The 72089-nt window shown below is 45.6% G+C and overlaps 1 protein-coding gene and 1 long non-coding RNA gene across 2 annotated transcripts; one reads left to right on the top strand and one right to left on the bottom strand.

The window, feature by feature from the left end:
* Window positions 1-15560: 15560 nt before the first annotated feature.
* On the bottom strand, window positions 15561-19915 carry CST3 (cystatin C). The gene is made up of 3 exons (XM_014857978.3): window positions 19511-19915; window positions 16767-16871; window positions 15561-15910 (listed from the first exon to the last, which is right to left on the bottom strand). The coding sequence occupies exons 1-3, from the start codon at window positions 19748-19750 to the stop codon at window positions 15827-15829; spliced, it is 429 nt and encodes a 142-aa protein (XP_014713464.1). The 5' UTR covers window positions 19751-19915; the 3' UTR covers window positions 15561-15826.
* Window positions 19916-21385: 1470 nt separating this feature from the next.
* LOC139040259 (uncharacterized) lies at window positions 21386-44209 on the top strand. The gene is made up of 3 exons (XR_011494425.1): window positions 21386-21537; window positions 22887-22996; window positions 43991-44209. It is a non-coding gene; the product is annotated as an uncharacterized lncRNA (long non-coding RNA).
* The last annotated feature ends 27880 nt before the right edge of the window (window positions 44210-72089 follow it).

The following is a 72089-nucleotide window of genomic DNA, read 5'->3' as shown; positions in this document are numbered from 1 at the left end:
TACAAGATGTGTTTTCGTTGTTGCTGACATTTTTTCAAACAGCATAACGTTTTCAAGGTTCATCTATGTTGCAGCATGTATCAGTACTTTATTCTTTTTATTGCCAAATTATCTTTCATTGTATAGATATATTACATGTTATTTACTCATTCATCAATTGATGGACTTTTTTTTCCTATTTTTTGGAGATTATGAATAATGCTGTTCAAACGTTTGTGTATAAGTTTTTGTATGGTCATGTTTTTATTTATATTGAGTCTCTATATAGGAGTACAATTTCTGGGTGATACGATATATTTAAAATTTTGAGGAACTGTCATGCTGTTTACCAGATCAGTTGCACCATTTTACATCATCATCAGCGATAAATGAGGCTTCTAATTTGTTAATGTTTGTCTTTTGCATTATAGCCAGGTGGTGGGGGTAAAGTGGTATCTCATTTTAATTTTGATTTGCATTTCCCTAATGGCTAATGATGAGCATTTTTTTCATATGCTTATTGGCAATTTGCATATCTGCTTTGGTGAAATGTCTATTCAAATCTTTTGGGATTTTTTTTGCTTTTCTTTTTTTTTGGTGAGGAAGACTTGCCCTGAGCTAACATACATTGCCAATCCTCCTCTTTTTTCTTTTTCGCTTGGGGAAGATTAGTCCTGAGCTAACAACTGTGCCAGTCTTCCTCCACTTTGCATGAGGGATGCCTCCAAGCATGGCTGATGAGTGGAGTGGGTCCACACTCAGGATCCAAACCCTTGAACTCTGGGCGGCTGAAGTGGAGCGTGCAGAACTTTAACCACTTGGCCATGGGGCCAGCTTCTCTTTTGGGATTTTTTAATTGGGTTGTCTTTTAAAAAATTGTTTGTTTTAAAATTGAGACTTATCTATTTATTTAAAAATGGTTTAGTTGTCTTCTTATTGAGGTGTAAGAGTTCTTGGATTTTTGGATACATATTTTGGATACAAGTTTTATATCAGATATATGATTAACAAATATTTTCTTCCATTCTGTGAATTGTCTTTTTCTTGATGGGATTGTCAAATGACAAAACTAAAACAATTTAGTAACAAGTTTGATGTACTGTATTCAAGGGAAAAAAATTCTTGGATTTTGGTAGTACAGTGCCTCTCAAGGAGTGAAGCCCTCTTCTGGAGCATTTTGGTCAAAAGCAAGTTTTATAGAGTTTTAGAAGCAGCAACATGGAGACAGGTATGATGGGCTATCTTGAAAGATCAAGGAACAAGGAAATAAGTCCAGAGTCCAGAGTTGTCTTACCATATAGGGATTGGCTTCCTGGGTATTCTGTGTTTCTGGTTGAGCACAGTATTTACAGAAACATGAACATTCAGTTTGCTGATGTGGCACCCTGAGCAGGAGTGGCTCCATCTTGGCCCCAGAAATTTATTTCAATAGTCCATCCTTTTGAACACTCAAGAGTCTTTATCAAAAATATTGGCCTTAGTGTGACTCTCAGTTATCTTTGTATTTTTGGGTCTCAGCATAGTATTCGCAAAAGATGATGTTGAGCTTGTATTCTTGGAGCTGGTTACATTCTTCTCTTCTCTTGTCATTCCCATCAGTAAGGGACCATCTATTGGCTGGTCAGTGGCTGCCCACATGCATTTAAAACTTTTGAGAGAAAGCAGTGTATTTGGGAGACAATCGTTAGCAACAAAACAATGCCCATGCTTTGAAAAGCACTCCTGAGCCTGGGCCCCCAGACCCAAATAAGCTGGAATCAAATAAGTCAAGAAATGATCCTAAAGAAGGGGATACTTCTTTAAGTCAGTTTTCCTGTTTACGTATTTCACGTAACTGTGTCTCCACTTCCCCAGAAGTGTTTATCCAGGTGCAGCAAGTGCTGTTGACTATTGCACAAACTTCTTCTTGTTCTGCAAGTAGGTAATCCAGAGCTATTTTATTGTCTAGGACAACTTTTGCAAGTGACTCCAGTGATCTCTGCTAAGTAGCTATAGCTTTGGTGGTGGACCCTGCTATTTCCCTTAGAGTAAGAAATGGACCCCCAGGCTTAGGGAGTCTGACATGGTTGAGAAGGGGCTGAGTTTGTTCCAGTGAAGGCGCAGCACTGGAAATCAGGGAGAAGTTTGTGACAGGCAGAACTATAGGATCACCATCATCGTAGCAAACCCAACAGCTGTTTGGAGGTTGGATTCCCCTCCCCTGCAACAGCCTGAGATCTGAGAACAATGGTATTTTCTTCCCAGGCCAGAGAAAGGCAACAAGGTGGGCAAAGAATCATAAAGACTTTCATGGTGTAAGAATTAGGAAAGGGATGGTCAGAGAGGGAAGGAGGAATGGAAAGAGACATTCATGATCTGACATCTTGAGAGGAAGCAGTTTACTTCAATGTCAGCCACTTCTTTTCCTAGTGAATTTGATTCTGAGGTCTCCTTCACTTGTACAAGACCAGATGTTAGGTGGACTTTTCTTCAGTTTTGAAATATGGACCCAAGGTTTGACACTGTGTAACTTGGCAGCAGTGTCAGTGGTCAAGAGTACTTGGTAGGGTCCTTTCCATGAATCTCACTTTTAGCAGAAGCATTAAAGTAAAACAATAACTGTCTGTACAATGACAAAAGACTTAAAAATGGTCATGGTTAAAGATCTCATGAGAGTTCAGTATAATGCAATTGACAAGAAAATTTGGTTGTTTCTGTGACATATTTTAATATAACAACTGGACTTATGACTGATAACATACCAGGACATATTAAATTTTAAGGAATTCTATACAATTTCTGGAATGCTTATATTAATAACATATGCTCACAAAACTATAACCTAAGAAGGTTAAACATCATTTCTTAATTGACAATGCTTCCTATGTAATTTAACATATCAAATAAGCCTAATTAGTTTAACATCTCTTTTTATAAAGAGAGAGAACAAATCATTTGAAATGTTCCAGGGGCCTTCTAGATAATCCCAGTTAGTTTGAGGTCAAAAAGACTTTATTTAGAATTTTTTTTTGGGAAACTTGTTAAAAACATCAAAATGTTTTAAAAAACGTGATCAAATAGGATCATAGAGTGACATCAGCGACATGGCGGAGTGAGCTCACCCAGGACTCTCTCCCTTCCAAACTACAACCAAAAAATGAACAACTGAATTTCAATCAATAATTTCAAAAATACAGAGATCATCAGAGACCCACATCAGCTAAACGAGGGAGGGCGAAGGCTGGAGCCACCCTCGGAGGAGCTGGAACGGGGTAGGAGAGAACTTCGCTCACGCCCCTAGAGACTGGGATCGCTGCTGTGGTTGAAGGAAGGAGTGGGGGAGGGGTTGCGCCTCCGGGGATCATCCAGGACTCCCACAGACCCCTGCAGCGGAAACCCTCTAAGGTGGGAAAGCTTTCACGTGGGGAGACCCCATCAAGCCAGCACGCTGGGAGACTAGAGAGCGAGAGCTGATCTGAATCCAGGTCTGCGCCAAAAGAAAGTGCCCCTCCTCCCCCAACCCACGCTGTGCACCGGCCATCATGGCTGAAGGCGGGAGGGCTCAGAACACGCTGCTCTCGACCCCTATCTAGTGGTGACAGGCTGTAACTGCAACCGAATAATAGCATCATGTGCAAAAACCGCTCCTCTACTATCCAGCAATTTATAAAAGCTCCAGACCAGAAGGAAGACAATAAAAACACAGAATTAAGTCCTGAGGACTTGGAAATAGGTAAACTAAGTGAAAATGAGTTCAGAGTAGCTATCATCAAAAAACTCAATGAGGTAAAGGGAAATATAGAGAAACAAGTCAACGAGTTCTAGAGTTACTTCACAAAACAGATTGAAATTATAAAGAAGAATCAATCAGAAATACTAGAGATGAAAAATACAATGGGCCAGATAAAACAGAATACGGATTCCCTGAATGCCTGTGTAGACACCATAGAGGAGAAAATTAGCATAATCAAAGATAGACAGGCTGAATGGCTCCAGACAGAGGAAGAAAGAGAACTAAGAATTATAAAGAATGAGGAAAATCTCAGAGAAATAATGGATTCAATGAGGAAATACAATTTAAGAATTATTGGAATCCCTGAGGGAGTGGAAAAGGAAAATGGAACAGAAGGAGTGCTCAAAGAAATAACTGAAGAAAAGTTCCGAAATCTAGGGAGTGAGGGAGAAATGTATGTGGAGGAAGCTTTCAGATCTCCTAGATTTCTTAGTGTAAAAAGACCTACTGCAAGGCATATAGTAGTAAAAATAGCAAAAATGAATGACAAAGAAAGAATACTCAGGGCAGCAAGGCAGAAGAAAATAACCTGAAAAGGAGCTCCTATCAGACTATCAGCAGATTTCTCTACAGAAACCCTACAAGCTAGGAGAGAATGGAGTGACATATTCAAAACTTTAAAGAATAAAAATCTACAGCCAAGAATACTCTATCCAGCAAAAATATCCTTCAGATATGAGGGAGAAATTAAATCTTTTCCGGACAAACAAAAGCTAAGGGACTTTGTATCCAAAATACCTTCACTACAAGAAATCCTCAAGAAGGCTCTCATACCTGAAAAAAGAAAAAAAGGGAGAAAGGGGTCACAAACCACAGAGTAGGGAGACAAATAGATACAATCAGAATAGGATAGCAAATATTCAACAATAGCGTTAGGATAAAGGGAAGGAAACCACCAAAGCAAAGATGATCTTATCACTCTAACCACAAACACACAACATGAGTTGGAATAAGAGATGAAAATAATAATTTAGGAGGGGAAGAGAAAAGGGACTAAATCAGTCTAGGCCAAGTAAGTAAGAGACCACCAGAAAATGGAGTATATTATACATGAGATTCTGAATACAAACTTCAGGGTAGCCACTAAACTGAAAAACAGAACAGAGACACAGAACATAAATAAGGAAAAATATAAGAAATTGCAGAAGTCAATGGGTAGGCTAAAACAGATAGGATCATAGGTCACTGTGAAACAATACTTAGTTATTCATTTAACCGAAGTGACAGTTAAAATCTTTGAGGGCAAATACAGAAAGTTCTATAGATAAAAAAAAAAAAACCAAAAAACTTAGTTCTTTTAATCTTGGGAAGACTGGATTTTCTTAGGTAATCAAAGACCTGATAAAGACAATGTGAAGCACAGTAAATTATTTTAGTAAGACAAAAAATTTTTTTCTAGGCAGATTACTTGAAAGGTAAATAAAACTTTTGTTTACAATTTCTTATTAAGAGCAGACCAATAATCTAAGAAAGTGTTGCCCTTTTAACAGAGATAAAATTAAATTCTAATTTTGCTTCAGGGTACTTTTGATATTAAAATTCATTCTTTAAAAACATAAATAAATCCATCTTAGCCAGCTTGCCCACACATAAAATCTCTCTTCCAAAATTCCTTTTCGACAAACTTTCTACAAGTGTTTTGTATCCATTCAGGTTTTGTCCTATTTTTTCTATTTTTTTTTCATTCTAGAACAACTAGTCATTTTACTTTAGTCCAAAATTTCTTAACACCCTTAACAAGAACAAAAAACAGGTCCTCCATACCTTTTCTTATCCAAAAAATACATTCTACCTTCCTTATCTACTTTTGATACACAGTTGTTTCTCTTCATCCTTATTATTTCTAAGTAGTTTTAATTGATTAGAATTCTTAATCCTCGGAATTCTTAATTCCTGGTGAAAACTAACAAGTAAGCAATTGTAAACTGTCACACTACCATTCTGTGGTTTGGCAAGTTTACAAATACATTTTGTAATTTCTAGAAGTATATTTTTTCTCATAGTAAATTTTTCAATGTGATGCAAAACATGTTTAGTGATGGGCGCAGATATCTTTAGTTCCTTTGTATTAAGAATCCAAAAGTAGTTAAGTTTGTGTTCAATAATTGTTTCGATATTTTATCTTACTTGGAAATTATCTAGATATTCAATGAATATCCATCATTTAAGTTAAATTAGTATAATTTTAAGGTTCCAAGTTACCAAAAATATTTTGGAACTATTTTTAAGTAGACATACCATAAAACATAATTACTGTTGAAAAGTTCATTGATAAACTTTTATCTTACTTATATCTAATTTACCTGCTCTTCATAATTATGTTTAGCTTATTCATGAAAATTTCTTGAGACACTAAACAGTTAACCATCATCTTAAGTTATCTTCCTTGCTGACAAATTCTGTAACAGACATAACATGAGCTTGTTTGATATCTAGTAAATCTTGGTAGAATAAAAGTTGTCTGCCCACATTATATTTAATGCTGATGACTCTAAAGACATGCCCATTTTAATGAAACCAATGAATTTACACTAGATTTTATTTACTGAAGATTATACTAGATCATGAGAACTTGAAAAACATTTGAGTTACTTTCTATATTTCTGAGTATACACTTAATTGATATAAGCACTTAATTTTATTTAAACCAATTAAATAGAGCTCTTTTCAAATTAATTTTGACAATACCATCTGGAGGGAGAAGAGCCACATATCTGTAACATCCGTATGTAGACATAGATAAACATACAGACAGATGTAAACAGAGATCTTATAGCTTTTGTTTTAAAACTTTAGCCATGAGACATGCATGATAATGCAAAACTCACTAGTTTATAAGTGAACAGTTAGATCCAAATTGTGTTTCTGGCAGATGAAATAAGTAAAGCTTGATGCGGGGTTAGTGAGCCTAGGAGTTGAAAGAAAGATTTCTTGGACTCTCAAGGTCTGGCAGTAGTGCTCTTTTATTTAGAGAATAGTGTGGAGTAGCATGGGGACAGGACCCATGGGCAGTCAGAGCTGCTGCTGCTGCTGCTGCTGCTGCTGCTGCAAACATGAGTTGAGAGTAGGGCTAAATTTAAGGTGTAGGTATGTGAGTTATCTCTTTACAAGACAAAGGAAAGAATATGTAAAAAGTCATTAAAATGGTATCAGTGCAGGTGGGGTATCATTATTGGGTGGTCTTACAACTCTAGATAAGAATCAGACCGGATTAAGTCAGGATGTCCTATGCTTCCCGGAGGATGTTGGTGGTGGGGGGACTCAGCTATGTGAGGTTACCAGACAAGCACAATAAACAAGACTTAAGTCCTTGCCTTCCCCATTAAGAGTTTCTAGAGATAAGGTCTTCCCCTCTTCCTCCTGGTGCAGAGAGGAAGACACCCCCACAGATGGAGACTTCCTTCACAAATGCAAATGTCTCTCATCAAAGGGCAAGGAAATTCCACTCCTCAGAGCCTCCTTCCCATCTGCAGTTTTTAAAAGTAACCAGCCTAAAATAATCCTCATCAAAGCTTACCTGCTCAGATTGCTTAAGCTTTTCAATAATAGTCATCAGAAAGATTTTTAAAATTTTTCATTTGCCTAGTTTCCACATAATCTTTTTTCCCCCATGATAAGAATTACCTCCCTGAAGTTTACCTTTGAAAGATATAGCACATTCCTCAAGAAGACTGGGTGAAACATTTACATCTCAAAGACACAAGGAAAGAATGCAAGTTCCTCCAAGAAGGATTTTCTTTCCTAAGTTCAGATCTTTTACAATCGCCTTTTGAGAAGAATAGGGGAGGTCTGAGGATTCGTAAAAAGGACAAGTGGGCTTTGAATTGCTCTGAGAGCTGCATTTCTGTTCTTGTACAGACTCAATTTGTAAGACAAGACAGTTGTCTTAATTCCTCAAAGAATCGGTTTGCAACCCAAGTAATATCATGGGGCTGACCTACCCATCCAACTACATTGTCTTCAATTTGTTTCTTTACATTAGGGAGAAAACCTTCAACTAAGGTGGAAATCAAAAGATTCTTATGTTCTTGATTTAGAGGGTTTTTTTGGGAATGCTTTTCTTTCCCTCTGTGATTTTATTTAGCTTAGGGGAGAGGGTCTAAAAACTTTTCTACCAGGCTCTGAATATCAACTTCCAATTTGGACAACTTCTGATCATAGAGCTACTTTGAAAAAAATCCTTTCAAATATCTTGTCACATTTCAACTGGGACAAAGAGTAAATATTCCTGGAAGTATTGAACAACCCCATGGATGCAAGAGGCATCCCCAAAGAGAGTGCAAAAGATACTACCCTCCCAAGATTTAGAGCCACTCCCAAAAATAACCACAAAAGGAAAGACTTAGATAATTCCCCTGAGACTGACACTGAGTAGGACACTAGCTGCAAATTGGACTGCAGTCCACATTTCTGTCTGGCCGTATTTCAGGGCCCTCCACCTGATGTTTGCCAAGCCAAGTTCTCAGGATACAAAATAAGACAAATATGAAGGCAATAGCTGTAACTGGGAAAGAAAAGAATCAATAACTAATAGGTATCCCTAAATCAAATTCACAAGAGTATGGATTTGGAAGGAAAACGACAAAATTAAATTTTATTTTCCTCTTTTGACTGGGCACCGCAGACGAGATTCGGGAGAGTTGACTCTGGTAAGGGTTCTCACCCTTGGCCAGCTTCTGCCAGTTTTCCTAGGACCCCATTTGCAGGCTCCAGAGTGAATGGGGTTTAAAGTAGAGAGTGTAGCCCTGATATCTACCAGAATTTGGTAAGGCTTCCATTAATTTTAACTTTAGTTTTCCCTTGGCTGTGTCGATGCGAATAATCCATAACCAATCTATAAATCAAAATTGGGGTGAGTTTATTGTGAGCTGAAATGTAAGGATCATATAGCCCGGGAGAGTCCTTCCACAAAGGAATGGAGCACTCCAAAGAGGTGGGGTGTACGGGGTGGTTATATACCCTCAAAGAGGATGTTTCACATATGACTGAAATGTCCCTCTTACAATAGTCACAAGATTGCCCTGTCGGCATAGCAATTGATGGACACAGCAGGAAGCAAGTCTGTTGTCTCGAGCTGGGTGGTCACAGATGAGCTGGATGGTCACAGGTGAGCACAGCAATCAGTTCCTAGTCTAAGGAAAGATGCTTATCCTTCAGGAAATGCCAATGTGTGTGTGGGGGGGAAGTTGCACCTTTATCTCAAGGGCCTTTGTTCTTGCCATAGGAGATGTTTAAAGCAGATACACAATGCATGGTCAATGGCCATGTCAGGCCCTTTTGGAAAAACAAAATTAGGCTGAATTAGATTTACATCAAATGGCTTCCTCATATACTCCAAAATATCCTATTGCTTGCCATTTCTATTTGTCGGCTGTTTAAGGGAATAACTGGTAGCAGTTTACTAAAGAATCTCTTGGAGTCCCGCCAACCCTGGGAGGGGCACATAAGGAAGGCCCTCTTTTGAGGATAGTGTCTCAGTTGATTGCAAATGAGATACTAATTTATGGGCCAGTGTTTTGATGATGGACCCTAGTGGGGTGAAGTGGAGGAGGCCAGGGTGTTGTCTTAAGTTTCTGGCCTTGGAGCTGTTGCAGCGACAAGCTCACAAGGTCACTAACTTGACGGACTTTTGTTTATGATCTTACAGTCTCTTCAGAGTGGAAAGGCAATTCAGACAGAGTCTGAGTAGACTGCAAAGACTCAGGTAAAGGAGGATAGCGAGGAGCAGCAGGAGTCACGTCAGTCTATGGTCTTGTGTTTTAGGTACCACTTGTGTCTTTAACTTTTCACCAGCCTTTTGCAATGAATCTTTCAATAAAGCTATTTTGGAATCTTGAAGTCTTTTGGAGACCCTGCATGCCAATCAGATTCTATTTAGGTTGTTTGATTTGAAAACCCTTGCTTTCAAGTGCACTGTATAAATGAACAATTTTGTCTAATTGGAACATTCCCCATAATGGCCATTGTAATTCCAGGTTGTCTTAGTAAGATTTTTCCATTTTTTTAGATTTCTACAGCTTCTGGGGCCACAGATCTTAAACATAAAATGAGCAGATGTACCAGAAGGCAGTGATACTGGACCTCTTAATCTCAAGATCGTGTGCCCGATGTATAGTACACCAATCACTGAGACATTGGTGCTTGCAGATGGAGAAAGGTTTATTCAAATTGGCCAAGACAACAAGGTGGGGGGATATGTTGTCTCAAATCCACCTTAACAAGAGAAGAAAGCAGGGGTTTTTATAGAGCTAAGGGGCTTTGCAGGAGGAGTTTTAGAGAAACAAAGGGGAAATCTGTGTTTCTTTCACTCCAGATATGCCCCTATGCAATCTGACTTCTAGGCATCAACGGCAGCTGGTGGCTGGTTATCTGGTGATCATAACTCCCTTGAAGGCATTCTCTTTCTTGTATAAAACAAGCTCACAAATCCTTGTGACCCTTGAATCACCCCTCAGGTTGAACAAGAAAACAGCACATTGACAAGATGAACTTCTTTTCATGTGTGTCTGTGTTGGGAACAAGGTCGACAGGTTTTATTGAACATTTACAATGACCCTCAGGGACCCGGCTTCAGTGACATGCTCAATTCTTTGAAACTTAAAAACTCCATTTCTTTAGCTAAGTCTTGAGCCTCTTGGAGCCAAATTAATGACGAAGAGGGATGTACTACTGGACTGGGGATTTTCTGATGTTTTACAGTGCACTTCATGGCAGAGAAATTTCCTTGAGGTTGGCAAGAGTATTGATCTAACCTATTCTGTGATCAACTAATCTTTGCAAGGGAGTCTTAGAGTTAGGCAGCAAGCATTCTAACAGCTTTTAAGTGCTCAACCGTGCCCACCAATTTTGCAGCTCTGGCTTCTTGGATTCCCACTGACAACAAGATCTATTACTCCTTTCCTGAGAAGATCTCTTTATAGTGGTGGACATCCTAATGGTTCCTAATGGTCTGACTTGTGCTTCTGTCTATTTGTTAGTCACAGTTACACCTGTCACCATTGCAATTTTAAGAGTGGTCTGATGCCTTCAAGGCCCAGAGAGCAGGACCTTCACTTTCTGCAAGGTGACCTCTTGGGGTGTCACTTTTGAAACAGTCAAGAAATGTCACAGGTCTATCGGGTATGAGAAACAAATAGTGCATTCAATTTTTGTCCTTCTCTATCAGTTAGGACCCATAAGAGCACTAGTGCTGGAAAACCCAACTTGACAGTCCCAAAGAAGGGAGCTGACTGTTTCACACAACTAAGATGTCCAGAGGAAGAGTCGATGTCAGGCACTGCTTGGTGCAGGGACTCAAATGATGTAATTGGCCTGCTCTTTGCTGTCTATTGACTCAGTTCTGGTGCCCCTGTGATTTAGGTTTATTCCCAAACAGCTGCTCTGGATCTGCTGTCTTCTCATCATCATACCCCACATGGAAGAGAGAGGCTGCTTTTCAAATAGTTTAAACAAAATCTCACCATTAAGCCTCACGATCCCTGGGTGGCCAGACCTGGGTCATGTGCTGTCTTTGAGACAATCACTAAGGCCTGGGAGGATGGGCCGCCCAGACTGGTTTAGCCAAGGTCACATTCTCCAAGCCATGGTCCAAAGTATGGAGTCAGCTTCCCTGGAAACAGGTGGAGTGAGAGGGAAGGAGGGGACACGTCACATATATTATCTTTTTATTTTATCATAAGAAGGTGAGGCGCTCATTGGTTTATGAGTCAGCACCAGCCTCAGGATTGTTTGGTGATGTTGCCTCCATGTGGACAGTGTGACCAGTGAAGAACACACACACAGCCCATGGGGGAAACAAACAGTCACTAGCACCATTCATTGGCTCGCAGCCATTCAGAAAAGGTGGCTGTTTTCCCTAGTCTTCCCCAGGGGCTACGATTTGGGTAAAAAAAGAAGTTGCTATTCATGATCAAAATACCTTATGAAAAGGGTGGATCCTGTTTACCAGCAAGCCCTTTGTTTTATGAGCATTTTGATGGGCGTGGGGAAAGTCCAGAAAGAGCTGAACTGTTCCACTCCACAGAGGGAGGGAAGGGACAGAGTGAACAAATGGGCACTGCTAAGGGAAGGAGAAACCAGTGAGGCGAATAAGGTCAGTGACTCAGTGGGGTGAAAGTTAAGCGGCAACAACCTCTGGAAGTGAGGCCAAGGGCATTTCACGAACAGGAATGCCCAGTGCTGGGGCTGAAGATGTCAAGGTTACTGCTCCACAGAAACCTGCTGAGCTGCCTGAAATCTTAATGAAAGATCACTGACCTAAATGAACGCTTTGGGTGAAAGGCATTTTCATTTGGTTTTGTTTGACTGTGTTTTATTTACTGGGAATGGAGGAGGGGCCTGGGGTGGATGTCTAGGGGGGTAACTGGCACCAGAAGTGTGTTGAGATGCAGGTGGGACCCTGAGAGAGAAGCCTTGCACCTGCTGCAATTTGCAGATGTTTTAGGAGCCATTGGACTGCACAGGGAATCTGATTGGGCTGTAGGTCAGTGGTTCTTTGGGAAATCAGTTGGGGAATATTGCACAATTCCAGTGCCTCAGCCAAGATCAGTTCAGTTTCTCAGAGTGGGACCAGGCATCAGCATTTTTGAAGCTCCCCAGGTGACTGCATGTGCAGCCACGCCTGGGACACCCTGTGCACCTTCTCTGGTCTCAGGGAGCTGGAGGCCCTGGCCGACGTCGGAATGAACCCTGAGTGTATCTGACTCTGGGCTTAATAAACCTCAGGTGACGTGACACTGAGGTGACCCAATGGGAAGCCCGAAGCCAAGGGCGAGAGAGCAGATATGGGTGATTGAAAGAGAATCTGCTCCTTGTTTTGGCTATCATTTGATTCACCGCTTCTCAGTGTTGTGTGCGTTGTTAGCACAACAGAGTGTAATGAAAAGGAACGGGTGGCTGGACCGCTGTCTCGGACGCCTCCCCTCTCTAGCTCGGTCCTGGAGGCTCAGGACAGGGGTGGCGTTTTCCTCCCTCTGCATTTTCTAAGGGGGCTGTGGCTTTGTGCACGGTCAGTCCTTCCCTTCTGCATCCAATGGTAGTAATGGACCACAAAACCCCTGATTTCTAAGGGTCTATAAATTATGAGCCACCAAGACAGACACAAGAAAAACAGGCAAGATCAATAAATTTCTTCTATATCGGCAACAACTGGTGAGAGATACAGTGGGGAAATATTCCTGACAAAAATATAAAATATCCAGGGATAAATTTCACAGGAAATATGAAAGATGCTTAAAAAAGTTATTTTATACTCCTGGAGGGCATAGCAGCGGCCTGAACTCATTGTGTGATATATGGTATGCTAAAATGAAAAGGTTGAATACTAAATGTTGTCGATTTTTTTCCCCAAATGGAATATAAAGTCAATGTAGTCCTAGTTAAAAACACAGTAATTCTACTTTTTGAACTTAAAAAAAAAATTCATCCAGAAGTATAAATACAATATACTTAGAAATAAAATTTAGAAAAGAATAAAGAGAACGCTCCTGACCTAACAGATACAAAACATTATATTTAAAACAAAGTAGTTGGCACAGAAAAACAAACCCAGTTAGCTTTAGGATAGAAATCCAGAAACTGCCCTATGATGCTATGGGAATTCCCTATACAAACTATGGCCTTTTGAGGCAGTTATTGGAAACCTCACAGAAAAAATAGCTAATAATATCATTTGAAAAAAATGAAGTTAGACTCATAAGACACCACATAGAAATAAAATGTTGACATTCTGACTGGAATAATGCTATGGATTTACGTAACACACTGCCCTCAGTGCTGTACAGGTATGAACACAGCGAACCCCCATAACCCCGTGAGGAAGGGACGCATGCTGTCCCCTTACTGATGACAAGCGAGGCTCAGCAAGAGCGAGGAGCTTGCCCAAGTCACACAGCCAGCACAGTCCTCACTGAGGCTGTCTGGCTCCAGAGTCCCTGGGCTGCACCCTCTTCAAGGCATATACACACGCACACTCTCAGGGGTGTCCCGGACACTACTGCTGTGTGACAAGTCACCCTAACACTTGGAAGTGTGGTATGATCACCATTCCCTCTCGCTCACAGCTTTGTGGGCCAGGAAGGGAGCAGCTGGGTCGCCCTCGCTCGGAGGCTCTTGTCTGACTGGTCCCCTGAGAGCGCGGGGGTGGGGTGGGAGGGGAAGGGGGTGCTGGGTGTCCACAGCAGCTCACTCTCGTGGCAGCAGGGGACGTGGGTTTGGCTGGCGCTCAGCTGGGGCTGTGCACTGGGCACCTCAGGGGCCTCTCCAGAATGGTGGTCTTGGAGGAGTCACGCTCCTCACGGATGCTGCTCTCTGGGCAGGTGTACAAGAGAGCTCAGGGGAAGCCAAGGGTCTTCTCTGACCCTGCTGGAGAGGTCAAAGGGTCACTTCCTCTGCAGTTTCCAGTTGAAGCAGTCACAAGCCCACCCAGATTCAAGAGGCGGCTCACAGACCCCACCTCGCAAGGAACGTCAAATGCAAGGAGTGTCAAAGAATATGGGGACCACGTTTTAAATCACCACAATATATAATTAGATCAATGAAAAAATATCTAAAACCTATTGTTTACTCAGAGCCGGGCACTGTGCTAAACTTACTTATATGAATAATTTTATATGTTATACACATATTTACCTTTAAAATAAACTTAACATAAACATAGAAGTAAAACCATGCAGATAAAACTTGTAGGGGCTGTGTGGCCTCTCCTGGACACACTGGTCTGGGTAATGTCCGGGTCAGAGAGCCTTCTGGGTCACAGCGCCTCACCCGGACCCCCAAGGTTGTGGTACCCACAGGCCTGTCCACTACCTGAGGTGGACCTGGGGTTTAAAGCAGCCTGACCCCCATGGTGACGGCTGTGAAACACAAGGCCACTCAGTGTTGTTAGGAGATGGGAGCAGACACACAAGGGGTGGGGAGCTGCGGGCGAGCCAAGCTGTGTGTTCCGCCTCTTCCCCACTTGGGCTTGCCCCCCGCCTTCCAGGAGGAAGGGAGAAATGGAAGTGTCCACCAAGGGGTAGCTTTACAGGAAATCACTGATTTATTGTTGTGCCTGGATGCTGGTTACTTGTGAAACCAAGATTTTTCACGAAAGTAGGAAAGACCCTATAGCGAGGCCTTCAGTCCAGGCCCAGAAAAGAGCTGGCAGGGTGACAATGGGTAAGCCCTCGGAAACCACGTCACGAGACGCATCAGAAAGGCCTTGCTTTCACTCTTTCCTATTTCAGTCTTGGTTCTGACCTTGACTGATCTTGATTCTGATTGGTATGTCCCCAGTTAGTAACATACACACACATATACTTTAATTTTTGTCTTTGTCTCCTCATAGGTGCCTGAAGTCTATTGTGGAAAGAAGTTATTATAAATCAAACCAGAAATCATTATTTAGTTTCTAGAGAACTTGACCAGTGAACATCCAGCCCAGGAGTGTGATCCACTCAGCACACATGGCTGAAATCTACCGTCCGGCAGAGCCCCGTGAGGGTCGCCCTGGGCTGTGGGCTCCGTCTGACTCCTGTCCCTGCTGTCCTGCCCATGCTCGCTGTCTGACTTCTTTTGAATGCAGCAGTGCAGGTCCCCTCTTCTCCCTTATCCGATCAAGAGACACCCTGGCTGAAGCCTGAACTCCCAGCCGACTCCATGACTTAATCATCCCAAAAAGGGGCCGCAGGCTCTGCGCTATGCCTGCCACGGGCGCAGAGCTCTCGGCTTGTCTGCTATGCAGAGCCAGCGCGACAAGGAGCTCTTCACAAAGTAACTGCTGAAACACCTCGTGTGTGCACATCCCCGAGACAGTGAACAACTCTCCAAGTAGCTGATGTTACTTTTTTATTAAGTGAGAGAGGAGCAGAACATGCGCACTACGTACTGCTGCATTTGGAAAGCAATCAGAAGACAGAAGTGAGTTGGAGCCACTTAGCTGTACAAACAATACCCGAGAAGCCTTCTCTGTGTGTCTCCTGAGGCTGGGACACTGAGGGGACTTCCAGCAGGATGTGGTCACTCATCTAAGCTTAGGAGCTCTACAAGGCGGGGTGCGAGTGAGAGGCAGTGTGGCCGGGCCTGTCACACAGTCCTCTACGCCTCGTGGCAGCTGGACTTCACCACAGACATTGTGCCCATCCAGGGCACAGTGTATATCTGGAAAGAGCAGACTGTTTTCTGTGAAAGGGAAGAGAGAGGGACAGTCTGTTACGGTTCCAGTTAAAAAGGAAAATGCCCAGCACAGATGTCAGAAGAGTGGGTGAGGGATGCTGGAGGGACTCCTGCTGAGCCCCAGAGCACAAGAGGACTCTGCAGCACCCTCTCAGCCACCCTGCCCTTGGCTCCGAGTCCAGGAGAGGGCATTGTGACCCCTACCCCTCAGCCCACAGGACTCCACGCTGTCATGCCCCCAGCACAGCCCTTTAAGGAACAGCCTGTGCAAGGCCACAATGCCCCAGGGGTGCAGGGCACCATCCCCAAGTTCCCTCCACCACCAGTGGGCCGGCATTGAGACAGGTCCAAGGGGAAGGACCCAGGGGCTGGGACCTGGGTCCAGGAAACCCTCCAGAAAGAGGCAGGATGTCTGTACTGGGGGGGTGACGAGAGGCACACCGCTCTCGCCAGAGGCTGAGACTTCCCAAGAACCAGCCAAGCCCACGGCGGGTCTGGGATTCAGCGAGCAGGGTGGACTCGGAGGGTGTCAGCTGCTTCTAACTCCCTCTGATCTGTCTGGGTGGCTGAGGCTGGGATTAAACGGCCCTTTCTCGCTGCCCAGCAAACACCCCACAGCTGAGACCTCCATCCAACAGGCAACAGTCCCCACAGTACATGGTGCCCCAATTCTCCAGCTAAAACCCCCTTATAAATTCAAATTTGTCACATGCATACACAGGCCCCCTTCCGCCCACATGCACACACACCTGGGCACACGCACAGCCCCCCAGCACTCTCACATCATGCACCCACAGGCACAGGCACAGCCCCCACCCCTCTGGCCCGCGGGGCTGTTGCCGGTCTGGCATCAGGCACATACCCTCAGTGGGTCGTGGAAGGGGCAGGTGGCCAGGTTGGGCTGAGACTTGGTGCATCTGGTTCGGCCGATCTCCACGTCCAAGAAGTAGTTCAGCCCAGCCACGACCTGTACGCGGGGAGAGCAGGACTCGCTTACCACAGCCCGCCAACTCCACATGCACCTTCCCGCTCTGGGGAGCACTCACGGGCTGCCAAAGCCGGCAGCCACCTCCTGACCGCTGGTGAGCTGCTGTGCCCCAGGCCCTTCTTGTAACCTGTTCACACAGTGGCTCCAACAAGGGTCTCCCGCAGCCCAGCTGGAGGCGAGGCAGAACAGAAGGTGGAAGCTAGGCACCAAAGTCCTGCTCACTAGGTTCAGGAGGAAGGCGCAGGTCTGGGGAGCCTGCCAGGGCGGTGCTGAATCCTGTGCCAGGGCTAGGACTGAGCTAAAGGAGGTGGTTGGGTGTGGGGTGAACGCTGTGTCAGCTCAGGAAGACCATCCCAGGATCACGTCTAAGCTAAACTCCACTCACTAGCCTCAAGCCCTGGGAATCTCCCTCCCTCGACGGAACCCAGGTCTATTTACTCACTGAGCAGTAAGAAACGAGATGCTTCTCTCACGCACACACGTGTTAGGCTGATAAAAGGCTGCTGCTGGAACGCCTATCTCTTAGGGGTGATTTTTGATGGGAATATTTCTGATGTGTGTCACCACACCTGTGTGTCTTCTACATTTGAGATGACAGGATAGAAGTGAACCCTGTCCTCACACAGGGCATCCCAAAGCCACGCTTCATCAGAGCTTGGGGAAGCACAGGACGAGAGGCCGGGGACCACACCCTACTCAGTGGAAACAGCGAGTCCTGTGATCCTTCTCGTGTCAGTTTTCCCATATGACTGCGGGCCGATGAGCTACGATGCCAAGGTAGTGTCACACTCAAGAGGAGCAGGCTGGCAGGGCCCAGGTGAGCAGGGATCACATACGTTCTGTCCAAAGGGGACAATGCCAGCCGACAGGTGCAGGAGGAGAAATGCGTGTGGTCTTGACGCAGCTTCTGAACTTTCAAGAGAAGGTGGAAAGGAGCCCCCAACACTGGCATGTAGTACTACACTTTGGCTGCTGCATGGCTACGTTCTGCTCTCCCATGAGATGCAGGCCAGCTCACCGAAATTCTAGCCTTCCTTCAAGGATGAGTACAAGGCCCAGAGCCCTTCATGACACTCCCTCCCGCCCCCTTCTCGGCTCTGATGCCTGCACTCCTTCCTGGCCAGAAACACAGGCAGGCTGGCTCGGGCAGGGGGCAGGCAGCCTCCTCCCTACTGCAGCAGGCACTCAACTACCCTGATTACTGGTGGCAGTGCGCCCATCGCAGGCGGGGGAACCAGAGGTCACAACCAAGAGCCTGTGCCCATGGATGGAACCTGCACAGGGATCCTGTCCTCCAGGATCTCGAGACAGAGGGAGATTCTCATGCAAGACCCTCTGCTCTGGGATGCACGTAGGCCACACACCAGCTCACTGACTCATGTGTTTGTTGCTAACCTCTGGGTGCTGGGGCAGCAGCGAGGGCCCCGCCTCAGGGAGGATGTTCTGAGTGTTGGCCCCTAATGCCACTGCCTGAGGAGGCCGTGGAGGCCAGGTTAGTTTAGTGGCACCTACTGAGAGGAGGCACGAAGGAGAACACACCTCTTCCACATGACCCGACCCTCACCTTGAGGAAACACCAGGCCAACCCAAACTGAGCAAGTCTGCACCACAACTAGCTGGACCCTTCAAAAGTGCCCAGGTGAGGAAACAGACTGGGGGGCTGCTGCAGAGTAAAGGAGGCTGCAGGACAGCGGCAGAGGCACCCGATCCTGCGTGTCCTGGGCTCTCAAGGACATCAGTGGGACCATCAGGGATGTCTGAATAAGTTCTGTGTCTTAGATAAGTGTCAGTGCTGATTCCTGATTTCCAAACTGTACTGTGGTCATGTAAGAAAATGCCCTTGTTTTTAGGAAATATATACTGCATCACTCTCAAAAGGTTCAGAGAAATAGAGGCTTACAAATATTTACACTCACACGTATGTGGCAAGTGAGGCGAATAAAGCAAATATGGCAAAATCCCAACATCGGAGGAATCTGGGTAAACGATCTACAGGCACTGAACGTGCTATTTTTGCAACTGCTCTGTAAGTCTGAAATTATGTCAAAATGAAAAGTTAAAAAGAGGAAAAGTGCTTAAAAAACCACTCAGTAGCAGAGTCAGGAGGGCCGCCAGGTGTGGGATGTTGTCCCTTCGCCTGTGGTCATTTAGTTGACAGCTCCCCTGAGCCCCGGGTCCCACTGGGCTGGAGCAGGGCGCTGGGGCGAGGGTTGCAGGCACTGCCGGTGACGCGCCGCCGAGGGCTGTACGGTGACAGGAAAGGCTGGGACGCGCCCGGCTGCGAAGCGCGGCCACACACCGGGCGCCAGGGCTCCGCGCTGAGCCCTCCCGCGAGCGCGGGGCCGGCGGGGGCGGGGCTGCTGACGTCGCGCAGGCCACGCCCTCCCGGGCCGAGCCTCGCCCTTCGGGCTAGGCGCCCCGGACCAGCCCACCACCCGGGACCCCAGACCCTGCGGTCCCCCGCCGCCCGGGCCCCCCGCCCCCGCGGCTCGCCGTCCCCCGCCGCCCGGGTCCTCCCCGCCGCCCGGGGCCCCCGACCCCGCGGCCCCAAGTACCCCGCCGCCCGGGTCCTCCCCCGCCGCCCGGGTCCTTCGCCCCCGCGGCCCGGCGGGACGCACCTGCTTGCGGGCGCGCACGACGCGCAGCGCGCGGCTGTGGAAGGCGTCGTTGCTGGCCTTGTTGTACTCGCTGAGCGCGAAGTCGAGCGCCTGCTGCACGCCCTGCTCGCTGATGTCCGCCTCCGAGATGCCGCCCACCAGCTGGCGCTTGCCGGCGCTCGCGGCGGCCGCGGGGCTCGCGGCCAGGCCCAGGGCCAGCGCGGCCAGCAGGAGCAGCGGGGCGCGTGGGAGCACGGCCATGGTCTGCGCGGAGGAGCACCGGACGAAGGACAGCAATGCGATCCGACCCGAGGCTTCGGGCACCCCCGGCCGGCCGCGCTTTTATCCCCTGGCAGCCCTCGGGCAGCCGGCCCGCGCCGGCTCCTCCTCTTCCGCCTCCCCACCCGCGGCCCGCCCTGCCCCCGGGCCCGCCCTCCACGCGGGCTGTTCCTCCCCTCCGCCGCAGTCCGGGCCCGCGACCCGCTCTTGCCTGCTCCTCCGTCCCAAGCCTGGCCTCCTTCCCAGGACCGCGCCTCCTGCCAGTCCTGGGCTTCCTCGTCCTGGCTCGCTCCCCACTCAGTCCCGCTCCTCCCCCGAGTCCAGGTCCCCCTTTCCAGCGCTCCAAGCCTAGCTCACCCAAATCTCACAGTGTCACCCCTCTCGGGGCCTGCAAACCCCTGAACTCTGATTCTTTCTATGAAAAGGGAAAAATAAAAGAGAAATAGGGGTCTTGGCCTCTGAGCAGAGCATTTGTTCCAAGTCTGGGGATCCTGGGAGCAACGGTGCCATTTCAAAGGCTGGGGCAGACCCCATCTGCACCCTGTTCTGGAGAACTTCTTTGCCAAACATAAATGAATGAATTAGCCTGTATTTGATAAAAGGTCATCGGGTTCTCTTTTTCACAACCCATTTACTTCTTCCACCGACAAACCTCTCTCGGGCTTCTCCCCGGGCCAGGTGGTCCAGGGCCTGTGCATAGATATGGCGTGGGTGACTACATCGGACTAGACATTGTAGAAAGTAGGTTTAATAATATTTAACCCAATACACCCAAAATATTATTTCAACATGTGCAACAGTTGTTAGATATTTTACATTCTTGTGTGTGTGTACTGTGTTTGGAATCCTGTGTGTCTGTTTTACATTTAGAGCAGGTGTCAGTTGGGACCAGCCCCATGTCAAGCGCCCTCTGGCCCAGTGTGGCTGTGTGTGGGGCAGGGGTCAGTAATGAAGATCGGGGAGTGGTAGGTCCTCTGTTGGCAGGCAAACAGAAACGGAGATGGGTGCTGCTGGATGCTGGTCGGGGAGGCCCCTTGGAGAAGACAGACGTGTAAGCTGAAACCTAAAGGACAAGAAATCCTGCTGAGACCAGGGAAAGAGCTTCAGGAAGAGAGAACGGAGGGTGGGGCTGGGCACACCTGTAGTAGAACCGGACTCCACCTGAGGTGGAGGGGTAGGGTGCAGGCAGACCCTGCCACGCGGCGGGTTGGGGGGCGGTGGAGTAAAGGGGCGGTGCTGAGGCAGCGAGTGTGGAGCAAGGGGCCACTCTTGCTTTTCCCCTCAGGGAGCCACATTCCTGGCTCTGGTCCTCTGTACACTGCTTGGAAAACTTTCTTCATTTTTAAAAAACCAACTTGAATGAGGCATAATTTACATACAATAAAAAGCCTCGTTTTACGTGTCCCGACAAGGAATTTTAGCAAATATATACACAAGTATTACCACTCCATGGAAATCTGGAACACTTCCATTACCCGGGGAGGTTTCCTAGTGCCCCTCTGCAGTCGGTCACATGCCCGCCCCTGGCTCCTGGCAATGCACAGATCTGTCCCTGGAGACTTGGGGTTGCCTGTTCTGGAGCTTCCCATAAATAGACTCATGAAGTGTGAGTGCCAATGTGTCTGGCTTCTTTCACGCGGCGTCATTTTTGAGATTCCCTCTGTCGTGGCGTTAACCTAACTGTTGGCTGTCTTTCTCCCTGGACTGAGAGGACGTGGTCAGCTGAGTACCATGTGAGCTGAGAGAGCCCCTGGCTCAGGACTGTGCAGGTCTGGGCTCTAATAAGGCCCGAGGGTTGGGGGTGGGGAGGCTATTCTCAACAGGCAACTGGCTATGTTTCTTCTCTTACCCCTACCTTCCATGCCTGAAGGGGACCCAGGGGCAAATGACATATAGTGACGGTGGCAGGCTTTGCCAGAAACACTGGGGGGCCTCTGAGCCCTTGAAGGGCACCCAGAGGAACTCTCTGGGGAGTGGACCAGTCAAGGCAATGGTGAGCCAGCGTCAGCCCAGACCCGCCTTGGTCTTGGGGCTCGGGCAGCAGGAGTCTGGCAGGCTGGAACAATATGAATAATGCATATTCATGCTCAGTGTTAGGGTGTGAGACCCTTTTGTCAAGGCCCAGTTATAACTGTAGGAGAGGAAAATTTTTCCCTTCTCTCCTTCTAGGTTCTTTGGCTGGTCTAATAATTAAATTGACATAAGACAGATTAACAGGAGAAAAACAAATTTAATTTTGTACATACAGGATCCCTCTAAAAATGTGAGACTCAAAGGCAGTCAGGCAGTTGAGGCTTGCATGCCACCCTCAGCTGAGGAAGGGGTGGGGACCTGGGGCTTCCAAGGGGAGGAGGGCAACTCTGGTGACCAGACTTCTGCCCTGCCACACAGATAGCCTTCCAGACAGGGACGTTCTCTCCAGTAATAGCTCTCTTCCTGGTACAGGCCTCCCATTTAAATTATTTTAGGCAGTTAAGGAGGAGGTAAAAAGCTCTGCCTGAGCCTGCTGGGTCTTGACTGCCTTCAGCTCAAAATCAGCCATGTGCCAAAGCAGCACATTTTGGAGCGGCGTGTTCTGCTCCCCTCACAGCCAGCCCGACAGCAAGTGGAGGGCCTCTAGGAAAGCCAGGGTAGCCCGCTGGACGCACCAGGTGTCAAAGGGAGGGCATTGCAGGGCGGTGAGGGACAGGGCTTCCATGCTTTCTCATGGTAGAAAAGAGGGAGAGAAACACAGAGCAGGGAAAGAGGGGGCTGCCCCTGGCCAGAAACTTCTGAACAGAGTGATTATCTCTGAAGGGTGGGAATCGGTTCTCATTCTGGTTTCCCCACCCATACTGGGCAGCTGGGCATCTAGTCCAAGGAGGGTATGTTGTGTAGAGAGTAAGCTGAGATATAAGGGACTCTCTCATCTTCTGTCGTTAGGAGGGATGTGCAGGGTACCCAGGTAGCCAGAGCATGGAGCTAAGTGTGAGTATGTTGGGCGGAGGCGGTTTGGATGGTGACACATGCTGCTGTGTCTGGATTGCACCGCTTCTTATGCTCCTCTGTTGGGATGCTGGCATGTGCTGCAGGGAGGGCCAGGCGTTTTGATACAGAGACATCTCTAATCCCAACATAGGGTGCCCACGGGAGCTACCAGAGCAAACTGCAGTACAGTCTGATAAGAAGTGGAACGCTGGGATGAGGCTGCACGTCTGCTTCAGCGGTCTGAAGGACGAATCTGGAGAGGTGGGCTACTTTGCTAACTGTAGTCCCTGGGGGTCAGAACCAACAGAGATGAGCAGGCTTCAGCGGTACTGGTTAAGCACAGTTTAAAATGATGAAGCAGCCCGCGCGCTGATTACTGTAGCTTACAGCTTTGGGGATAAGCTAGCAGGGACCCAGAGAGAAACAGAGAACTCAAGATCATAGCATGGGCCTCCAGCACCCATGCATCAGGGAGGAAGGAGCATGGCTGCCCAGGAGGCGAGCTTGTTTCCCTTCTGCAGGATGCAGAGAAACCCGTGTTCCCACAAGGCCGTGTATGTGACGGTGGGTCTCGTGATGTGAATTTCTATAGTGAGAAATTAAGGTGAAGGAATGATGGATATTCTTTGTAATATATAAACAATAATAAGTGGATATTAAATAATGCTGTAATGAATAAATGACCGAGCACATAAAACGTCACCTAAAGTGACGAGCCATCATATCAAATTGGCCAAGAGTTGAGATTCTGAACATTTGGGCTTTGAGCAATTAAAACTTGTGTCCACAATAGTGGCTTAGCCTGAGCAAGGCATGGGTTTTGGTGGCGTCTTAACATGGAAAGATTGAGAACCTCTTTTATGGGATGCACTTGGTTCTCTGGGGTCAAGCTCTGAAATGCCTGGCACACACCTTCCCACCTTCTCCCCCTGCCCACTCTCAATTCAGGGGCTGTGGGGACGCTTCTGCACCATGTGCCAATGTTGGTAAAGTCTCAGGGCTCTGATGGGGATCGATCAGTACGATTTCATATCAGTAGGAAACTGCGATGCTCATGGGAAAGTCTGTTGGCAGCCCCTGGGAGGAAGATGCACGAGAGCACAGTGGCCAATATCTGTTTTGCACTTAACGGGGTAAAAGAGAATCCTTTCGGCAGCTTTTGCTCTCGGTCCAATATGTAAACAGCCTCATTGCTTTGTATTACAAGTTACCATTTATTCTCACAAGCAGCCGTTTACAAGAGCAGCTCTGGTATCTGAAGCAGCATAGCCAGGGGCAGGATCAGGGAGAGGGTGTCCAGGGACATAGGTGGGTGACTTGTGCAGCTGGGCGCTCTGCTGTCTTTCTGGGCCTCAGCCCTGGCCACAAGAAAACAGGATGGCTCTGAGTCAGGTTGAGTAATCCCCTTGGCATCTCTGGGTGGTCAAAGTTTCCTCTTCAAATCCACAGTGTGGTCACTGCTCTAACTTCCCTCTCAGTGTTTGTGTGACCTTGAATTCTAGTTCCTTCAGCAATCTGTAGTAGGGCAGCAGAGGGATTCCTCTTCCTGCCAGGGATAGCATTAGAACTGATGCAATAAATGTTGAAGCTGGAGCTCAGAGGCCACTAAGGGCAGCCCTACCCTCTCGATGGTGCCCCCTGCCTCCTCTTCCTGCCAGTCTCAGAGGATAAGTGTCAGAATAATATTTAACACTAGAAGCTAGCCAGGCCAGTGCTCCACCCTACCCCAGATTTTGCCTGGAACATGGTGATAATACTTTTGCCAAGTAGGAGCCTATAAGACTTGGGGAGAGGGCAGGTGGAGAGGGGCAGATGGGGAGGGGAAGGTGCAGGCAAGGCAAGGAGGTGGTGGGAGATGCATTCTCCCCAACATTTTATTATGAAGATTTTCAAACATGCAACAAAATTAGAAGAATTTATAGCAAACACTTAAGGTACTCACCACTAGATTCTACCATTAATATTCTACTTTACTTACTTTATCACATGTCTATCCACCTGTCTATCTTTCTCTTCATCCATCAGTCCATCTTTTTTTGATGCATTTCAAAGTAAGTTGTAGACATCTATGTACTTGACTCCCGAATACATAAGCATGCCTAGCAGTAGCCAGAGGTCGATATTTATTTACAGTTTTTTTACTGTAAAATTTACCATAGTGAAATGCACAGAGCTTAAGTGTACATTCAGGTAATTCTGACAGATGCATACCCCTGTGTCACCCAAACACCTATCAGGTGCAGAATGTGACCAGCACCCCTTCCCAGTCAATGTGGGCCCTCATCGCCAGAGACAACGCTGCACTGATTTCTTTTTTCATTATAGGTTAGTTTTGTCTCTTCTAGAAGTTCATATAAACGGAGTTTTACGGTATGTAGACTTCTCTGTGTGGCTTTTTTCACTCAGCTTTGTGTTTTCTAAATCCATCCCTGTTAAGTTGTATATTCATAAGCCAGCCTCGATTGCCACAAGGAGCCCCCTCCAGCAGTGTCTTAGCGGAGCGCAGCCCATCTGCCCTAAACGAGGAGGACTCTCGATTCCTGGGGATGTTTCCTGCCACTTCTCCGCCTTTTTCCCTTTAAACTGGAACAACTTCCCTCCTTTCCCCTCCCCTGTTCACGCCTGCCTTTTTCCTTCCCCCCTCCCTCCCCTCACCCCTCAAAGCTAGTTTTAATTTTTGAAAAAAAGTTTCTGCCATCAGTAGAGGCAAACTTGATTTTAAAGGACAAAGAGCAGATTTTTCCAACTCCTCCTCATATTTGAAAATAAAAGTTCTTGTTTTTTAAAAAATCAAATTAGTACAATATGTTTGTTATAAAAAGAAATAAGAAAACAAAGAACAGATGAAGAAGCTCAATTCCGTGTGTGCGCGCCTGCGTGTACCTGAGTGCACGTCTGTGCTGTTCACCACACCGAGGCCACGCGGCAATCATAACTCAGTGCTGCTTTTTTTTCACTGTCATATCATGAACATTTCTGATTGTGTTATGGTCTTTGAAAGCTCTGTTTTATTCCCTGTTCAACTCGTTATTCCATAGTTAAATTTTTTCTTTAATGCTAGACTTTTCGGCTGTTCTTGGGATTTTTTTTTCCCTCTATAGTGAGTAATCCTGTAATACACACTATTATAGGAAAAAAGTCTTGGTGAATATTTTGGATTGTTTTCTTCCTAGAATTGGAATTATTGGGTCAGAGGCTACAAAGCTTTTTTGGATACAGATTGCCAAATAGTTCTCCAGAAAGAAATGCCTGACTCAGTTCTAAGCAGTGAAGAGGCAGTTCTAGTGGTCATAAGCAGCATTTTGTGCTTTATTTTATTTGCAAATATTTACAAGTGGAATTGTCGTCGATGCTGGCATGCTGGGCCTGAGACCCTCGGTGGAGCCTTCTGAAGGGTGTCTTCGTCCCATTGCTGGAGCCTATGGCTGACTCACGTCATGGTAGATCCACCTTGCACTTATTTATCCTCCATGGAAAATATTATCAATTCCACGTCCATGCTATTTATTATTTGATCAATTCAGTAAATGTTCATGGAACAAATTGTTGATGCACATGATGCGTAACCAATCTATAAATGAAAATTGGGGTGAGTTTATTCTGAGCCAAAATGTGAGGACCATATAGCCTGTACACCAAAGAGGCGGGGTGTCCAGGGTGGTGCATACGGTCACAGAGCATGTGTCCCACGTGATTGGATTGTCCCTTTTATAGTAGTGAGATGGCGCTGTCGGCACAGTGATTGATGGACAGCAGGTAGCAGGTCTGCTGTCTCAGTGGACACGGCAGGGTGGCAGGTCTGTTGTCTTGAGCTGGGTGGTCACAGAGTGGGTGCAGCAATCAGTTCCTAGTCTAGGGAGAGATGCTTAGCCTTAAGGAAGTGCCAATGTGGGGGAAGCTGCATCTTTACCTTAAGGGCATTTGTTCTTGTCTGTGGACATAGCAAATGCTTAAAGCAGATGTGCAATGGATGCTCAACGGCCATGGCACGCCCTTTTGGAAAAACAAAGTTAGGCTAAATTAGGTTTACACCAAATGACTGCCTCATATACTCCAACATCTGACATCACGTTGACAAATAAAAATGGCAGGCAATAGGATGTTGGAGTATATGAGGCAGTCATTTGGTGTAAACCTAATTTAGCCTAACTGACTTTCCATTAGCATCTGAAGTGGGGGGGGGGCAGTCTTGTAGGACTGAGCTCTTAACCTGTGGAATCTGATGCTATCTCAGGGGTAGATAGTGTGAGAATGAAGTCAAATTGTAGGACACCCAACTGGTGTTGGAGCATTGCTTGGTGGTGTGGGGAGAAAAATCCCACACTTTTAAATTGGTGACCAGTATCATTAATTGGTACCAGAATCCTACCTCCAAATCCATCTGATTGCCTTTCCACTTGGGTGGCCCAAGACACCCCAAGCTGCCCATGCCCTAAGCGACACTGTGGGTTTAACCCTCTCCCTCCCACGCTCACGGTGTTCTCCATTTCAGTAAGGGCTGTTTCTTAAAGGTCATCCTCTCAGCGAGACCTTCCTTGACCCCACTCTTTAAAGTTGTGACTGCCCCCTCCCCCACCCGACTTCTCCACCTTGCCATCTTCCTTCCCTAACTTATTTTTTCCATTGCACCTTCTGATTGGCTGGATGCATATTTTCCTTCTTTTCTGTCTCTACCCACTAGAATGTACACTTGATATTTTTATCAGTTTTGTTCACTGCCTTTCCCAGTGCCTGGCACATAATAGGTGTTGGTAAGTGTTAGCTGAATAAATGGATGAACTGGATTAGTGCTCTTAAGCTCATTTTTGAGAAAGTGATGTCAACATGTCCTCCCATTATAGTTTAGGTCTTATCAAATAGGAGTTAATTATTTCAGTAAGACAGGGAAGGGAGAAGACCCAAGGGATGTGGAAAACAATAAGTAAAAATGAAAACAGTACATTACCTCATTTGTTTTTAGTGTCTCAGAAATTATAGGAAATGAAACCTATAGAGAGAGACCAGGTTTATATTAATGAGGTAAAAAGGAGGCTGACGCAGGTATCTAGGCAAGTCAAGGTCTGAATGCACCTGTTTGGAAATAGCTGGTAATTAAAGCGTGATTCCATTCTTCTCTGGCTCTTACTCATCCTCCACAGAAGCATGCCTGAGGGACTTCGTGAGAATGAAAATGCTTTATGTTGAACTATCTTTATCAGTCTGAAGTCGAAGGTTAAAAGGTTGTAGGAAAATGAGAACTAGAAGGGAAACTGCAGTTCTACGGGACGTGTCAACCAAGCCGTTTCCCATGTCAGGCAGTCCTGACTGATTTATGTCTGACTTGTTCAAAAAAAGGAATGTTTTGCAAAGAAGAATGGGTGTCAGCCCGAGTCCCCTCCCAGACAGTGACTCTGCCTGTAGCGTCACCATTTGGGTCCAAGCTCCCTTGGCCACAGTGGTATGGTACGCTCACACCCACAGCACCTGTGTTCCTGTGCCTGCGGACACAACACCCTGGTCCGTTTGCAAGGTGGCGAAGAAATCAATAGAAAACAGAGCTATTTGGGAAAGCTGGGATACAGGTCAAAAAACTAGTGTAAAGTTAAAGCCCAGAACAGTTTTATGTGGGGAGGAGACTGTATTATACTAATGTAGGTGTCCAGTACATTCCTCTGGTTCAGTGAGCTTGCGGGAGTCAAGAGAAAAATAAAATGAATAAGAAAAATAAGAGAGTTCAATTCACCTTCAGTTTTTCCATCTCTAACGCTCTTCCCTTCTTTATGTAGATCTGACCTATATTGTTTCTCTTCTTTCTGAAGAACAAGTCATTTGTGGCACATTAAGGTCCTGGAAGCCCCACTCATGTAGCTGAGGCGTGACACTTCGTCACAGAGGCTAGGAGTTAATTTCTTCAGGGTGATAAAGAAAAGTCAGTCCAGTCCTTAAATTGCTGCTGTCCTGCCCAAAGGGACAGAACTCTGGGCAGAGAGGAGGGAATGGCTGGGGGTCGTCAGACTCTTCTCCTGAGTGCCCTTCACTCACTCGGGTTTGAGAAAGGGATGTGGTGTTTGAGACTTTTTATTTAGAAACATTTCAAAATTATAGAAAAGTTGCAGAAATAGCGGGCGGTTTTCTGTGCATTCTTGGGTAGTCTCTCATCCCCAGTTATTCAATCAACCACGAATGTGGGTGTTGTAATGATGGTACTTTGTGGATGTGGTTAAAACTCGTAATCAGTGGACTCAAAGGAGCGGAAGTAGCCCAACTAACCCAGGTGGGCTTGATTGAGCTGGTCCATGGCCTTCAGAGCAGAGTTGAGCTTCCCCAAGGAAGAGGAAATTCTGCCAGTGGACAGCGGCTCCGGCCTGCACCAACTCTCTTTCTCTGGTTGAACCCTGGCTGACCCGCACCCAGATACCAATTGTAAGCATTTGCTTTATCTCCCTTCTATAGATACACACACATGTATACATATTACACCAACATAGACAGAAAATGGAAAGCTCGAGTCTAGCCAAACTGGCCAACTTGCCCAACTGGTTCAATTGGCCCTTGATTCAAAAACAGCTTTACGGTGCCACTTAGCTTTCAGTGATCTTGTTTTCCCTTTGAGTTTTGGAGTTCAGTTTCTTACTATCTTGCCAAATCTTTGATGCTTTTAAGAAGTAAAAAAAGGATTTTATGGTCAGCATTTCTGGTTGTTTCTAGTGGGAGTTTGGCTTGATCCCTACCCTGCCTTGTTCCTGGCAGTGGAAGTCCTTCCCGGATTGTGCTGGGCGTGGCTGAACTGTGCACTGAGAAGGCAAAGGGGAGTGCAAGGGCCGCGTGGCGCGGCGGTGCGTTTCCAGTCCCCCACACTCCAGGAGCAGAGCCGCGAAGGCTCCCCTGAACGAACTACGAAAACGAGGCTGCATGAAACTTGGCAGGAACGTATCTGAAAGTTTCTAAGAAATATTTTCAAAAGAATTTAATTTTCTAACTGCTAATAAATTATTTTGAAATTTCAAAACTTTATTCAGAAATTACTTTTCCAGCAAACTCGGCCACCCAGGAATCCAAGAGTGAGTATAAAATGGCTATACATCGTGTAGTTTGATGGCGAAGGTGTTGTCACATTATTTAATGTACTTTATTCACCAGAAAGTCCTTAAGGCCTCATGCAGAGCTGATTAACTCTTATTTTAAACACAATACAAAGAGACCTTTCTCTGATTTTCTAGCCCTATACCCTTAGAAACAATAACTTGAAAGAAAACATGCATTTTGAAAGGTGGGCTCATTATAAGAGCCAGGAATGGCATCTCAAATATAAAATTATACTTACACATAACATGTTATAATTATAATTACTTGCTGACCCTTTTGAGAGGGTTGTAGAAATTATGGCCCTCTACATCTAAATGATTCTGCCTAAGAACAAAGTACCTATAAGAAGAGGACTTTTCTTTTCTTTTTTTGTGTAATCACAACGTAATGATCAAATTGAGGAAATTTACCACTAATACACTATTATTCCAATAGTGCTTTTTTCAAATTCTTCTAATTGTACCCAAAATGTCCATTACAGCCTTTGCTCCCATCTGGTCCAGGATCCATTCCAGGATAATACTTTGCATTTAGTGTCATGTCTATTTAATCTGGAACAAGTGCTGTGCTTTTATTTGTCTTCCATGTCATTTACCCTTTTGAAGAGTACAGGGCAGTTTTTTAATAATAATATTCTATATATGTTATTACATTACAATTATTTGGGTCTGTCCAAGATTTCTTAACAATCAGATTCAAAGTAAACACTTTTGGCAGAAGCACCACATGGTGAGGCTGTGTCCCTCTCAGGGCATCATGTCAGGAGACACATGAAGTGGGTTTGTCCCATCCCTGGTGACATTAACTTCGATCATTTGTTTAAGGTAGTGTCTGCCAGGTTTCTCATTATATCTTACTCCCTTTGTAATTGATAACTTATCTCTGGGGAGAAACTTTGAGACTATAAATATCCCGTTCTCCAAACACTTTCTCTGGTGGTGGTTTTTAGCATCTGTTGGTGATTCTTGTCTGAACCTATTGTTATTATGATGATGTGATTGCCTTCTAGGCTTTCAAAATGCAGCTCTCAGCCTGGGCTCCTGCCTGCAGCAACTGTCAGGTGAGCTCTGCCTCCAAGGCTCACCTCAGAGAGCCCAGAACACTGGGCTGCAAGGGAGGTAGGGGCGTGACAGGTCAGCAAAGATATGCTGTGCACTTCCTTCCTTCTGAGCAATATGTGAGGCTCTTTGGGGGAGTTTTGTTAGGAAGCCCCTTTTCAAGACCAGAGGGTCCGCCAGCAAATGCCACTTTTAATGGCACTTTTTTGCTTGAACCATCCGTCAAAGATATAGGCCTTCAACACGCCGGCTGGGGGCCGGAAGTGGGTCATGACAGTAGTTTAAATTTGGAAGCCAGTGCTATGCCTGAACATGCCAGTGGAATTGACTTGAAAAGTGTGTATTTAAGAGGGACTGGTGGTTGCTTGTGTCTGGGCAGCCTGACCCTGAAGAGAAGTCAGGAAGAATCCCAGGGGGCCCCAAGGAGAGGGCCTGAGGGCTGACTGTCTGGGACAGCCCAAGGCACCCACACACCAGCCAGGCTCAATTTGTTCTTGCCTGCTGCTGCCTGCTGCTGAGCCACACCAGAGGGTCCCTGTTCCCGGAGCACCGAGGTGGAGGAGGACCTGATCTTGGGGACTGACTATAGGCCGTTACTCCCTCCTTCCCCCACCCCATCCCACCCCCCTCCAGCTTCTGCCATCCATGATCTCTGTGCCCTGCAGGAGTGGGCAGAACTGCCCCCATAACCTCACTCTGGGAGCAGGGACTCTCTCTTTTCGTCCCCTCTGGGGACAGGACAGGGGCGGTGGCCCGCAGCCTGCCTGAGAGTTGTGTCTCTGAGAAGGCTCACACGGGGTCTGGCCAGTCGTTCTCAGCCTGGTCACAGAGCAGGGCCCTCTGGGTGCTGTTTGAGGTCGGGAACCACCCCAGAGTTCCTGGTTACCCGCGAGGTGGTGTGGCCCAGGTGTCCATAGTTTTCAGTCTCCTCAGGTGATTCTGGAGTGATGTGATGAGCACAAGGGTCACAGGCTAAAGGTCAAAGCACATGCTGCATGAGCCAGGGAGTTAACCCCCTCAGTCTAAAATCCCACTGAGGTTGTCACGATCAAGGAAGTGAGTGACTTCTGGCTTGGATTTCTTTTAAACTCCTGCCCAGGTGGACTCAGGTTTCATTTGAGGTGCTCCCAATCCCTCGGTTGGGGCAGGAAGTGAGCGGCAGAGGTGGGATGGACTCAGGAGCCCTCCGGAGCAGGGGTGAGGCTGTGGCTATAGGCCACTGCGTGGACACAAACACCACACACAGCTTGGCTGAAGTTTCCAGAACAAGACAATCTTTGCTAACATGTTAACAATTCAGACACCCACATCCTACCGTATATTTTTACTTTTACAAAAAGCCACCACTTACTGAATATTGGCTGCAAGTCCTGTGAAAATTGCAGACAGCCGGACTCACAAGTCCATGCTTCTCAGAGCATGTGGCCATGGGGGCATCAGGACTAGCCTCGGTGGTGTTCCGACTCCAGGCACATGTTGTCTCAGATAGCTGCTCGTCTCTGTTAAGAAGTCAAACGCCCAGCAAATCTTACTCATAACTCATGAGTCAGAAGTCCTCATTCTGATCCTGTTTGTGCAGACCCAAGCTGCCTTGCCTGGGGAGCGGTCCAAGGCTGTATGGAGCTGTGAGGCCAGGGATCTGCGGCAGCAAAGGCTATCCTATGAGTATGTGGGTTTCTTCCTAAATCGCCACCACAATGCTTAGGAAATTTAACTCCCTCTCCCCCTGAGGCTATGAGAATGGGTAGAAACAAGTAGTGATGCAGGTTGAGGAAGTGGGGATGACTTTGCTGGGGTAGGGTGGGGATAAAGGGGAGGAGGCAGGGGTGGGGGACGGTGCAGGGCAATGAAAGCTGTCAGGTAACTGCGACTGCCAGAGTGTCGGCACTGTACCAGGTCCTTTCGTACATGCTTCCTCATTTAATTTTCAGACAATCCTGGGAGACATGACCTCCGTTTATAGATATCTAAATGGAGAGTTGGAGAGGTCAGCATATCCCCCACACTCATTTAGTCAGAGAGGGCATGTGAACCAAGTCTGTTCCTTTTCTGTGGAAGTGGGAAGTGGGCTGGGTGTGCAGACCACAGGGCTAGGTAGTGACAGGTGAGGCTGAATGGGGAACAGAGAAGGGAGTAATCCATGTAAAGCTGGGGACCCCATGAGCATGCACAGTGGGGCAGGAGCTGGGAGGGGAGTGACAAATAAAAATGACAAGTAATAGGATATATTGGAGTAAACGAGGAAGCCATTTTGTGTAAACCTAATTCGACCTGACCTTGTCTTTCCAAAAGGGCCTGACCGTGGCCGTTGAGCATGCATTGTATATCTGCTTTAGAGATTCCCCATGGCAAGAGCAAAGGCCCTTGAGATAAAGGTGCAACTTCTCTTCCCCTCCCAACATTGGCATTTCCTTAAGGATTAAGCATCTTTCTTTGGGCTAGGAACTGATTGCTTGCGGCGCCCGCCTGTGACCACCCAGCTCAAGACAATAGATTTGCCGCCTGCTACGCCCTCGGAGATAGCAGACACTACCTGCTGTGCCCATCAAGTGCGGCGCCCACAGGGCAATCTTGTGACTATTGTGGGAGGGACACTTCAATCATATGTGAAACACCCTCTTTGAGGGTATATAACCACCCTGTGTACCCCCACTTCTTTGGAGTGCTCTGTTCCTTTGTGGAAAGACTCTCCCGGGTTATAATCCTCAGATTTCAGCTCAGAATAAACTCACCCAAATTTTCATTTATAGATTGGTTATGGATTATTTTCGTCGACAGGAGCATGCGTGTTCACCACGCACAGACACCCTGAAAGCCCTCGGCCTGTCGTCACCTCTCGGTGAGTGCCCAGCCGGCAGGCCTGCCATCACTCACACTTGCCTCTCAGGGTCACTCCGTCGTTCCAGCCCTGGAGGTCTGCAGCAGAGCTAAACAAAGTGCAAACACACTCAAGGCTTCGGTGTTGATAGTTCAAGAAGAAGAAAACAATGAGCGCTGATAATACATTTTTTAGTGATACGATCATTGGTGGGTATGGAGATCCTGACCTGAGGGAGTTTATGAAAACAAAATAAGTAATTGACAGGAGAGAGGGCTTCTTGGCTCAACTGTGGAATCCTTTGGGGATTCTAAAGCTGATTTCTTAAGCAGTCTGAATTCTCAACATTCAGTTGGGCATTCCTCATTAACTGGCCTGGAAAAATGCAAGCTTTGTTCCTCCCAGAATTTAAATTTCTCTTCCTGAGAACAGAAGAGTGTAGAATAAAGGACTGTATTGTCAGCCAACTCTCTCATACTTAAGACTGAGGGGAGGCATCTCAGGCCTGCTGGCCCTGCTGCTGGACTGGATGGGGAAAGAGCAGCATCTAGAGCACGTTGGAAAGGGCTTCCCTGTGTGCAGGAGCTGGACTGTGGTGTGAGGTCTGGGAATTGGGCTGGAATTGGCTGAATACACAACTCTCTTGTAAAATGGGGTCCAGACGCTGGCCTTTGTTTCTCCTCTGCTTCATGCTGCTCACACGTTCACGAAGTGCGCGTGTTCACCAGACAGTGGTGGCCTCTCTTTGCTGGGCTCCAGAGAAATAAGCATGTCTTTCCACCACGGAAGGGGATTTCCTAGGCTCCTTCAATTCCTGCACCAGGCACAGCAGGCCTGCTTCCCGCTTCCTCTTTCACTTCCTCCCTGAGGGACTGCAATAAAGGGCCAACCCCTCCCACAACCTAGAAGGAAGTCTAATCCTTCTGCTTTCTCCTTTCACTTCCTGCTCTGAGCCCTGAGCATACTGCGAAGGACTGACTTGAGGGCGGACTGGCCACTTTCCCTGTGTTTACTGAGAGGACCAGGCAGTCCAGATGGAGGGGGAGGGGCAGCAGCGTAGGGTCTGCAACTTGGAATTTACCAGAAAGACTTACCCTAGAGGGTGTTGGGAGCTCGTCCAGAAGTGGGCAGGCACTTCACCTACCTTTTGGCCATCCGTCCCTGTGCGTGCCTCCTTGGAGAGGGTCCGAGGGAGGAGGGAGGGAAATAGTGTGATTCAAGGGGAACCCTGTGTGGAGTCTGTCACACAATCTCTCCTGGGAAAATGGGGCTCGAACATCGCTAGATGACAGATAACAAGATGTTGTAACATAGAGGCTGCCCCTGTGCTGCGGGACCAAGACAGGGAAGCCAGTGAGAAAACAACCTCTGAACTGAACCCATCCCTGCTAACAACTGGAGATAAGACTCTGGTGACAAGGTGGGCAGAGCAGGTGAGCAACGCCCCAGACAGGACAGCAGGTACAGTCTAACCCTGTGTGCGGGGCTGTAGACTGTGACTTCTCAAACTTGAATGTGCACATGAACTGCCTGGAGAGCTTGTTAAAATACGAGTTCTAAGGCAAACCTGAGATTCTGCATTTCTGACACACTCCCAGGTAGTGTTGATGCCAGACTGTGGACACACTGAGCATCAGAGCAGTGGATGCAGACACGGGGCATGAACTGCAAGCAGGATCTGAGCGACGTTGAGTCAATCTTTGGCCTCGGTCCAGGGGGTTTGATATGCTTCCTGTTGGATGAATGACTAGGGTCCTTGTTTGGCCAACACAGAACTTCGAGGCAAATGTAAACAGGACTATGTGGCTGGAGCTGAATGCCAACGTGTCAAATGTGCAGTGTCCAGCATCTAGCTAGTGCCGTCAGCAAGCAGAAGTGAAATCTGTCCAACTACTGCACAACACAGATTGTTTCCACACATTTCGCTAAATAGCATAAAAGCAGTGACTTCCACTTGGTCGTTACTAATGACTCTGAAGGCTCCAGTCGCTTTAAATCTGATGATCCTGGTTCTTTCAGAAATGTATTAAGAAAAGAAAAAAACCCTTTCAGAGTAGCCTAGTGAGCTTTTTGCTACCTTATGCTAGTGAAACAATCTTAATGTTTTAGATTCTTAGACAAACTTATTTTTTTAAAGATTAAAGCAATATTTTATTACTTTAAGTTTATTTTCTCATTATTCAAGGTCAAAAACAACAGACAAAAGCTTCAAGTTAAATATAAAAATACAACAAACCAGTAACATATCATTCTCTTAAGGGATAGAAACTGTCGAGGAGCTTTCTATATTTTTTTACAGTTTTATTGAGAAATAATTGACATACATCACCATATAAGTTTAAGGCACATGGTGTGATGGTTGGATTTACGTACATTGTGAAATGGTTGCCACAATAGATTCAGTTAACATCCATCTTCTCATACAGATGCAATGAAAACAAAGGAAAGAAAAAAATTTTCTTGTGATGAGTACTCAGGATGAACTCTCTTAACCTCTGTCCTATCGATCCTGCAGCGGCGTTAGCCACGTCATCACTGCATACATGACATCCCTGGTTCTTGTTTGTCTTATAACAGGAAGTTTATACCTTTTGGCCACCTTCATCCTAAATATTTTATTTTACGTTTCTGCACTGGACACTTGCAGCTTTAATGTTTAATTGCTGTCTAGTGTCTGAGCCAGCTTCCTCTGTGGGGCATCCCCTTGTGCATGTTATGGAGAAAGTCAGAGCTCCACCCCTACTAGACAAGCGGAGAAAGCCAGACACCTCTTCCTGCCTCCTGGAGGGTAGGACACAGATGCCTGTCCTTGGATACGCCAATAGATGCTTCGATTCTGCATTTTAAATTGGAAATAGGTATACAAAGAGACAAGGACAGTTTAAAAGGAAGTGGGGCCATGCAGTGTCCATGTCTGTCTTGGCAAAGTAGATGGGCTTGCATGCTGGCCATCACTCCATGGTGCTAATGGCACCGTCTACTGCCTGGAGGTGGCAGGAGCTGCGGCCCTAACCAGGTGCTTCAGGAAGTGTGATCTTGTGTTCAGCTTCCCTGATGCCCCTCAGTCTGTGTTCATTTTCCGAGCCGGGCTATCCAGGTTGCCCCTAAGTTTGTGAACCACCTCACCTCCTTCAGATGAATCCCTTTTCTCTCTGAAGTCAGTTAGACTTGGTGTCAGTTGCTCGCAGTTCCCTGTGCTCCTCTCCTCTAAAGAATCTCATTACGGATATAAAAGCCAAACATTATTAGCTTCCTCACTTTTTCTACCACCAATTGCTGATTCAGGAACTTCTGGCACTTTTGATAATCTTCAGTAAAATGACATTATAGCCATTATAAGCTATAATTAGAACATAACTGCATGTCATTTGGTTGTAACTCCTAGAGCATGATTTGTGAGTGCGTATTAAGTAATTTAATAAGTGTCTTCTTCAACTGCTAAGTGCCAATTTACTGGAGGCCACCCAGCCAGCAGGGCATTGCTCCATCCGCTTAAGATCCAGATACTCTAAGTCCAAGACAGGAGCAGTGAAAACACCAGCGCCTTCAGCCACAGTGTTCTTTCACTCCATCGGACTACTTTCTAACACCAACTATAGAAGATAACAAATCTCCCCAACTTAGCTGTTGGGCGTTCATCAGGATTTCATTGGCAGACGCATCAGGCACACTGACACTGATGTTAAACTGAATCATTACAATGCTGTCTGACATGTGATCGACTATATCCTGTAATGAAACTTAATGGCTCACTGACTTTCTCAAATAGATGCCATGAAAGTGCCCATGGGTTTTAAGGCCAAGAAACAAAAGGGAAGAGGAAATTACATTGGCATTTACTGTACGTTTTCAATTTCCAGCACCCTTTGGTACAAGTGTGGCATTGACAGTATGAGCAATGTGGGCTGAACTGGGAAGATCTTGTGTTTTAAGGCTTGTCTTCTCTTTCCTCACTCAAGTGCCTCCAAGAACAATGGAAATCCAAGACAAAGTCCCCTTGAATCAGAACTGTTGAATCACAAATGTCATGTTCCTACTCCATCGGTAAAGGTGAACAGCTAATTGCCATTAATTGCATTAATTGGAAGTTACTCATTTGAAAGTAAAAATTAAGTCTAATGTCAGGATCTAACACTGAATGCCTTTAATGCCAGAATCCTGTACCAAATTCCTCCGTTGCTTGATGAGGTAACCGAAGGAATGTTTGAAACTTCTCCAAAGCCTGGTTTAATTAAGGGTTTAGGAAATGCTGATTGGGCACACATGGAAGTTTCATGAAGTCATGCACACACACACACACACACACACACACACACTCACACACACGCTCTCGTGGAGAGCTGGAGGGGTTGGGCCTTCTCAACATGGATGTGCTCCCATCTAGGAGGTATGCCACTTTTACGTGGTCTGTTCCACATGGCCTATCCACTTCGCCTCCTGGGCATCTGGCTTCCCACCTGTGCTACATGGAAACGTGAAACTGAGGCTTGGGCAATACTGGCCCCATCGGTTAGACAGTTCCAGAAGTCCCAGACAAATTTTGTTTGTCTAAATGAAGAAACTGAACAGTTAAGGTCTTTGGAAAATTATGGAAGCTTTGAGATTCGTCCCTAATAAAAGCTGAGTGGACACGGGCTTCACAGTGTCTCTGTAATTCAGGGATTTCTGGAGCCGGCTGCGTCTGAGACCTAACCTGAACCCTGAACTTGATCCTTCCTGTCGTCTAATCTGACTGCTGACATGGCTCAGCCGCTCAATGAGTCAGGAACACAGCACAAGGGGCGAAAGCAGAGAAAGAAGGTCAAAAACCCAGACCTTTGAATTGGCTGGGACGTGGGAGCATGTCAGGCATTATAACAGTGGGAAGACGAGCCAGGACATGCCTGACTCCTGGCCCACCTCTTTCTTCATGCCAGCAAGTTGTTATCATTGAGGGGAATGATCTAAGAACCTTGGAAATTGGGAGTCGAGAGAAAAGAGTGTAGGTGAAGCCAAGCGTGTGCATGTTTCTTGTTGGCAATTTCATTGAAATTTCTGTTATCTGTGCTCTGGCTTATGCATAATGTGATTTGAAATGGGGACTTTACCCATTTCTTGTCAATAGCTCTGTTAGCGAGTTCTCATTCTTGCAATCATGAAGAAAAAGTAAACTTCTTATCTGCATTTCACTTCTCTGAATTCACTTTCTTTATCCTTTTATGTCTTTCTCCTAAATGCTCCAAAGAAAGAGAAGAGACAACCCAGCTTACAGTAGCAGTTGTGTTTACCGGGGCTGGGTGCTGAGAGCATTGCCTCTGTGCAGGCCAGAGACGTCGGGCAGAGCCCACTAAGCAGTGTTGATGGCTACAGAGATTACGGACAAGAAAGAAAAAACTCTACTTCAGCACTGAGGGAAGTGATTCAAAACACACTGCGTGTTCTTCTTGTGAGATGAGTGAGCTACATGGTATTTAGGGAACAAAGTATTTTTTGGCGGGTCACGTCTCTGAACTCAAGGAAAAGGCCACAGGGAGGAGGCCAGCCTGGATTTGCGAAATATGTTCTGTACACATTTTTGGTAATGCATCTGCAGGTTAAGCGGACACGTGTTACTGTGGTGTTCAACTGTTGGAGGTGGTCATTCTCATTTTCCTTAGGATGCTGTTCATCATCGTATTCATACTAACTTCCTTCAGGCGTTGCCTGGGACTGTGTTAGTGCTCAGGATCCTGGGATTGCCAGCACCATAGATTTAAGTCTATAGCCAGCTGCCCCCGCCACATCAAGCCGAGGATACCCACTGTAGCAGATGCTGCTGGTGCCCTGCCCAGGCCCTCTCACTCAGCTGGTGCACTTGTCCCCAGCTCCTGCGGATGTTGAATGTCAAGAGCTCTCACCTGCTCCTCTCCTGAGGGATGGTACTTGGCTGAGGGGAGCTGCTTCACCCAGATAGGCCTGGGTGATGGGCCCTTGGCCAGTAACCGTCTGGGGTAAAGAACTTGTTCCACAAGAGGGGCAACCTTGTGGTGCCACTCAGGCTCCAGGGCCCCCTGAGGTCACCCTGAGGCTGGAGCTCCTCTGAAAGCCACTTCTGCTTTGCTACTTCCTCTGCCCATCCCTGCTCCTCCCTGCTCTCTCATATAAGTTTCTCCTGGGAACACTCCTTCAGAAATTCATTTGTCCAAGATCCCATCTCAGTCTCCACTTTTAGAGAACCTCATCTAAGACCACCATAAGCAAGGTGGGCGGGGGGATGACGCATGCCGTGGTTCCTCACACGTGACTGGATGGCGGATGCAAATGGACCTCTGCAGAAACAGGGTGGTAGACGTGTTCTTCAATCATCAGGTTCAACTGAAAGCACATGAAACTAAGAGCTACGTCCCACCTGGGGTTTGTCATTTATTTCATGATATTAAGAAAACAAATACCAAGAATAAATGAAGAAAACAGCGCGACTCTGGTTACATTAGACAGGAGAAAATTGGTGATTCTCTGGAAGGACCACTGAGTTTCCTCCTAGCCTTGGTGAGTATTTTTAGTAAGGGAGAAAAATTAAAAATCAACCTCACTGGGCCTTAGGAAAGATACCCTGCAGGCCTTGACCTTCATTCTCACCCCTACAGTGTGCCCGTGGATTCCAGACTGAGGTTCCTAGGACCGAGATGGCTCACAGGCAGCAGGATTAGACCTTCAGCTCCTCTCACACAACACTCTCCGGTCTAGGACATCTCAACCACGCTTAGGGATTCAAACAGTAAAACTATGTCTTCCACTGCCTGCTGGATGTCGCCACCAGGTGTCTTGCAGGCACCACCCATATCCAATGTTAAGTTCATCACTTTAGCCCACAGACTTGTCCCTCAACCAGTCCCCATCTCAGTTAATGGCACCACCATTCTCCATGGTCATTCTGACCAGAGACATAGCAATCACCACCAGGCAAGTTATTTAATCTCTCAGTGCCTCAGTTTCCTCATTTGTAAAACAGGAATAACAACGATACTTTGTATCAATGAGTTATTACTACAATATGCTGTGTAACAAGCAACTGCATGATCTCATTGGTATATGACAATTACTGTTTATTTTGCATATATCTGCAATCCAGCAGGGAGGCAGGAGTGAATATTTTGAACAATAATCTAATGTGCCTCAATAGCGTGCCACACTGTCTCACAGGGGTGCCGAGAGAATCAAATGAGATAATATTTGTAAGCTGCTTAGAACAGTGCCTGGCATTTCTTTCTATCTTTCCTTCCTCTTTCCTTTGGTTTGTTCCTTCCTTCCTCTTTTTATTGATCTATCTATCTATCTACTTATCTATCTACCTATGTATCTGTCTACAATGTTTCCTCTTTATTCTTCATCTTTCCCAAGCCAGTAAAAATTGAAGACTTGTAAAATTCTCTTAAATATCTTTTAAATGTGTCACTCCTAGTCCCATAACTATAAGAAAGCCCATAGATTTCTCTTGACTGAATTCTCTTTAAAGTACCCTGACTGTATGTTGTGCTTCCTCTTGTTTGCCTTCCAACCCACTGCAACAAAGTGGATTGTCATTCTTGACTTAAAGACTTCAGTGGCTTCTAATTGTCCTTAAATTAAAACTCTAATTAGTATATGACATGATGTATGACTGTCTGTGGTCTTGCTCCTTCTAGCTCCCATGCACCCTACAGGCAGCTGGGTTGTGGCCTGGCCTGGCCTTTGAGGTGAGAATCTGGACTATACTGCATTTGGACATTTTGTCACAATCCTGTGTGTGCTGGTCCTGGATCTCTTGAGTCCTTTGGAAGGCTGATTCTCTGTGGTACAGCTTGATGGGTTCTGAATATAGCAGTACTTTGGAAAGAGGATGAAAGCTAGAAAGGAGGAGACAGATGGGAGGGCAATGCAATGTAGACTGAATTCAGAAGAAAAGAGTTGAGGTCCAAGTGCAGCATGGCAATGATGGATATCAAAAGAAACCACACAGCCAAGGAGATTACATTCTCTGGATCCCAATGTGGGTGGAGTGTGGGTCTTTGCATGAGAGGTGTTCAGAACATTCTGAATGTATCAATTATCTATTGCAGCATAAGAAACCACCCCAAAACTTCGTGGCTTAGAATAACATGAGTTGTCATTTCTCACAATTCTGTGGTTGTGTGGGTGACTCTTCTGCTGATCTCTCCCAGGCTCACTGATGTGACTGCATTCAGTTGGCGGGTAGATTGGAAGACAGGCTCAGTAGGGACAGTGGGCATCTCTTCCCATGCAATCTCTCGTCCTCAAGGAGGATAGACAACACTTCTTCACGTGAGGAAGCATTCTACGAGCAAAACCCCAAAGAGCAAGCCTGGCTGCAGCCTCTGGGAGCACCATGTTTGCTGATGTCTCATAGGCCATGGCACATGGCTGAGACAAAAGTCATAGTGGGAGGGACTTCATGGATGTGGATGCCCAGAGACCCCATGCATTTGGGGCCATTAATAATTAACCTGCCACACCCACATGGAATCCAGTGAAGGAGTCGTGAACTCAGAATGTTCTGGCTGCAGTTTCAAAGACTGCTGTTTGAGGAAAATTAGTTTCCCATGATGTGTGGATGGAGAAGATTAGGTATCCTTAATAAGGATACTGAGATGCAGAGGGAGGAACTGAAGGCAGGACTCAGGAGAGCTGAATTTAGCCTTTTTCCACACTTATTCGTTATGTGATCTGGGCACATCCCTCCTTCTGGATTGGGTTAGAAAGGGCTAATCAAACAGACATTGGGAGAGTCAACCTAGGAAACTCACCAGTCTTGTTTGTTTCTTTTCTGCATCAGACTATAAACTTAAAAATGGATTCCACCTTCTTCAAATGTTTTGCGTTTTCTACCTAAAGAAATAACCATTCAATGACTCTTTGCATCCCCTTTGCCTCTCTAGCTCTTAGCATTTTGTTTTAGGTTTCGGGCATGGTTTGAGAACTAGAACTGGGCTCCTCCTCTTTTCCCTGGTTGGTGTGCTGTAAGGAGGTGATGTTGGGGCTTCCCTTGTTTGATCAGTGGCACTAGCAGTGAGAACACATTTGCTGTGCTTTTCACAAACGGTCAAGATTGCTTATGTTTATCTGTGTCTCCAAGAAGATATGGGGACCAGCTAGGAACTGCCAAAAGGAAACTTTTAAAGCTCCTGCTTCTAATCTTTACAATAACCAGTTTAACTACTTATTATGCAATGTGAGTTGTTATAGGGGCAGGAGAGTGCTCATTTGGGAAAAGATTAGAGAAGATGCAATATGAAAATAAGCTAAATCAGATATTAGTCAGTTTTTGCTGCATGGCAAAAAACCTTAACATCTCAATGCTTTACAGCAGTGCTCTTTTCTCCTCACACTCTCAAGTCTGTGAATGGGCTGTGGTTCAGCTGATCTGGCCTGCACGGCCTGTGTCTTCATGCTGCAGCCTAGGCTGAAGGGGCAGTGGCTGTCTGGGTCAGATTCTTCTCATGGAGACTCAGAGGGGAGCAGGAGGACCAGCCAAATCACACTTGCACAGCTGAAGTCTGTGTGCTTCTCCAATCTGCTACTATCCTATTTGCCCAAGCTAGTCGCGTGGCCATGCCCAAAGGCAATGGGGTAGGGGATTATGTCTGCATTTTCTAGAAGGTGGTGCTGCAAAGCCACTTGGCGGAGGCATAGATGTGTAATTTTATTTCACCAGGGAGGCAGTCATCCATTAACCCTATCACACCTACCTAAGTCTTAGAAAAATGCCTCTCCTTCGAATGGGCGAGTGTCGCTGGACACAGGAAGCTATCCGTGGTTTTCACCTTGACGGTGGCTACCGAAACTTCTGTTATCAAGGCTGACTTCTTTCCATCTTCTCTTAACTACCCTGGAATGCCTGGGAAGCCATGGCTCCTAAGTAAGTGTCCTCCAAATGAGGACTTCCAAGTGATGAAAGCTTCCTTTCCCAGAGCTCAGCTTTCTTTTTTATAAAAATGGAGAAATTAAAGGGCATGGTCTAGGATGCCCTTTAATGCCCTAAGTTTTGTGATTCTTTAATCCCTGAGTTCTTCACGATGAGGCCTTCATCCCTCTTCCTGCCCCCCCCCCCCCCAACCAACCACGGGCCATGTAGCTACTGCGTTATCTAAATCACAGCCAGATCCTGGTGTGGGTGTGTGTGTGGGTCTTGTGTACAGAATATTTTCAATGTACTGGTTCAAGTAATTTTTAAAATTTTGTGATGTACCTACTGTATGCTGGGAACAATCTTCTCATCAGCAGAAGTATGCCTATGTATTTGGAGAACTGTGAAGAGGAAATGATGACTCTTTGTCTTTTGCGTTTTGTCCTTTGCAGACTGCTCGGCACATGGAAGCACCTGAGAGAGGGCAAAAAGCATTGACAGTGAGTGTTCTGCTGTCTGGGTCCCAGGACTCTGCCTCTGGGACACCCTGTGTTTCGAGCCACCATCTCCAGGGCCACTTTTTCATCCCCCCCCAATTGCATTTTGATATTTCTTCCCAAGCCTTTGTTATTTTTCAAAAAGATCCATAGGTAATGTAGGTTCCAGCGAATAAAAATAGCAGTTCTAACAAGTAGTCTTGGAGTCATTATAACCTCCTGGATACTGCCAGCAAGAGGGCCACCCTGGAACATCTCGTCTACACTGGGAAGTGTCTGATATGTCCGTAGGGGTGTGTTCATCAAATATGCACACTGAGTGCCCTGTGGTTCAGGGACTGTGCTAGGCGCGTTACAGAGAATGAGTTAAATATAGTATCGTTTTTAAGGAGCTTATACCCAAATAATATCCTACCTAAAAAAAAAAAATCAGGAAAGATCACTTTGAAGAGGCGACATTTGAGCCAAAGTCTGAAGGAAGAGAAGGAGCCAGCTGCAGAAACCAAGGAGAGGGGTGTTTCCGGAACTGCAGGAGCTGACCCTGAGGCAGAAAGGATCTTAACCTTTGGAACTCTTGAATGGAACGTCAGGGACCCAGCATCCACTGGGGTGGGGTAAAGGAGATTGGGTTTGATGGCTGAGCAGACATCAGTTCATGTCAGACTTTATACACCCTCATAAGGAGTTTGTATTTTATTGAAAGTGTAGTGAGAAACCTTTGAAAGATTTGACAGGACATACATGACACCTTATATATTGTTAAAAGCTGAGCATGGTCACAGTGAAGGGAATGGGTGTTAAGTCAGTAAGGATGGAAGCATAGAGAACAGTCAGGAGAAGACTGCAGTGGTCCTGGAAAGAGAGGACAGCAACCTGGGCTGCTGTAGTGGCAGGGGGATGGAACTAGAAGAAAGACTCAAGATGCATGTGAGAGGCAGACTTGCTGAGGGCGTGGGAGTGGCTGCAGAGGGAGGAAAGCACAAAAACAGCAGGCCAGGTTTCAGCGAATGGTGGTGACAGTTACCAAGCTGCAGATGACTTGAGGACGGGCAGATTGTCAGGGCCCTGGGCTGGGAGCGGAAGAGAGAGCTGCACTCAGGGATCCTTGGAGGGGCTGTGGGGGTGGGACTGGGGATCTCAGGTGCCAACCTCTGGATCTGAGCCTAAAGGGGTATTTTATTAGTTCAGAGTGAAGGGCAGGACTTGTCTGCATTATCATGATGACCTTCATTTTGGGTGGTATCAAAATTTCTCTCTATTATGAAATAGTGATAGTAGTTTTTTTCTTTGTGATCTAACTTGAAAAAAACAAACATTAGCAACTGTTAATTTAAAAAAAGACTGATTATAGGTACACAGAGTGTGCAGCCTGTGGCATGGAGGGTGTCTGAGGGGGACCATGGGATGGTGTCAGTGGGCCTGTGGGGCTCCGAGAAATGCCGGGTGTCTGAGGGGAACTAGGGAGGGAAGAGGCTCACAGAAGGGGCAAGGCCTCTCCCACAATGAAGGAGGGTTGATGTGGGGAGATGTCAAATATGAAGATGAAGACACCAAGGAACGAATTCTTACAGGTGGCCTGTCAGCCACGAGGCTGAGGGCAATTCCGGCGTCTGCAGCCACCCTGCCCTGTGAGTCCTGCTGAATTTACAAGTTTGCAGACAATCTCTATAAGGCCTGCATCCTCCACTTGACCACAATGACCACTAGCAGGAAGCATTCCCCCACTGGTGATCAGTCCCTCTCATGCAGCTTCTTATTCCAATCTCCCTGTGTGTGCTTGCACATTCTGAAGGTGTCCCCTGGGGCGACTTAGGATCCGACCTGAGGGAAGGAGCTTTGCAAGCTGAACACTCCCATAGTGCTGTCGTGGGTTCTGGAGAACCCCATCTCCTTGGCTCTGTGCTTGCTGCTCTAGGCTACCTGGGGACATCGGGTATTACTGAACAGAGTAAATGCCAGTAGATGGCAGCAGACTCCCGTTATGCAGCTCTTCAGCAACAGTGACCAGAACTAGACCTCCCCAGGTAGGAGACAGGCCTAGAACTGATTACTATGGGACAGACATCTTCTGAAACCAGGTGACAATGAGTGTGAATATCCCTGTGGACAAGTCTGGTTTCTGCCCTCTCTCTTCTTTTCTCTCTTCCCCGCTTCTCTCTGCTCTCTCTTGCTCCCTTTTCCTCTTTCTTAAGCCATCTGTCTTTCTTGTTCATGGCCATCTCTGGTGGACAGGAGTGTGAATGTCAGGGACAACTGCTTTTGTTTCAGTGGTTAACAAAAGTGCAAGACCTATTTGTGATGGACACTGTTTCCCATCTGGTGTTAAGTGACTGAGGAGAAGATTCAGTAAAGTCCTGAGTTAATGAATCTGCAGACATGGGACTCCCCTTACTGACACCTGCTCAGGCCTAGTGCTTACTCTCTGCTCCAAGGAGCTTGATCTTTCCCCATTAAACATCACTATTTCCACCATCAACACCATCATCATCAACAACACCATTACCATGGCCATCACCACCATCATCACCACCACCACCACCATCACTGCCACCACCATCACCGCCACCACCATCACCATCACTACCACCATCACCACCACATCACCGCTATCATCATCGCCATCACCACCATCATCACCACCATCACCGCCATCACCATCACCACCGCCATCAGTGCCACCACCATCACCACCATCACCATCACCATCACTACCACCATCACCACCATCACCACCACATCACCACTATCATCATCGCCATCACCACCATCATCACCACCATCACCGCCATCACCATCACCATCACCACTGCCATCAGTGCCACCACCATCACCACCATCACCATCACCATCACTACCACCATCACCACCATCACCACCATCACCACCATCACCACCACCACCACCATCACCACCATCACCACCACCACCACCATCACTGCCACCACCATCACCACCATCACCATCACCACCACCACCACCATCACCACCATCATTGCCACCACCGTCACCATCACTTCCAGGTGTGAGCAGTTACTCTGCATCAGACATTGTGCTACACCCTTTATGAACCTTATTTTATTACATAGTCACCCTTATTCTACACTTACAGACAAAAAGGAAGTGATGATTGGGTTTGAACTGAGACATGAGAGAATAAGGATTTGCTTCTGTTCTCAAACACCATCTTGAAATCAAAGGAATGAAAAGACTCACTTTATTTCTTAGCCTCCATCTTGCTAGGCCTTCCCCAGCCAGCTCTGATCTGAACATCTGCAGTGATGTCCCCTCTGGCCACTTGTCTCATACCTCAGATTCTGATTTCCTGGTTCTGAAACTTTCAGAGAGCTGCCTCACCTGCCGTGTGAAATGCCAGCATCTTGCCCTCTGTAGCTGAACCCTCTGTTTGCCTTCTTGTAGCCTGGCCTCTTGGGACGCTGGACTCCTTGTTGGTCTGCACACATGCACACCTGTCTGGGCTCACATGATTTTGCCTTTCTGGAAAGTTTGCCTCTGCCTTACCACTCTGCCCCTAATCTTTGCCCCCCAAATCCTACCTGTTCTTCAAGGTCAGGTCTATATGCACCCTGTCCACGAATTCTTCTCTGGAGGAAGACATGAAGGCACTTTTGTGTTTACCAGGGGCATTTACCATCTTCCTCTTGGGATCTTTCTTACTTGTATGTATGTTTCTGCCCCCCGTCAGGCCATGAGATCCTGGAGGTCAGAGACTGAGTCTCCTTCTTCCCCAAGAAGTTTGCCTGTCAGATATCACTGAAATAATCACAAACAAAAACTAATAATAATTACTACTAATAATTAACTAATAATTGAAACTAATAAAAACTAATAATTGACAAGAGCTAATAGTAATAATAATATCAGCCTACAATGAACTTAACAGTCAGTAATTCATTATAGCATCACAATAACTATTTACTAGGTACAATTACTATCTCCATTTTACAGATGAGGATAATGAGGCACAGAGATGTTAGGAAAGTATCTCAAAGTCACACAGCTTCTAAATGGAAGAACCAGGATTTTAAAGCATGTAGTCTCGATCCAAAGACCATGCTCTTGCGATGAGGTTAGACGTCCCACCTGTGTGCAGTCTTCAGCTCTTTTGCACATTTGAGAGACTCTATGGTGGGCCGCAGTTCAGCTGCTTTTGGGCTGGAGCCCAGTGGATGGGTGGTCTTTAAAACTCCAGGGTCATCGCCCACTCCTGTGGAAGCTGACACGGATTCACAGCCAGGCGTCTCGGCCCAGACTCTCCTTGTATGTGGAGTTTGCTTCCCTTACATTGCCTCAGTGACTTCTCTTATTTTTTGAGACTTAGCAGATCTTACACTCTCCGCGAAAGTGACTGTCTAGTGTGGGCTACTCAGAAGCAAAGACTGGGGCAGCAATTGCAGATGGTTTTAATTGCGAGCTAGTCCCGGGAACCACTTTTGGGGGAGTGGGGCAGTGGGACAGGGAAGGGAAGGCAGCTGAAATGGAGTGTGGACTGGCGGCTCCTGTGTGGGCACCTGGGGCTCAGTCTTGCTGAGAACCTCTGGCAGGTGGTGGAGAACTGGTCAACTGGCATCTGTCAGTGGTGAGAGACGCTGCCAGGGGCCTTTAATACTCTAGCACCTCCCTGTGTCAGCAGCAGAGGTGATGGCAGTTGGGAGGTGAGCAGGTAGGCACTGAGGTAGGAGGACCAAGGGGATGAGGCAGTGTCTCCCACAGCTGTCATGATGCTTGCCCCTCCTCCAGCCCTCTGTGTGGGTTCTCCAGTGCCCTATCCTTGTCTCTGATCTCTGTTTGCGTGTCTAGCACCCCACCTTCCATCCTAGACTGAATGCACACTGAGGGTGGAAGGCTCTTTCTTCTTGATTTCTCCAGCACCCGACTGAGTGTCTCATAAATCTTCATTCAGAAACTTTAATTTATGGAGGAATACTTTTGAATAATTAAAAGAAAAAAACATTTTATGGAAGCTGCAGAAACAAAAAGCAGATTGCTTCATGCAATTTAGAAAATCACCCAGAAAAATTAAAATGCAGGGGCAGGATCCAAGATGGCGCCATGAGTAGTCCTCTTTGTCTCTCCCCCTTCGAGTCTACAATTATTTGGACACTCATAGCTTAACAAAGGATATCCAGATAGCATCTCAGGACGTCTGAGAGACCCATGCGACTATAAATCGGAAGGTGGATGGACTTCCCTCCGGGAGGAGGTGGAGATAGGTGAAAACTCTCTGACCCCGACTGAACAGCCTAGTACCTGCAAGTGGCTTTCTTCCAACGGACGCCCCCAGAAGATCAACACACACCTAGGGCAGGGGCGAGCACACACCAGAGGAGCAACGGTGGAAACAGGTGACCAGAACCCTACCTAAACCCCCCGCAATTACTCCTAAATGCAGAGGAAAACTCTAGAGTTACACACCTGAGCCCGCAGGGAGAGTCTCACCCCGCCATTGGCAGGGAGATCCCGCCTGGTGTCCACGGCGCCCAGAGGGTCCCAGAGAGAATCACAGAGGGTACGGCGGCCCCCCGGCTGCCACTGCCTGCACAGTGGGGCAAGGGATTGCCAGAGATCTCGGAGAGGACTGGGGCTGGGTGAAGCTCCAGAGGCCGGCTCCGCGGCCTGGAGGGGAAGCTCCAGAGTTCCGCCCATGCAGCAGACAAAACTCTCTGCCTGCCATTAGCGGAGGGGCCACTCCCAGCATCCACAACACCGGGAGGATCCCGGAGAGGAGAATATCAGGCAGGGCAGCAGCTGACCAGCTACCACTGAAATCAGGATCTCCGGCTATCCCCCAGACAGGGCAAAGGGCTCCCCAAGTTCCTGGGGAACAGGACTGGGGCTGGGTGGAGTTCCAGCGACCTGGCTCCGTAGCCTAGGGGGAAACCCTACAGGCTCACAGCAGCCTCAGCGAAAGCCTCTGCATAGCACTAGTAGAGAGCACCCATCCGGCAGCCACAAGGCTGGAAAACCCCGGGACAAAAGTAGCACAGTTAGGTGAGCTAACCACAGACTGTAGAAGATGCCAATAGCTCTGCTGCTACCCATAGTGGACAAGTGAGATTTTGTGGGTGCTGACAGTGACAGAGTGGCAAATATAAGTGATCCTACCCCTGGCCGCTGGAAAAGCCCATAACACCGTTGCAGACCCCAAGGAGGGAGCACGTCTAGGTGGGCTGCAACAGTAGGCACCAGCAGCCTGAAGCCCCCCCGTGACGGCCCCCACGGCAAAAGAGGGAATCCAAAGGACCACTGTGACTACGAGGAGGGGCCCAGGCCCAGTTAGCAACTGCGGATAGGGTTCCTGGTTGGTGCATTATAAACAGCTGCTCCCCCACCACACCAGCAGAAACAAGTGGAAGGAGCAACTAAACTCTATCTCTATGCAGAGGCACAAATCTACAACATCAAGCAATATGAAAAAATACATTAAATCTCCAGAACAGAAGGAAAATAACAAATACACAGAAAACAATCCCAAAGAAAATGAAATATATAACCTAAATGATGATGACTTCAAAACAGCCATCATTAAAATACTCAACGAGTTAAGAGAGAATTAAGATAGACAACTCAACGAGTTCAGGAGCTATGTCACAAAAGAGTTTGATATGATAAAGAAGAACCAAACAGAAATACTGGAAATGAAGAACACAATAGAGGAGATTAAGAAAAATCTAGATGCACTGAACAGTAGGGCCGACAATATGGAGGAAAGAATTAGCAATTTGGAAGATGGGAATATAGAAATGCTGCAGGCAGAGGAGGAGAGAGAAGTAAGACTAAAAAGAAATGAAGAAACTCTCCGAGAATTATCAGACACAATTAGGAGATGCAACGTAAGGATTATAGGTATGCCAGAGGGAGAAGAGAAGGAGAAAGGGGCAGAAAGCCTATTCAAAGAAATAATGGCTGAGAACTTCCCAAATCTGGTGAGAGAGATGGATCTTCAGGTGACAGAAGCCAATAGATCTCCAAACTTTATTGATGCAAGAAGACCAACCCCACGGCATATAGTAGCGAAGCTAGCAAAAGTCAATGACAAGGAGAAAATACTAAGGACAGCCAGGCAAAGGAAACTAACCTACAAAGGAGCCCCCATCAGGCTATCAGCAGATTTCTCAGCAGAAACTTTACAGGCTAGAAGAGAGTGGAATGATATATTCAAAAATCTGAAGGACAAAAACCTACAGCCAAGAATTCTCTACCCAGCGAAAATATCCTTCAAATATGATGGAGAAATAAAAACTTTCCCAGATAAACAAAAACTAAGGGAGTTCATTGCCACAAAACCTCCTCTTCAGGAAATCCTCAGGAAAACCCTCATTCCTGAAAAATCAAAAAAAGGAAAGGGGCTACAAAACCAAGAGCAGAGGAGATAAGTAGAAGTACAACAACAGAGAGTAGCAGCTCTTCATCAGTACAGATTAAACCATGGGATGAGAAACAAAGGAAATTGAAGAAAACCGGAAAGTAAGACATAAAATGGTAGTGGTAGGCCCCCACATCTCAATAATCACTCTAAATGTAAATGGATTGAACTCCCCAATCAAAAGACACAGAGTGGCAGGATGGATCAAAGAACAAGACCCAACAATATGCTGCCTCCAGGAAACACACCTCAGCCCCAAAGACAAACACAGACTCAGAGTAAAGGTTTGGAGAACAATACTCCAAGCTAATAATGAACAAAAGAAAGCAGGTGTCGCTATACTAATATCAGACAAGGTAGACTTCAAAGCAAAACAGATAAAGAAAGACAAAGAGGGACAGTATATAATGATAAAAGGGACTCTCCACCAAGAAGACATAACACTTATAAATATATACGCACCCAACACAGGAGCATCAAAATTTGTAAAGCAACTCTTAATAGAACTAAAAGAAGACATCAACAACAATACAATAATAGTAGGGGACCTCAACACACCATTAACACCAATGGACAGAACATCCAGACAGAAAATCAACAAGGAAATAATAGAATTAAATGAAAAATTAGACCAGATGGACTTAATAGATATATATAGAACACTTCATCCAAAAACAGCAGGTTACACATTCTTCTCAAGTGCACATGGAACATTCTCAAGGATTGACCATATTTTGGGAAACAAAGCAAACATCAATAAATACAAGAGAGTTGAAATAATATCAAGCATCTTTTCTGATCATAATGCTATGAAACTAGAAATCAACTACAAGAAAAAAGCAGAGAAAGGTGCAAAAATGTGGAGACTAAACAACACGCTTCTGAACAAACAATGGATCATTGAAGAAATTAAAGAAGAAATCAAACATTATCTGGAGACAAATGAAAATGAGAACATGACATACCAAATCATTTGGGATGCAGCAAAAGCAGTCCTAAGAGGGAAATTCATCGCAATACAGGCTCACCTCACTAAACAAGAAAAAGCTCACATAAGCAACCTCAAATGACACCTAACAGAACTAGAAAAAGAAGAACAAACAAAGCCCAGAGTCAGTAGAAGGAGGGAAATAATAAAAATAAGAGCAGAAATAAACGATATTGAAACAAAAAAGACAATAGAAAGGATCAATGAAACAAAGAGTTGGTTCTTCGAAAAAATTAACAAAATCGACAAACCTTTAGCCAGACTCACCAAGAAAAGAAGAGAGAAATCTCAAATAAATAAAATTAGGAATGAGAGAGGAGAAATCACCACAGATACCAATGAAATACAAGGGATCATAAGAGAATACTATGAAAAACTATATGCCAACAAATTGGACAACCTGGAAGAAATGGACAACTTCCTAGACTCCTACAACCTCCCCAAACTGAATCAGGAAGAAATGGAGAATCTGAATAGGCCAATCACAAGTAAGGAAATAGAAACGGTAATCAAAAACCTCCCCAAAAATAAGAGTCCAGGACCAGACGGCTTCTCTGGAGAATTCTACCAAACATTCAAAGAAGACTTAATACCTATTCTTCTCAAACTATTCCAGAAAATTGAGGAAGATGGAGCACTCCCTAACACATTCTATGAAGCCAACATCACTCTGATCCCCAAACCTGACAAGGATAACACAAAGAAGGAGAACTACAGGCCGATATCACTGATGAACATAGATGCAAAAATCCTCAACAAAATTCTGGCAAACTGAATACAGCAATACATCAAAAAGATTATACACCATGATCAAGTGGGATTTATACCAGGGACACAGGGATGGTTCAACATCCGCAAATCCATCAACGTGATACACTACATCAACAAAATGAAAAACAAAAACCACATGATCATCTCAATAGATGCAGAGAAAGCATTCGACAAGATCCAACAGCCATTTATGATAAAAACCCTCAATAAAATGGGTATAGAAGGAAAGTACCTCAACATAATAAAGGCCATATATGACAGACCCACAGCCAACATCATACTCAATGGACAAAAACTGAAAGCCATCCCTCTGAGGACAGGAACAAGACAAGGGTGCCCACTTTCACCACTCCTATTCAACATAGTACTGGAGGTGTTGGCCAGAGCAATTCGGCAGGAAAAAGAAATAAAAGGAATCCAAATAGGTAATGAAGAAGTAAAACTCTCACTGTTTGCAGACGACATGATCTTATATATAGAAAACCCCAAAGAATCCATAGAAAAACTATTAGAAATAATCAACAACTACAGCAAAGTAGCAGGGTATAAAATCAACATACATAAATCAGTAGCATTTCTATACACTAACAATGGACTAACAGAAAAAGAACTCAAGAACTCAATCCCATTCACAATCGCAACGAAAAAAATAAAATACCTTGGGATAAACTTAACCAAGGAAGTGAAGGATCTATACAATGAAAACTACAAGACTTTCTTGAAAGAAATTGGCGACGACATAAAGAGATGGAAAGACATTCCATGCACATGGATTGGAAGAATAAACATAGTTAAAATGTCCATACTACCTAAAGCAATCTACAGATTCAATGCTATCCCAATCAGAATCCCAAGAACATTCTTCACAGAAATTGAACAAAGAATCCTAAAATTCATATGGGGCAACAAAAGACCGTGAATTGCTAAAGCAATCCTGAGCAAGAAAAACAAAGCCAGCGGAATCACAATCCCCAATTTCAAAACATACTACAAAGCTACAGTGATCAAAACAGCATGGTACTGGTACAAAAACAGGTCCACAGATCAATGGAACAGAATTGAAAGCCCAGAGATAAAACCACACATCTATGGACAGCTAATCTTCGACAAAGGAGCAGAGGGCCTACAATGGAGAAAAGAAAGTCTCTTCAACAAATGGTGCTGGGAAAACTGGACAGCCACATGCAAAAGATTGAAAATTGACCAGTCTTTTTCACCACACACCAAAATAAACTCAAAATGGATCAAAGACCTAAAGATTAGGCCTGAGACAATAAGTCTTCTAGAAGAGAATATAGGCAGTACACTCTTTGACATCAGTTTCAAAAGAATCTTTTTGGACACTATAACTCCTCAGTTGAGGGAAACAATAGAAAGAATAAACAAATGGGACTTCATCAGACTAAAGAGCTTCTTCAAGGCAAGGGAAAACAGGATTGAAACAAAAAAACAGCTCACTAATTGGGAAAAAAATATTTACAAGCCACTTATCCGACAAACGGTTAATCTCCATAATATACAAAGAATTCACATGGCTTAACAACAAAAAAACAAACAACCCGATCACAAAATGGGCAGAGGACATGAACAGACATTTCTCAAAAGAAGATATAAATATGGCCAATAGACACATGAAAAGATGTTCATCAACGCTAATCATCAGGGAAATGCAAATCAAAACTACACTAAGATATCACCTTACACCCATTAGATTGGCAAAAACATCCAAAACCAAAAGCGACAAATGTTGGAGAGATTGTGAAGAAAAAGGAACCCTCATACACTGTTGGTGGGAATGCAAACTGGTACAGCCACTATGGAAAACAGTATGGAGATTTCTCAAAAAGTTAAAAATAGAAATACCCTATGACCCAGCCATCCCATTACTGGGTATCTATCCTAAGAACCTGAAATCAGAAATCCCAAGAGTCACTTGCACCCCTATGTTCATCGCAGCATTATTTACAATAGCCAAGACGTGGAACCAGCCTACATGCCCAGAAACTGATGATTGGATAAAGAAGATGTGGTATATATACACAATGGAATACTACTCAGCCATAAAAAAAGACAAAATTGGCCCATTCGCAGCAACGTGGATGGACCTCGAGGGTATTATGTTAAGCGAAATAAGCCAGTCAGAGAAAGACGAACTCTATATGACTCCACTCATAGGTGGAAGTTAATATATTGACAAGGAGATCTGATCGGTGATTACCAGGGAAAAGGGGGTGTGGGGGGAGAGCACAAAGGGGGAAGTGGTGTACCCACAACATGACTAACAATAATGTGCAACTGAAATCTCACAAGGTTGTAATCTATCATAACATTAATAAAAAAAAAATAATTTAGCTCTGGAAAAAAAAATGCGTAACAAGGAAATGGAAAAGAAGGAAAAAGTAATCAACAGCCTGGAGGCCCAGAAATGGAATAAGGTAAAAGCGAGAATGAATCACAGGTGGTGTGGTGCTCATTCTCTTCTGACTGAAAGGACGAGATGCAACCAGAAGCAAGATGCTGGCCTCCTGGGGAAGTTACAAGTGGTGTTCAGGGCAGGATGATCTTCTTGGCATCTTGGTGACCTTGGTGCTGAATTGGATGAGAAGTGTAAATGGTCATCCATGCACTCTGTCCAGGAATTACTTGACTAGTAAGATGTGGTAAAATGTCTACTTTAAGGAATTTTTAACATCCTACATTGCATCATATCCCAGCCATGTGATTTTGGGGCCCTGGTGTCAAAGGGTCCGGAGAAGAGGAATCGGTGAAAAGGGATTCGTGTTCTGCTTCCGCTTGCTTTGCTGCTTTGTTTGGCCTGCAGACATCTCCCCAGCGTGCTTAGGTGGGCATTTGTGGTACCCATTAGGGCTGTCCTCTCTTCTTGTTTCTTCTCACGAGTACAAGATAGCATCCTACTTCTCCTTCCCTTGAGTTAGATGTAGTCATGTGACTTGCTTTGGCCAATAGCACAGAAGAGGAAGTGACGTGTGTCACTTCCAGTGGCACTTGTGAGAGCTGGTGCTTGCTTCCTTGGTGACTGGTGTTTTCTTCATCAGCCTGGGACCCAGAATGAGTGCAGCATGGAGCAGATGCATGTGCAGTGCCTCTGTGGAACCAGCAGGACACAAGCACTGAGCGTTATGTCACTGCCCTGTCACTGAGGTTGGGGTTATTTGTGACCAAGCCCTGCCCAGACTGTTGTGACTGCTGTGGCAGCTGGAGCGGTGGAAGATGGGGCTCAGAAAGATGAGGGAAGTCTCTTGATAGTGCACAGGCTAAGATATGCACTGGCCCAATGGATCTATGTGTTCTGCGTTTGACAGTCAGGATATAGATGCATTGAAGACAGAAACTCTTGATTATTAACTGAGACCAGGAGAAGGAGAAAGAAGAACGTAGAGAAGAAGAAAAGCATGTGTGAGGAGCCAAAGGAAAGGAGTAGGGCTCAAACAACCACTGGGGTCTTCACAAGCCTCTTTCTTGTAATTTTTCTCCCTTTTTGTTCTTTATAGAACAGGAAAGAGGATCTCGCACTAATTAGATAAGGACATCCCATGCTAATTTATGTTGTGAAATAATTTGCCAGATAGATTCAGCTCTAGAATAAAAAGCATTTCCAGAGCATGGAGGTTTTATCATAGATGGATGAGATTGCCAGTGAAAAACCTGCTACGAGCCCTTCTCCAAAAGATCCTTTGGGCTAAAATAGAAATAAAATCTCTTGTAGCATTTTGAAATGTCAGCTATTTTCCTGCAATGGTTGTAATGGCCATATCTGTCTGGTTTAGAGCTTCTACAAACTCAGAATGACCTATCACATATGGAAAAACACTTTCTGCCCCATGATCGTGAGTCAGAAGGAACTGAGCTTACAGCAAAGACAGGCGCAGGGCCAGCACCCGTGGGTCCCGGAGAGCACACGCCGACTTCAGCCCACTCACAACTCGGAACCCTCCATATTCGTTAACAGAACCATCAGGTGCTTCCGAGAGAGATCTTTATGTCAGCTCTGAGGTTTTGTCACACACACTGACAATAACATCTCTACAAATCCCGATAACATGTTTTACAGGCAAAGTCTTCTGCAAGAAAAAAGGAGACTTTGGTCCCATATAACTGACACCAGCAATGTCTGGCTATGCTCAGAATGCAAACTAATCCACTTAGCTGAACTCAAGGCTTCGGTTCTTCAGGTGTGTCCGATGCTGTGCAGAGCATGAGCTCAACCCCCTTTCACTGCCCCGAGGAACCGAATATTGGTGTTGCTGTGGTGACAACACTGGGGGCGTGGGGTGGAGCAAGAGAAGTGTTTGGCATTACTGAGCAGGGATGGAGGTTTCCATTTGCTGGCCAGGGCTGCTGTAACAAAGCGCCACAGACTAAGCGGCTTAAAACACAGAAATTTGTTATGTCATGGTTCTGGAGTCTGGACGTTCAAGATCAAGGTGTCAGCAGGCTTGGTTCCTTCCAAGGGCTGTAAAGGAAGGCCTGTTCTAGACCTCTCTCCTTGGCTGTGGATGGCCATCTTGTCCCTGTGTGTCTTCATGTCACCTTCCCTCTATGTGTGTTTGTTTCTGTGTCCAAATTTCCCCTTTTATAAGGACATCAGTCATATTGGATTCATGCTCACCCTAATGACCTCATTTTAACTTGGTTACCTCTGTAAAGACCCCATCTCCAAGTGCAGTCACTTTCTGAGGTCCTGGGGGTTAGGACCCAACATGAGTTTGGAGGGGGCCCATAGCCCATGGGAAGGCTTTGGAGTGGACCCATCCGCCCAGCGTCTCAGTCAGGCATCATAATTCTGGTGCGAGCCTGGGCAAGTAATTTAACTGCTCCAATCTTCAATGTTTCATCTGTTAAATGACCTAAAATTTTTTATTGGTCTCAAATCAGTTCATCAAATGATCTCTTTATACAAAGATACATTTACTAAAAGTTTATTATTTCTTACCTCCAACTCAGAGTAGTTTTGCATTTTAGTATTCTGTCTTTTGTAGGCATCTTTTAGATATAACTATACAAATATGCCCAACCTCTCCTAAACTTCAGATCTGAATTTCTCTGCTGACTATCTCCACCCAGTTGTGTGAAGCTTAAATTAAGTTCAAAACCTCCGCGTGTGAACTCTATATCTCACTTGTTCAGTAAGGAAGCCATGTCACTTAGCTCTCACACCCATTGGCAAATTCGGCCTCCAAGTGTTTTGCATCCCCCAGGCTCCGTTCCCTGGCCCAAACACTAGGCTTATCTACCCTGAGCTTATATTGTTACCATGGCTCCATACTGAGGCACCCTGAGTCTCTGCCCACTTTAAGATGTTTTACTGGTCTTAGTTTAAAAAAATAATAGAAACTATCACAAACACTCATGCACCCACACCAAAAATCCATGGGGCTGGTGTACATTTAATCATATAGCATGCTTGTCTAAAGTGATTGCACCATGTTACACACTTGCCAACAATGTATGAGAGTCCAGTTGCTCCACATCCTTGCCTTTGGGGCTGTCAGTCTTTAATTACAGCCATTCTGGTGAATGTGTACTTCCATTGCTTGTTTCTCAGGACAGCTTCTTTCTCCTCTTTTTTGGTTGTGCTTTGAGGTAGACGTATTTATTGGTATCTGGTAAACTTGGTTGGGTGCTCGTTTTAGAACAGAAAGTAAAAAGATGATTGGGAGCTCACTGTAGAGTGATCTGGCTGCGCTGTTTGGTTGAGGCACCCATGAGCTTAATATCTTTAGCTTTACCATCTTTAGGACTTCCTCTTGGCTGGTGAGTTCCTCAGGGAAATGTCTCCTGACCGCCTGCCTGGAGGACGAGGCCTGGCTTCCAGGATCAGGTAGAGAGGGCCAGGCTTCAACGTCCATCTGCATATATTCACTTAGTACACTCTAGCCCACAGAGCCCCGGGCTTACCCTCCCCAGAAAACAAGCCTCTCATGTCCTCGGCCAGGGATCTGTGGATTAATTGCTTCCTATTCAACTAGTAACCTAGCCTATTTTACTTCGTTTTTCCCTTCACCTCCAGAGGTAACTGACCCCATCAGTTCATGTTGTAAATTGTGTTGGTTTTTTACCTTTTCCCACTTTTGGTCAGGAGTCAGTTTCCTGAAGACTGAGTCAATTACAGTCATCCACTTTCTTCCCAGTTTCCCAAATCTCTTGCTGTTCTCTCTTCTCCCACTCATCCTTGGGGATTTATTCCTTTAAAGAAATGACATTTGCTCTCAGTTTAGTGGGGATTCAGGAGGGACCAAGATTAGATGCATGTTTGCAGTCTACCATTTTCATCCTCAACTTGGTTTATTTTCTTAAACAAATGTCGTAAGATACCACTCCAGAACTCAAGGTCTTAATGCCACAACCATTAATTTTCACTCACATGTCTGAGGGGTGGCTGGGGGCTGGCTGATCCGGGCTGGCTTTTCCAGGCTAGGCTCTGCTGGCTTTGCGGGCTTGGCTCTGAGCTGCTGGCTGGGTCCAGATCAACACCTCTGTGTCTCTCGGTCTCCTTGGAGAAGTGGGCTACCTGGGCCACTAGTAGATAGTAGAATGTGTGAGTACGTTTCAAGCCTTTGCTTGCACCATGTCTACTTATACGCCATTGGCCAAACCCAAGATCCCATTTCTGGCGGGAGTTCTTGCAAGTTACATGGCAAATGCTCCAAAATGGAGAGGGGTGAAGACTTGGGGCCCCATAATACAATCTGCTGTGGAAGATCATGCCATCCTCTGTTTATAGACCTGTGATAGATTCCTACTTTCGTAAGCTATTTTTTCCCCCAGAATATGATCCAAGGAAGGTTTCTCTATTATTTTATTATAGTTATTGCATACTGGTCAATAACTTTTACATGCATAAAATGTCTTATGATCAAGCAATTTTGAGAAGTGTTTTGGTCAACAAAATCAAATCTGTTTCATTCCTATAGAGGATTACTGAGAGCTTTTAGTCTGTTTGGGGGAAGCTTTGTGACTCCAAAAGCGGGGTGGGATTAATATAGAACATTTCTCACAATTGGGATATAGATTCCTCTTCTTTGACTCATTGTACGGTGCTGGTGTTCATGAAGGTCTTTAGGAAGTGAGGGCTGTGTGCTGATATTCAAAACCATTGGCACGGAATGAAAGACATGTCATTATACAACCTCTGTCTATGTGGTCCGTGTCATTTTAACCCTCCTCAGCATTTCCTTCACATCCTTGCCTGTCTCTGTTGCTTTGCCTGTGCTGTGCCCTCTGCCAGGCATGCCGCTCTGCCCTTCACAGTTCCCATGCCCTCTTTAGTGCTTTCTACACACAGCTGCCTCCTCCCCCTGCCTTCCGCAATCTTCCTGAACCCCTGCCTATCTCCTTTATAATGGGACCATGGTGACACCTTCCCACTGAAGAGTGATGGGGCACACGACAGGGCAGGGAAGTCAGGTGGGGACAGGAGATTTGAAGCCTCACAGCCCAGGTTTGGTTGAGAGTTTACTTTGTGTCACTCCTTCTGGTGTGAAGCCGTGAAGCCATTTCAACAGGTGCTAGGTGCAGAGCACAGATAGGAGCACAGTGTTCTTATTGCTAGTTTGCCTTTGTTCTTGCAGATTCTCTACTTCCCAGAATGCTGGGAGAATCGGGGCACTGGTTGCCTGAGGGTCTTAGCCCATTGCTATTGCAGGTCATGCCCTTCACATTTTAAAATGAAAAACTGAAGAGCATATGGCTTAATCTTCAAAGTGCAGTGCTGCAGAGCAAGACCCTACATCCAGTTCTTAATATTGGGGACTGTAGGATGGTGCTCATAGGAATTGGAGCTTGCATTCAGAGGAGATGACACCATCTTGCCGGCAGAAAGCAGGAATGACTTGAAATGACTTCTGACGAAAGTGAAAGAAGAAAGTGCCAAAGCAGGACTGCATGTGAACATCAAGAAGACAAAAATCTGACTACAGGAGAACTACACAACTTTAACGTAGACAATGAAGACACTGAAATTGTGAAAGGTTTTCTCTACCTTGGTTCAGTCATCAGTTTAAATGGAGACCACAGCTAAGAAGTCAAGAGAAGACTGGGACTCAGGAGCGCAGCAATGAAAGAACCAGGAAAGATCATCAAGTGTAAGGAAGCGTCATTAGAGACCACGGCCAAGGTTACCCACACCCTTGTGTTCCCAATTACCGTGTACAGGTGCAAAAGCTGGACAGTGAAGAAAGCTGACAGGGAAAAACGGATTCATTTGAAATATGGTGTTGGAGGAGAGCTCTGTGGACACCCTGGACTGCCAGAAAGACAAAAGAAGTGGGTCCTAGAACAAATTAAGCCTGAACTATTGCTGGAGGCAAAAATGATAAAACTGAGGCTCTCCTACTGTGGGCACATCATGAGAAGGCCGGATTCTTTGGAAAAGACAATAATGCTGGGAAAAGTAGAAGGCAGCAGGAAAAGAGGAAGACCAAATATGAGATGGACGGACTCCATACAGGAAGCCATTGGCATGAATCTACAGGAGCTGAGTAGGACTGTCGAGGACAGACATTTTGGACATCACTCATTCATAGGGTCACCAGGAATTGGAGCCAACTTGACTGCAAGTAACACACATTCAAAGGAGAAGTCACTCAAAGACAAAGGAACACTCTAAGTATCTCAGGTGTGCAGAGCACAGGCATTGGCCAGATGGCCTTGAGGTCAATGTTTCCTTGTATAGCGTCTGCATTTTTGCAGCTGCCGCTAGCTGAACTGCTCACATCGCTCAGCCAGCGGCAGGCTAGGCAGGCTGGCTTAGAGCACAGGAGATTACTTTATAGACAGCTGCATGATTCCAACCAGTGCCCTGAACCCAAAACTGTGGCCAAGTCCATCTTGAGTCTGATCACTTGTCCCTCTCCCCTCCGTTCCTCCAAGAGACAAGACTGTCTCTTAAATACATCTTTAAATAGTTCGCTTCTCTGCTTAAAATTCATGCAGGACTATCACCTGTGACCCCATTAGTGTGGCTTGCAGCCCAGCAGCACTGCGCACTGCCGTGCCTCCAGCTGGGCACTTCTCACAAAGGAGTCCCTGCAGGTCTCTGAGATATTGTGCTCTCCCCCAACTGCCCTGCTTTCTTGTCCTGTGTCTGGAGTGTCTTCCTCGGGTCCCTTCCTCATCATTTCTCTAGCCTGTAATTGCAGCACGGGTGGGATCACCTGCAGGCGGGTTGTCCCTCCTGGGCTGGGGTCCCTGGCACCACGACAGCCTTGTAATGGTTGCTGTCCATCTCTAGCCTCCCCAGGGCCACGCCCCAGGGCACATAGCAGATAGGATTTCTTGAAAGAGAGTATGAACTGATGGTCAGGACATGGGACAAAAACCAAGTTGTGTTCCATTTTTTGCATCATTACTACATTGTTTTAATTCTATAATATTGTTTAATATCAGATATGACAGGTGGCTATTTCTGTTTATTCTTCCAAATGATTTTTAGCATCTTAAAAATGATTGAATGTGTCTTGAATGGAACTCAAATAAGTCTATAATCTGAAACAAATTAACATCTTTATCTTATTTATTCTTCACATAGAAAAATTATAAAACTCTAGTTATACATGTCATTTTATCTTTCTTCTCAGAAAGTTTTCCAATGCTTCATAAAGAACTTGCATGCTTCTTTTAAAAATTTTGTTATTGTGGTACAATATACATAACATAACATTTGCTATTTTAACCATTTTTAATTGTACAGTTCAATAGCATTAAGTACACTCACATTGTCGTGGAACCATTGTCACCATCCATCTCCAGAAATTTTTCGTCTTCCCAAACTGAGACTCTATCTCCATTAAACCCTAACTCCCAATTTGCACCTGCCCCCAGCCCTGGCAAACACAATTCTACTTTCTGTCTCTCTGATTTGCCTACTCTAGGGACCTCATATAAGTAGAATCATACAGTATTTGCCCTTTTGTGCCGGACTTATTTCACTTAGCATAATGTCCTTAAAGTTCATCCATGTTGTAGCCTGTGTCAGAATTTCCAGTCTTTGTAAGGTTGAATAATATTCCATTGTGTGTATATGCATACGCATATCTGTCCATCCGTCGGTGGATGCCTGGGTTGCTTCCACCTTTTGGCTGTTGTGAACCGTGCTGCTGTGAATATTGGTGTACAATGCACATTTCTTTTTGTGGATATTGTTGGGCATTTTTTTGCTGCTGACGTGGATTTTTTTCCTTTATAAATTCGAATTGGTTTTCGCTAGTATCTAAGAAAGTTATTGACGTTTGTGTTTTTGCTGTGAATTCAACCATGCTACTGAACACCGATGTTGATTCTCCTAACATTTACGTTATTTTTCTGAGCTGTCTAGACATAGGAGAAAATCTTCTACAAATAAAGATCTTGTCTTTCCCTCTCCTGTAGTTTTAGCTAACTCTGTTGTGCATCTGTTTGCATTTGCAGGAGGTCGCATCTTATGTATCTTTTTATTCCCAGGACTCAGAACGACACGTAGCACCTAAGAGTTGGTTAACAAGCATTCGCTGCGTAACTTTGTGCCTCACATTGGGGCATGTTAAACGTTGCCATGTGATGCCGATTTTGTTTCCTTTGTTGTATGCATATTTTCATTAACAGCAATCATGTAATATCTTGTGGTATTTAAAGACCCTTTTTGAAAACATTCTTTCATTTCCTAAATGACAATATACAGTAATAGGTATAATTCTGCCCATTATACGGATGGGTTAACTGAGCCTCAGAGAGATTTCATCACTTGCTCTCTCCAGGAGAGCTTGCGTTGCTCGGTTTCCTCTTTGCCAGCAAGTCTTCGTTCTCTCAGCTGCTGGGAGCGTGGCCACTGATGGCCGACAGCTAAGTACTTCTGTGGGCTTGATCTGAGTCAAAGAAAGCTGCTTTGGCAGGATCACACCTCTGCCCTGGGATTGCCTATTTCCAATGAATGGTCTATGGTGTCGCATGAAGTTCTGACTCTTTGGCCTCAATGTGCAACAACTCTGAGGGGCCCTCCCAGCTCCTGAGCTCTCCTTGGGGCCAGATGAGGCCTCTGTGGAGTTGCAGCCCAGCCTAAGTTCTCCCTCTGCCTGGGAAGGGAGGGTTAGGACAAGAAGCCAGGTTCTGTAATTTTCAGTTAACCTCCCGCCCCCCGCCATTGCACAGTAAGCTTCAGTGGGATCCTTGGCACTGAAACTGTAACTTAGGGTGCGTCACCTCCGTCTCTCATAGGGACATTCTGGCTGTGAGGAGTCGGAGTCTTGAGAAACACTGGCCTCTCTCATGACGACCTAGACCACAGACCAACAGGCCATGGGAGGATAGTGGCCACAGATGGAACAATGTCATCAGAGGACCCAGGCTACTTCTCTCCATCTTCTCCATCTTTCCTGGACATTTTTGTTCCTGGGCACATTGCTCGTGACTGAAAGGTGGCTGCCATAGCTGCAGGCATCCTGTCCCACACTACAGCTTCCAAAAGCCAGGAGAGGGATGAGGTGGGGGAGGGAGGGAGGGAGAGGAGAGAGACGAGATTCTCCCCAGGGCTTGTCTCTTTTTATCCAGGATAGAAACTTTCCTAGAGGAGCCCCAGCAGACTTCTCACATGTTACTGGCTGGAACTGGGTCTAGGCCCCTCGGGGGGAGGCAGGCTAGGAAATTGATTTTCTGGTATGTTCAGCCTTTGCACTTATAGACAGGCAGGAAGAAGAGAGTTTGGAATGGCTGGCCAGATTTCCAGAAGAGAGTTTCTTAATATGAGAGTCTGCAGAAAGCTTCTAGGATCTCCACTGAACTCTGAGAGTTTTGAATGTTTGTGTGTGTGCGTGTATACACAAACACATATTTCTGGAGACGATGTCTCACAGCTTTCATCAGATTTCTAAAGGGATCAGTGACAACAAACCATTACTATTTTTAGGTAGAGGTGCTGAAATGTAGATGCAACACTGGGAGCTTGCACTGAAATTAAAGGCAGACCGCTATCTTGAGACTTATATATTCTTTACTTTCAACTGAATTGGCAACAGGATGCTTCCTCTTAACGTTCAATGGGAGTAAAAAATAAGAGGATGGAAGAGGATGAAATCCAGCCCCGTGGAGCCAAGCAAGAGGCCACTTGCTAATCCTAGCCTTTTAACCCGCAGCAGAGATGTGCTCTCTGCAGAAACAGGCACTATGGGGCATGTGAAGAGTCTGAGACTTTGCTCTCTTCCCCCGAGGAGAGCACAGCATCACCAGGGGAGGACATATCCAGAAACTTTCAGTGCTACTAAGAAAAAGGAGAGATGTATCAAACACTAAATGGATGCCATAATTCAAGGGAGCATGTGGGAACACCTTATGTTGAAAATCAACTCACAGAGTAACTCGTAGTTAACTTTCTGTGCTGTTAAGCATATGCAGGCGTATCAACCATGCAAAATAGAACATTTAGCCATAGCAGTTGTTAGCTTCTAAAATATAGACATATAAAGAATAAGAGGAAGATTAATTTACAATCTTTTCACCAAAAAACCCATGGCTTACATTAAAAACACATGCACATTACTATAATATGCAAATGGAACAAAAAGGCGCAAAATTTTTAAAAGTAAAGCTTACCATCCATTCTCCTACCCACTGTATCTCTCTTCAAAGATATCTACTCTTAATAACTCCATCTGCTTTCTCCCAGGAAAAAGGCACATGCTAGTCTAGCCTCCCCACCGCCCCCCACCCCAGATTGTCTCAGAAAAGTATGTGTGTGTGTGTGTACACACACACATATGCATAGTTTTGTTTTCACAAAGAGCCTTATATTAACACACTATATGCTCCTTACTTTCAATAAGATAATACATTTAGACATTCTTTCCACTTTAACACATATAGTGCTGTCTAATCCTTCTCAATGTCTGTGGACTGTTCCATCACATGTCTGCGCCATGGCTTATCTAACCAGCCCCCAGTGAGGGCATCATTTGATGCTGCTGAAGCCCTTCCTGCATGTTGTCTTGGGTGTTGGTGCTCCGTCTATCATGTCAGTTCCCAACAGTGATTAGCGTAGGGTGGGCACGTGACCCAGCCCTGGCCGAGGAGACCTGGAAGGGCTTTCTTTTGCACGCAGCTCACAGCTTCTCACCAGCTCCTGATGCCTGTGAACTTTTCTTCTGCATGGTTTTGTCGTACCTTTACTTCTTCCTCAGGCCTCTTCCGCTTTGTAGCTGCTGGATATGCATCCTCCCTCGTGTCCCCATTGCCTACCCTACTCTTGCAAAATAGTGGAGTCTGTTCACATTATTGTCCTGAAGCTAATGGTGTATAAGTGCAGGGCTCCTCACAAACCCATCTAAGTCTCTGAGCGGAGCCTGAGCAACAGGTTTCCTTGGTCATATGTTTTATACAATTAAAAAAGGTGAGGTATTTCACCTGCAGAAGTTCAGAGCATCATCTTTTTCTACTCTGACTTCCTCTATCATGTTCTTTTTCCTTCTGGGTGGTCACAGTCATTTTTGGTATCTGGTTACAAGTTGAGTTGGGGATGCATTGAACAAGGGTTAGTGGAACATATTCCTGCATTTCTCAGTCACTTCTGTGTATAGTTATTTTCTCTCTAGCTGTCCTAGTGTAGGCGTGGCCTCCAGACGCAACTCCACCATCTACGTGGATTTTGACCCAAAGGAGCAAGATCAGAAGATGGACCTTGATCAGGAAGTGTCCTACAGCACCTCACATTGGAAGTATGTGATTAGTGGAGAGGAAACAGCGTTTGAAATACGTGAAACCAGAAGCCGGTCTGTGGAAAATTCTTCCCATAATGTAAAATTAGAGTGAAGAATTTGGTTGTTTTTGATGCCAAGTCAAAAACGGAAGTTTTCTCTCCTTGGGTACATACTCACTAATGTGGTACATGCAGTAATTCATGCACCTTGCATTTGTTTTTATTTTTGATGGGAATTGGATGCAATAGAATTTCTCAACCTTCCACATTTGTAGGGCACACCTGTCTGGTGTGACCACCCACAGCTAGGACATATTTGTGTGAAGTGGCATAGATCCAATGTATGGGATCCAGCCTCTCACGCCCTTTTATCCTGGTGAAGTCTCGCAGTTCTAGACAAGACAGATGTAAAGTCATGACCTGGGAAGTAAGACGCCTGAAGAATTATTTATTTCAGTACAAAATCCTTATGCAGATACAATAAACTGATCAAGGTAGTACAAAATTATATGACTACACAATTTTGAAGCTCAAGACCATGTAGAGACAATTTAAAAATGCTGTGTTTAGTGAGCATTGTCAATACAAAGAGTCTTTTAGATTTACCAATCTTAAATCAAGAAAACTTAAGAAGTATTAAAATCTTAGAGCTCATATATGAAAGAAAACTGACAGAGGCTTGGCCAAATTTGACAGTAATTTGAAAAATTTACAAGATATTACCAATTAAGAGTTTTGAAAAAGAAAAAAATGGTATATACCATCAATTCAAAAAAAGTGATCAACCTTATTTATGGAAAGACTGATTCATCTTTCAATTACATTTATAGAAAATGATGTTACAAAGTCAATGTCATAGGATGAGGCAATCCAGTAGTCGTTCATTAGCTGAGGATGAAGCTATAAGAGAAAATTATTATAGTTGTGTCAAGAAGGTAATTAGTAAAAATACTATGTGAGAAAGTAAAAATAACATGGATTAAGAAAGGAGAAGTCCGCCCTTCCTTCCACAGGATGAATGGATGACGCAAGTAGATAAGGACAAAGCCAGTTGTAACATTACAAGGAAACAATAATTCTCCCATCTGCGGCTTTAAAATGTCAAAGCGACATCTTCATTAATTACCTACTGCTTTCTCACTCAATGAAAGACCTTGTTCTCTAGAGCCAGAGCTTCAGAAACTTTGCTCATCAGTAAGAAGAAGACATCCCCTGCCCAGAGGACCTAGGTCACTTCCACCCAAGAAGCAACCTGTACACAGAACTACAGGCTTCAGAGAGGGGATTCTGGACCAAACATGACACTTCTGGATGCATTATGTGGTTTGTAAGGAGATAGGACCCGGGGTCCACCTTGTGTCCTGACCTGAAGTTGACTCCTATACACACAGCCCTGCTTTGCTCTGAGTCCGCCAAAATACTGCTTCAAAATCCCTTCCCTAAGCCTGTAGTAACTCTCTTTTCCTTTTTCTGGTGAGTTGCCCCTGGGTTCCTATGACTTTATTTCCTTACGGCAGCGAGCTGATAATCATGAATTTGTTGACCCCAGGTTTGTTTTTGGTGAGCTGATTGTGCTACAACGTATGCTATTTTTCTGGATTTTGTGATGTTTGTGGTATTTATTGACATTTTAGAATTTGTAATATGCCATGATTTATTTTCTTATTCTAAATAAATATAACTTTTGTGCTTAGTTGGGTATTGGTAATATTGTGGTATTTTTCATAAAGATGGCCCCTAAATGGTCCAAGCCCTAGGCCTTGCATGGCTGCCTCCGGCCATCACTCTGCACGTCCACCTCCTCAAGAACCAACCGCACTTGCCTGTGGGCTCGTGCCTGGCACAAATCGTGCCAGGGATTTGTCTACACTGAACTGAGGGCATTCTAACCTCTTGAGTTTCAATCTTTTACCACTGACTTTTGATATTATTTCTGCTAAAGGAACTCTTGGAAGAGGCATGATATTTCCAAAATATCAACCCAATGTGATCCTCCTTCACATTACTCCAAAGACCTGATGGCTCCTGGAGACAGCTTGGTGCCCACAGCTTAACATGTAAGATGAGTGCTGCTTACCCTCTGGCCTCGTCTCCCTGCTCCCCTCTAAAACACAGCCCTGTGCCTCAGCCTCCCAAGCAGACTCCCAGACCTGCTGTTTAAGGCCCCTGTCTCATTTTCTTGGACTGATCGCCTATCTGGATATGATTGCCTCTATGTGACCACGCAACGGCTAAGAAACCCCAGCACATGGCCAGTTTTTGTCAAGCAACATTGCAACCCTACTCAGAATTGGGACAGATGCTCATGTGTCTTCTCTTTCATAGCCTAGAATAATTAATGCCCATCCTAAAGTGTAATATTTTAGCACTAAGTTTATTAAGACCATTATTAGTTATTAACTACCAGGGAGCCAATTAGGTATTGGGGAATCAAACTCAAAACTAAGAGAAACAGTGAACCAGGTCCTGTTGGCCCAGTGGTTAAAGTTTGGCTCTCTCACTGCTTTGGCAGTTCAGGCCCATTTCCCAGTCCTAGAACCACACCACCTGTCTGTCAGTAGCCATGCTGTGGCAGTGGCTCACACAGAAGAACTAGAACAACTTACAACTAGGATTTACAACCATGATCTGGGGCTTTGGGGAGGAAAAGAAAAATCTAAGAGAAATAGCAATGGCCACTGTGCAATATGAAAAGACTTGGACTTTGCCATGTCTTTCTGGAAAAAAATATCCATATTGCTATATTTCAGTTCACTCTGTGTCCCCTGCCTGGTGGTACAATTATTGTGGACAGTAATATTAACATTGTCAGCGATCATAACTTCCCATCACTACCATGGGTCAGATGATTCATGAGGCAGGAGTGGGTGGGTGGAGGCCTTGGACTCTGAACACTGATGTTTGCCCCATGTGACCGCAGGCATGTCATCCTCTCTAAGTGTCAGGTTCTGCATTCACAGAACAGGGACAGTGATGCCCCCCCTCACCAAGACGAGTAGGTGAGGTGGTGGATGCAGAACACTGAGCATCATTTTGGGCACAACATCCATGCTGGTATTGTTTTTCATATTCAGGTTTTGTTTGCAAAAGTCAAGCATATTATTTCACCTTTATTTGGGGTTCACGAGGACTGGAGAACGTTAGGACTTGGAAAGGACTTTTCAGTCCAGGTAAACCCTCTGCTTTGCAAATGTGGAAACTCTAATTTTCCCAATGTCATGTGGAGTCAGATGGGTATCTATGCCACTGACTTCTACTGTGGTGCTTTCTTCCATTTCTGTGCAAGGAATTCAGAAAGCTGTTGTTGTAATCCTGAGCCACGGTAGGGTTACTTAACTGAGATTAAATATATAATGAATCAATTAATTGAGAAGTTCACGGGGACAGAGTAACCAAGTGCCAGGACAGGGGTGCAGATGTAAAGGTCCCAATTTCAGGTGTATGAGAGTGGCTCTGAGCTGGGTGGTCCTGGAGCCCGCACTGCCTTCAATGCTGTTCTTTCCCAACAAAGTGTTGTGTTTAGATGTTTGAGTTTCTCATTTCCAACCCAGTAGGATCTGATTAAAAACTGGAGCTGTTACAATTATCAGGGCTGAACAATATGGTATCTTATTTGCATTCGACCCCAATCCAGGGTTACTTTGTCTTGAACATCAACGTCTAATTTGTTCCAGAGAGGTATATTTTAATTCAGCAGTTTTTTTTTCTCTTCTGCCAGAGAAATAAGCAGACTTCAAAGGGACTTTTACATACCTGTAAGACTCCTTATTGTGGTTTCACGTCAGACCACCAAGCTCATGAGTCATGGTTAGGACTATGCGTTTCTCCCTCTTATTAGAGTTCATGCACAACTTTGTAAATGGTGGCTTCCCCCTGTGTGGTGGTGTGTGAATGAGGAAGGAATCAGCACACGGTGCAAACCCAGAGAAGTCATTTTGAAGACTCCCTGAGCAAAGAACCACCAACTGTGTTTCTTTAGACGAAGTGTGAGGATGTTTGCTCTAAATTGTGTCACTTAGCAAACGATTCTGGTTAGAACCAACGGGAGTGATGACATAGGTGCCGGCCCATGGCCGAGTGGTTAAATTTGTGCACTCTGCTTCTGCGGCCCAGGGTTTTGCGGGTTTGGATCCTGGGCGCAGACATGGCACTGCTCATTAGGCCATGTTGAGGCGGCGTCCCACATAGAGGAAATAGAATGACCTATGGCTAGAATACACAACTATGTGTTGGAGGGCTTTGGGGAGAAGAAGAACAAAAAAGAAGATTGGCAACAGATGTTAGCTCAGGTGCCAATCTTTAAATAAAGAAAGAAAAGAGAGATGACATAAATCAAATGACAGTAGATTCTAAAAATTATTCCACTGTTTTTCACACATTGGACAAATAGTGTGGCACGTGAGAACCAGGAGTTGCTTTTTAATTGGTTCTGCATCTCACCAAGAGAGTGACTTCTCCAGGGACACATTTGAGAAGCTGCAGATGAGTATTTCTGGTTGGAACATTCAGGATTCAGAGCAGCAATTTAGTAGCTAGGTCTTGTGGCATCTTTGATTAATCTTTGGGTTGTGATTTTCTGGGTCAGTCCTAATTGGGTAGATATTTCCTCCTAGATTGTGGGCCTATAATTAGCTGGTCTACATCAGACCAATTGTGATTTCTGCTTTCTGGATGTTTGACCCATCAAGTGGACTGGTGTGTATAAGGAAACACTACCGTTGACTGCGCATAGGTCAATTTCACTTTTTATATATGTATGCATAACTATTCTTATGATAATAACGTGAATGCAGCTTTGTCCTTATAAGCCTTATAAGACATACTTTTAGAATAACATTGAGAGGTGCAAACGTCCAGGGACCCCATAGCACCTTTATCTTCCAAACTTCAATTGCCAGTGGCCACCACTTAATCTGACCCTTGCCTTTATCGTTCTGTATCATTCCCCCACCATGCTTTAAATGTATAAAGATGACCATATGTGGCTTTCTTCAAAGTGTGCTGTGCAGATTCTCTGCCTGAAAATCACCTGAGTGCTGCTTAAAACGCAGATCCTTGGACCCCATCCCAGACCTGCTGAACCCTAATCCTGGGTGGAGTGTGTGTGCACGTGTGTCCGTGTTTTCCAAGCTCTCAGGGGGGCCTTACGTCCTCCGAGGTTGGAAGACCAGCTCCTCTTGGGATTTAACCACTTCTCTCTTGCGCATGCGTGTTGTGGGAGTGTGTACGT

Source organism: Equus asinus, chromosome 15, assembly GCF_041296235.1.
Source record: "Equus asinus isolate D_3611 breed Donkey chromosome 15, EquAss-T2T_v2, whole genome shotgun sequence".
Classification (NCBI taxonomy): domain Eukaryota; kingdom Metazoa; phylum Chordata; class Mammalia; order Perissodactyla; family Equidae; genus Equus; species Equus asinus.
Note: the sequence above shows the minus strand (reverse complement) of the source record. Positions and strands in the feature narration are given on the sequence as shown.

Coding starts and splice junctions, on each gene's coding strand:
- CST3 (XM_014857978.3), bottom strand. CDS start 19,750: ATGGCCGTGCTCCCACGCGCCCCGCTGCTCCTGCTGGCCGCGCTGGCC. Junction 16,872..19,510: donor TCGTGCGCGCCCGCAAGCAG/GTGCGTCCCGCC, acceptor CCCCGCGTACAG/GTCGTGGCTGGGCTGAACTA. Junction 15,911..16,766: donor CCTTCCACGACCCACTGAGG/GTATGTGCCTGA, acceptor TCCCTTTCACAG/AAAACAGTCTGCTCTTTCCA.